This window comes from Lethenteron reissneri, chromosome 55 (assembly GCF_015708825.2).
Source record: "Lethenteron reissneri isolate LAM-NWPU_2019-01 chromosome 55, ASM1570882v1, whole genome shotgun sequence".
Taxonomy (NCBI): Eukaryota; Metazoa; Chordata; class Hyperoartia; order Petromyzontiformes; family Petromyzontidae; genus Lethenteron; species Lethenteron reissneri.
The window spans coordinates 11473178-11545266 of record NC_083833.1 but is presented as its reverse complement, the minus strand read 5'-3'; the positions used below and the strand labels follow the sequence as shown (position 1 = coordinate 11545266).

General features: G+C 51.3%; 1 protein-coding gene and 1 long non-coding RNA gene across 4 annotated transcripts; both read right to left on the bottom strand.

The window, feature by feature from the left end:
* Window positions 1-31853: 31853 nt before the first annotated feature.
* On the bottom strand, window positions 31854-49695 carry LOC133356696 (dual specificity tyrosine-phosphorylation-regulated kinase 2-like). Its single transcript, XM_061574338.1, has 10 exons — window positions 49616-49695; window positions 48932-48998; window positions 48317-48416; window positions 46707-46864; window positions 44473-44609; window positions 43344-43490; window positions 41246-41384; window positions 39959-40034; window positions 39404-39576; window positions 31854-31994 (listed from the first exon to the last, which is right to left on the bottom strand). The coding sequence occupies exons 2-10, from the start codon at window positions 48935-48937 to the stop codon at window positions 31854-31856; spliced, it is 1077 nt and encodes a 358-aa protein (XP_061430322.1). The 5' UTR covers window positions 48938-48998; window positions 49616-49695.
* A 2765-nt stretch (window positions 49696-52460) lies between these two features.
* Window positions 52461-63816, bottom strand: LOC133356738 (uncharacterized). 3 transcript variants are annotated; one of them, XR_009756887.1, is made up of 6 exons: window positions 63589-63816; window positions 61474-61576; window positions 57282-57498; window positions 56730-56866; window positions 55228-55363; window positions 52461-52798 (listed from the first exon to the last, which is right to left on the bottom strand). It is a non-coding gene; the product is annotated as an uncharacterized LOC133356738 (long non-coding RNA). The 3 variants fall into 3 exon arrangements; XR_009756886.1 differs by having other exon boundaries at window positions 57282-57493; XR_009756888.1 differs by lacking the exon at window positions 57282-57498.
* Window positions 63817-72089: the final 8273 nt, after the last annotated feature.

The following is a 72089-nucleotide window of genomic DNA, read 5'->3' as shown; positions in this document are numbered from 1 at the left end:
ACACTCACCACCACACTCACCACCACACTCACCATGATACCACCACACTCACCACCACACTCACCATCACTCTCACCACAACACTCACCTTGACACTCACCATGACACTCACCATCTCACTCACCACCACACTCACCACCACTCTCACCACCACACTCACCATGACACCATGACACTCACCACCACACTCACCACCACACTCACCATGATACTCACCACCACACTCACCACCACACTCACCACCACACTCACTATCTCACTCACCATCACACTCACCACCACACTCACCACCACACTCACCACCACTCTCACCACCACACTCACCTTGACATTCACCATGACACTCACCATCTCACTCACCACCACACTCACCACCACTCTCACCACCACACTCACCATGACACCATGACACTCACCACCACACTCACCATGATACTCACCACCACACTCACCACCACACTCACCACCACACTCACCATCTCACTCACCATCACACTCACCACCACACTCACCACCACACCACCACACTCACCATGACACCACCACACTCACCATCTCACTCACCACCACACTCACCATCACACTCACCACCACACTCACCACCACACTCACCATGATACACTCACCACCACACTCACCACCACATTCACCATGATACTCACCACCACACTCACCACCACACTCACCATCTCACTCACCACCACACTCACCATCACACTCACCACCACACTCACCATGATACTCACCACCACACTCACCACCACACTCACCACCACACTCACCATCTCACTCACCATCACACTCACCACCACACTCACCACCACACCACCACACTCACCATGACACTCACCATGACACCACTACACTCACCATCTCACTCACCACCACACTCACCATCACACTCACCACCACACTCACCACCACACTCACCACTGCACTCACCACCGCACTCACCACCATACTCACCACCACACTCACCATCACCCTCACCACCACACTCACCAACACACCCACAACCACACTCACCACCACACTCACCATCTCACTCACCATCACACTCACCACCACACTCACCATGATACTCACCACCACACTCACCACCACACTCACCACCACACTCACCATGATACCACCACACTCACCACCACACTCACCATCACTCTCACCACAACACTCACCTTGACACTCACCATGACACTCACCATCTCACTCACCACCACACTCACCACCACTCTCACCACCACACTCACCATGACACCATGACACTCACCACCACACTCACCACCACACTCACCATGATACTCACCACCACACTCACCACCACACTCACCACCACACTCACTATCTCACTCACCATCACACTCACCACCACACTCACCACCACACTCACCACCACTCTCACCACCACACTCACCTTGACATTCACCATGACACTCACCATCTCACTCACCACCACACTCACCACCACTCTCACCACCACACTCACCATGACACCATGACACTCACCACCACACTCACCATGATACTCACCACCACACTCACCACCACACTCACCACCACACTCACCATCTCACTCACCATCACACTCACCACCACACTCACCACCACACCACCACACTCACCATGACACCACCACACTCACCATCTCACTCACCACCACACTCACCATCACACTCACCACCACACTCACCACCACACTCACCACTGCACTCACCACCGCACTCACCACCATACTCACCACCACACTCACCATCACCCTCACCACCACACTCACCAACACACCCACAACCACACTCACCACCACACTCACCATCTCACTCACCATCACACTCACCACCACACTCACCATGATACTCACCACCACACTCACCACCACACTCACCACCACACTCACCATGATACCACCACACTCACCACCACACTCACCATCACTCTCACCACAACACTCACCTTGACACTCACCATGACACTCACCATCTCACTCACCACCACACTCACCACCACTCTCACCACCACACTCACCATGACACCATGACACTCACCACCACACTCACCACCACACTCACCATGATACTCACCACCACACTCACCACCACACTCACCACCACACTCACTATCTCACTCACCATCACACTCACCACCACACTCACCACCACACTCACCACCACTCTCACCACCACACTCACCTTGACATTCACCATGACACTCACCATCTCACTCACCACCACACTCACCACCACTCTCACCACCACACTCACCATGACACCATGACACTCACCACCACACTCACCATGATACTCACCACCACACTCACCACCACACTCACCACCACACTCACCATCTCACTCACCATCACACTCACCACCACACTCACCACCACACCACCACACTCACCATGACACCACCACACTCACCATCTCACTCACCACCACACTCACCATCACACTCACCACCACACTCACCACCACACTCACCATGATACACTCACCACCACACTCACCACCACATTCACCATGATACTCACCACCACACTCACCACCACACTCACCATCTCACTCACCACCACACTCACCATCACACTCACCACCACACTCACCATGATACTCACCACCACACTCACCACCACACTCACCACCACACTCACCATCTCACTCACCATCACACTCACCACCACACTCACCACCACACCACCACACTCACCATGACACTCACCATGACACCACCACACTCACCATCTCACTCACCACCACACTCACCATCACACTCACCACCACACTCACCACCACACTCACCACTGCACTCACCACCGCACTCACCACCATACTCACCACCACACTCACCATCACCCTCACCACCACACTCACCAACACACCCACAACCACACTCACCACCACACTCACCATCTCACTCACCATCACACTCACCACCACACTCACCATGATACTCACCACCACACTCACCACCACACTCACCAGCACACTCACCATGATACCACCACACTCACCACCACACTCACCATCACTCTCACCACAACACTCACCTTGACACTCACCATGACACTCACCATCTCACTCACCACCACACTCACCACCACTCTCACCACCACACTCACCATGACACCATGACACTCACCACCACACTCACCACCACACTCACCATGATACTCACCACCACACTCACCACCACACTCACCACCACACTCACTATCTCACTCACCATCACACTCACCACCACACTCACCACCACACTCACCACCACTCTCACCACCACACTCACCTTGACATTCACCATGACACTCACCATCTCACTCACCACCACACTCACCACCACTCTCACCACCACACTCACCATGACACCATGACACTCACCACCACACTCACCATGATACTCACCACCACACTCACCACCACACTCACCACCACACTCACCATCTCACTCACCATCACACTCACCACCACACTCACCACCACACCACCACACTCACCATGACACCACCACACTCACCATCTCACTCACCACCACACTCACCATCACACTCACCACCACACTCACCACCACACTCACCATGATACACTCACCACCACACTCACCACCACATTCACCATGATACTCACCACCACACTCACCACCACACTCACCATCTCACTCACCACCACACTCACCATCACACTCACCACCACACTCACCATGATACTCACCACCACACTCACCACCACACTCACCACCACACTCACCATCTCACTCACCATCACACTCACCACCACACTCACCACCACACCACCACACTCACCATGACACTCACCATGACACCACCACACTCACCATCTCACTCACCACCACACTCACCATCACACTCACCACCACACTCACCACCACACTCACCACTGCACTCACCACCGCACTCACCACCATACTCACCACCACACTCACCATCACCCTCACCACCACACTCACCAACACACCCACAACCACACTCACCACCACACTCACCATCTCACTCACCATCACACTCACCACCACACTCACCATGATACTCACCACCACACTCACCACCACACTCACCACCACACTCACCATGATACCACCACACTCACCACCACACTCACCATCACTCTCACCACAACACTCACCTTGACACTCACCATGACACTCACCATCTCACTCACCACCACACTCACCACCACTCTCACCACCACACTCACCATGACACCATGACACTCACCACCACACTCACCACCACACTCACCATGATACTCACCACCACACTCACCACCACACTCACCACCACACTCACTATCTCACTCACCATCACACTCACCACCACACTCACCACCACACTCACCACCACTCTCACCACCACACTCACCTTGACATTCACCATGACACTCACCATCTCACTCACCACCACACTCACCACCACTCTCACCACCACACTCACCATGACACCATGACACTCACCACCACACTCACCATGATACTCACCACCACACTCACCACCACACTCACCACCACACTCACCATCTCACTCACCATCACACTCACCACCACACTCACCACCACACCACCACACTCACCATGACACCACCACACTCACCATCTCACTCACCACCACACTCACCATCACACTCACCACCACACTCACCACCACACTCACCATGATACACTCACCACCACACTCACCACCACATTCACCATGATACTCACCACCACACTCACCACCACACTCACCATCTCACTCACCACCACACTCACCATCACACTCACCACCACACTCACCATGATACTCACCACCACACTCACCACCACACTCACCACCACACTCACCATCTCACTCACCATCACACTCACCACCACACTCACCACCACACCACCACACTCACCATGACACTCACCATGACACCACCACACTCACCATCTCACTCACCACCACACTCACCATCACACTCACCACCACACTCACCACCACACTCACCACTGCACTCACCACCGCACTCACCACCATACTCACCACCACACTCACCATCACCCTCACCACCACACTCACCAACACACCCACAACCACACTCACCACCACACTCACCATCTCACTCACCATCACACTCACCACCACACTCACCATGATACTCACCACCACACTCACCACCACACTCACCACCACACTCACCATGATACCACCACACTCACCACCACACTCACCATCACTCTCACCACAACACTCACCTTGACACTCACCATGACACTCACCATCTCACTCACCACCACACTCACCACCACTCTCACCACCACACTCACCATGACACCATGACACTCACCACCACACTCACCACCACACTCACCATGATACTCACCACCACACTCACCACCACACTCACCACCACACTCACTATCTCACTCACCATCACACTCACCACCACACTCACCACCACACTCACCACCACTCTCACCACCACACTCACCTTGACATTCACCATGACACTCACCATCTCACTCACCACCACACTCACCACCACTCTCACCACCACACTCACCATGACACCATGACACTCACCACCACACTCACCATGATACTCACCACCACACTCACCACCACACTCACCACCACACTCACCATCTCACTCACCATCACACTCACCACCACACTCACCACCACACCACCACACTCACCATGACACCACCACACTCACCATCTCACTCACCACCACACTCACCATCACACTCACCACCACACTCACCACCACACTCACCACTGCACTCACCACCGCACTCACCACCATACTCACCACCACACTCACCATCACCCTCACCACCACACTCACCAACACACCCACAACCACACTCACCACCACACTCACCATCTCACTCACCATCACACTCACCACCACACTCACCATGATACTCACCACCACACTCACCACCACACTCACCACCACACTCACCATGATACCACCACACTCACCACCACACTCACCATCACTCTCACCACAACACTCACCTTGACACTCACCATGACACTCACCATCTCACTCACCACCACACTCACCACCACTCTCACCACCACACTCACCATGACACCATGACACTCACCACCACACTTACCACCACACTCACCATGATACTCACCACCACACTCACCACCACACTCACCACCACACTCACCACCACACTCACTATCTCACTCACCATCACACTCACCACCACACTCACCACCACACTCACCACCACTCTCACCACCACACTCACCTTGACATTCACCATGACACTCACCATCTCACTCACCACCACACTCACCACCACTCTCACCACCACACTCACCATGACACCATGACACTCACCACCACACTCACCACCACACTCACCATGATACACTCACCACCACACTCACCACCACACTCACCATGATACTCACCACCACACTCACCATCACACTCACCACCACACTCACCATGATACTCACCACCACACTCACTACCACACTCACCACCACACTCACCACCACACTCACTATCTCACTCACCATCACACTCACCACCACACTCACCACCACACTCACCACCACTCTCACCACCACACTCACCACTGCACTCACCACCGCACTCACCACCAAACTCACCACCACACTCACCATCACCCTCACCACCACACTCACCATCACACTCACCACACTCACCACCACACTCACCATGATACTCACCACCACACTCACCACCACACTCACCATGATACTCACCACCACACTCACTACCACACTCACCATCACCCTCACCACCACACTCACCATCACACCCACAACCACACTCACCACCACACTCACCATCTCACTCACCATCACACTCACCACCACACTCACCACCACACTCACCACCACACTCACCACCACACTCACCATGATACCACCACACTCACCACCACACTCACCATCACTCTCACCACCACACTCACCTTGACACTCACCATGACACTCACCATCTCACTCACCACCACACTCACCACCACTCTCACCACCACACTCACCATGACACCATGACACTCACCACCATACTCACCACCACACTCACCATGATACACTCACCACCACACTCACCACCACACTCACCATGATACTCACCACCACACTCACCATCACACTCACTACCACACTCACCATGATACTCACCACCACACTCACCACCACACTCACCACCACACTCACTATCTCACTCACCATCACACTCACCACCACACTCACCACCACACTCACCACCACTCTCACCACCACACTCACCATGACACCATGACACTCAGCATCACACTCACCATGACACTCACCATCACACTCACCACCACACTCCCCACCACACTCACCATCATACTCACACACAAGCCCACACACATCAACAGTCGCCATTCACAACTTCGTGGCGGTGACGTCACCACAATAACTCAGTTGCCATGGTTTGACGGCTGTCTGTGGATCTCTGGGTGGTGGTGAGTCTGTGGGTCTCTGTGTGGTGGTGAGTCTGTGGGTCTCTGTGTGTTGAGTCTGTGGGTCTCTGTGTGGTGAGTCTGTCGGTCTCTGTGTGGTGAGTCTGTGGGTCTCTCTGTGTGGTGAGTCTGTGGGTCTCTGTGTGGTGAGTCTGTGGGTCTGTGTGGTGAGTCTGTGGGTCTGTGTGGTGAGTCTGTGGGTCTCTCTGTGTGGTGAGTCTGTGGGTCTCTGTGTGGTGAGTCTGTGGGTCTGTGTGGTGAGTCTGTGGGTCTCTCTGTGTGGTGAGTCTGTGGGTCTCTTTGTGTAGTGAGTCTGTGGGTCTCTGTGTGGTGAGTTTTTGGGTCTCTGCGTGATGAGTCTGTGGGTCTCTGTGTGAGGTGAGTCTGTGGGTCTCTGTGTGAGGTGAGTCTGTGGGTCTCTGTGTGAGCTGAATCTGTGGATCTCTGTGTGGTGAGTCTGTGGGTCTCTGTGTGATGAGTCTGTGGGTCTCTGTGTGGTGAGTCTGTAGGTTTCTGCGTGGTGGTGAGTTTGTGGGTCTCTGTGTGGTGAGTCTGCGGGTTTCTGTGTGGTGAATGTGAGTCTCTGTGGGTGTCTAGACATTCCCACACGATGATGATGATGTTATCAGCTACTTCGTTGAGCTTCTATGTGTCCCTGTCGGTCTCTATGTTTTTCTATGGTTCTCTATGTATCATTCTGGGTCTCTATGTATCTCTATCGGTCTCTATGAATCTATATCGGTCTCTTTGTATCTCTATGGGTCTCTATGTATCACTATGGGTCTCTATGGGTCACTATGTATCTCTGTGTATCTCTGGATCTCTGTGTGTCTCTATGTATCTCTTTGGATTTCTATGTATGACTATGGGTTTCTGTGTGTCTCTATGGGTCTCTGTGTGTCTCTTAGGGCATCTATGTGTTATGATTGTGGTATCATTACTGTGTACATATGCACACGTATGACGTCACTGTGCCGGGAGCGTTACTACCACGTGGGTCGACACGCACACATGACGTCATCCCGGCAGGAGGCGGGAATGACGTCAGGGCCGGTGCTGGACACGTGACCGGATCCCAGTGGGGGCCGGGGGTCCAGGGGGCCCTCAGGGGGGCCCTCAGGGGGGCACGTGGACAGCAGGGGTGCTTCGAGAGGGTGCTCGAAGGGAGGCATGGCCGGGGTGGGGCCCGAGCATGCCGAGCCCCATATAAGCGGCCTCCTCAGGAGGTTCGGGGCTGTTCCTGCGAAGAATGAAGACGCCTCGTGAAGATGCCAAGAAGAGAAGGCCTACAGTGAGCGGACTGCCAGCAGCCACCTGGCTGGGTCACGCTGGAGTAGCTAAGAGACAATTGTGTGTTAGCTAGGGTAGGTCGGTGGTCACCACCCTATGTGTAGAGTAAGAGTAACTGTTGAGTAACCGTTGTGTTCATTAATAAATGAGTGTTGCATCCCAAGAAGTGTGTGCGCCTAAATTGAACCCACTACAATTGGTGTCAGAAGTGGCTAGCGTTAGGTGTTATCCTAGCCAGTATAGAATGCGCACGATTACTATAACTTACCTCGATGCTTTCACACGACGGAGACGGCGGGAAAATCGTCTTCAGGGCAGCCCTGGGGTCTGCAGCCCCGGTGAAGGAGGGAGATGGAGCTGCAGGCGGGGCAGCAGGATGCACATCACGTCGCTGCTTCGCTGCCATCAAGAGAGAGAGAGAGAGCGCCGGAGCTGGAAGAGAGAGGACGCCGCCGCTGCTGCGGGTGCCTCGGCACACTTTGCGCGTGTGGCCACCTAAACATCCATATGTGCCGCCGATACAGTCTATTCAGGTGTCTCGAGTTAATGAATTGGTGGCGCTAGACATTCTGGGACCCTTCCCGCCATCCGCGAAGGGTAATAAATACTTGTTGGTTGGGGTGGAATACCTCTCCCCTTGGCCGATGGCCTGGCCGTTGCCCGACCAGTCGGCGGCGTCTATTGTGATGCCGCCGCCACGAAGCCGTTCGGCAGGCACCAAATCCCCGACCTCGCCACCACCAAGCAACGGAGCCGACCCCGCGTCCCCCTCACCTCACCTCACATGAACACACCCGCACTCATTTCCCCCCCCCCATAGAGCTCCGAGGGGAGGTCGCCTGGCCGACCGGTTTTTATCCGAGAGACCCTTATCGGGATTAATTCTCACGGTTTCCGGCGATCAGGGAATTGGATGACCTCCCCCGTGCTACGTGGCACCGCGGCGCTGCGGCCGGCCTTAATATTGTGTGGTCGCGGCGTGGGGCATTCGGCCACCGCGGTTGAGGCGCATTTCCCCCCACACACACTCCCACGGGTCGACGGGGCAAGCAGGGGAGGAACGGGACAGCATGAATAGCGGGGTCACAGGGGCTGTTGCGCATAGTCATGGAGGGTTGGGATAATTGCGCTTGAGCGCGCAGGCCCCATTGTTAGGAAGGGTAAGGGAGTAATTAGGATGTACGCCGCCAACGTCGCTCACTGATTAGCATATCAACAGCGCCCGGGAACCGCCGTGCGCGGGCTTGGGGTGCACGAGCCCATTGTTCAGCGCAGCATCCCCTTTGAGGTAGGGAGGATAAATAGAGGAGCGCAGAGGGGAAATCGCTCTCTTCTCTCCAGCGCCAGGCGACAGGACGCTCTCCAGTCCAGCGACCCGATTGTCCGTGAGACGCATCGAGGTACGCTGCGAGCACGGGATCAACGAACCGCCGTGGGCATCCAGCAGGAAGTAAGTAGGTGAATTAGAATCATAGCAGATAAATCGGGAATAGGTATAAAGGTATCAGCTTAGGCCAGCCTCGTCGACTCACTGATTTAACATTAAATTACCAGGTATCAGATAATAAATCATTAATAGCGAAGTGTGGTCTCGCGTGATATTGCCGTGCAGTGTGAGCGTGTGGGTGCGCGTGTGTACACTGTGGTTCACCACGTGAGTGAGCGCTGCGTAGAGCGGCGCACGAGTGGGTGTCGCGTGTGTGCAGGTGTGTGCGCTCGTAGTGTGGGTGAAGGGGTCGGTGCGTCCGCAGGTCCCCGATCCGTCTGTCGCCGCCGGGACTCGCGCAGTGTGAGGGCAGCGTCGTTCGCCCCTGACCCCCGTTTAATAGCGCGTGATCCGTGGAGAGACAACGCAGCGTCTGCAGGTGAACGAGGGCGTGCGGCGAGCTATGCCTCTCACACAAGCTCGCGGAGGGACGGACCAGGGAGGGGAGCCGTCGGGCGATGAGCCCAGCGACGGCAGCAGCTGCTCGCAGAGCAGCGAGGGGTCGGCGCACGGCGGAGCCCCTGCCATAGGCACGGAGCAGGGAGGGACTCCGGGGACCAGCGGCCCCAACAACTTGGTGCCAGAAGTGGGACGAACCCTCACATCTTCACGGGAAGGTGGCGCGCTACTCCACGCAAAGGTAAGGCATGTGTTCACCGGCCAGGGGACCCCTACATGGAAAGCGTTTTCCCGTAATATCATAGGGGCTAAAGAGCTTAATGGCTGGTCGGACGCGCAGGCGTTGCGACATCTTACGTTAAACTTAGACGGGCGGGCAGCCGACTTTGTAGAGGCACTACCCGAAAGCGCGCAAACCCAACTAGAAGAACTAATGCGTAGATTAGACCTGCGTTTCGGCACGCGCAACGCGATACGGGCGAAGACCGCCTTAGAGGCGCGCCGACGCCAAACTGGCGAGGACTTCCGAGACTACGCTGAGGACGTGCGATCACTAACCCGGATCGCCCGTCCAGAGTTCTCGAAGGAGGTCATTGACGCGCTAGCTGCAGACAAGCTACTCAGGTACCTAGCTCGCACCGCGTGGTGGCAGCCCAAAAAGAGTAGCGCAGGCCTCCCTTTCGATACCCTAGTCGAGCAAGCGCTGGAGTGTGAGGAGCTCTCCAGCGAACGCGCGCAGCTCCGAGGGTCGGGACAGGAGTACACCGTGGCGAGCCTGATCCCTGACGAGGAGGAGGATGAGGATGAGCCCGCCAGCCCCATGGGGAGACGGGCAAGAGAGGCCCAGAAACCCCGCGAGACAACCCCGGGTTGGGTAGCTGGGTTACAGACCGGCATGGGAGATATTGCTGGCCGAGTAGACCGAATGGACGGTAAGGTAACCCAAGTAGGGGAGAGGGTAACCCACGTAGGTGAGAGGGTAACCCAGGTACGTGAGGAAGCGAATAAAAATATGAAGACCCTCCAGTCTGAGATGGGGGAACTACGCTCGACCGTAGGGGGGCTGGCCGGGAGAGTAGCCCAATTAGAGTCCGATGTGGGACAACTGTGTACTGGGGGAAGGAGAGGGAGCGGACAGGGGACCCGCTACGGAGCCGCCCCCCCTCCCCGGGCATGTTATATGTGCGACCGCCGAGGGCATCTAGTGAGAGACTGTCCTGAAATCACCCGAGCTAGGCAGACGCGGGGGTTAAACTCCAACGCCCCCTAGAAAGCGGACCAACTAGGGGTGCAATCGACGCGGTCCCGATACAAATAGACGATAATGAGAATAATGGCGAGCGAGTGATCTCCACACAGGTTCCAGCAACAACGCCCACAGAAACGGTGACTCCTGGCGACTGGCTACGGGAGCTGGTGGCGGGGATCACGGGGGCCACGTCGCTGGTGGAAGGGGAGGTAAACGGAGTGCGTACCCGAATCCTGCTGGACACGGGGGCGGTGGCCTCGCTCGTGAGCGCAGCGCACTGCAGCACGATCGGGGTCGACGTGCGTCACCTGCAGGCACCGGACCGCGCGCTGCACACGGCGAGCGGAGCCGGAATGGGGCTGCTGGGGAGAGCCACCTTAGAGGTCCGCATAGGCAGCCAGGGGTGCACCCAGGAGTTCTACGTGTCGAGTGCGTTGTGTCACGAGTGTATCGCAGGTACCGACCTCTTAGAACGGCTGGGACTCAACGTGCAACCCCGCCAGCGATGCGCCACCGTGGAGAGCAACGGCGAGCGGATACCGTTCCTGGGACGAGAACCGACGCGCCCCCGCTTCACACCTGTGGCCGCTATCCTGGCGACGGCAGTCACCATCGGGCCGCTCACCGAGATGCTGGTGCCGGTGGCAACATCCCCCACCGACCCCGCGCTCCGACCATCAGGGGAGGTAATGCTAACTCCTCACCCGGAGTTGGCAAAACGGTATGGGATAGTGGGATCCGCCACGTTGGTAAACGCAGATGGGGACCGATTGTTTATGCGGATGTTTAACCCCCACAGTTCCCCAGCGATACTGCGACGGCGCACCCCGATAGCCACCGTACACCCCCTGCACGCACGCCACTCTAACGACTCGGTGTTCGCACTCTGGGCTGAGGACACCGGTCGTCCTGAGGGTGACCAGGACCTGGCCTGGCGAGTCGGCCTGACTCCCCGAGCCGAAGTCGTTCCCCTGCTCGACGCGTTACATGTACCATGGGCGGATTTACCTAAGGGAGAGGCCAATCGGCTGCGCGAGTTACTGCGGGAGTATGCCGACGTGTTCAGCGAACACGACTCGGACGTGGGTCGGACCGACCTTGTTAAGCACCAAATTGACACGGGTGCAGCCCGACCCATCAAACTCCCTGCATACCGAGTGGGCGCACCCGAACGCACCCAGATCAAAGAGGCGGTTGGGGACATGCTTCGCGATAACATAATTCAGCCCTCGGCGAGCCCCTGGTCAGCCCCGGTGGTACTAGTAACGAAAAAGGATGGGTCAACCCGGTTCTGCGTCGATTATCGTAAACTGAACGCAGTCACGCTCGGCGACGCCTTCCCCATACCCCGCATCGACGACACTTTTGACAGCCTCGCCGGAGCGCGATATTTTTCCACCCTCGATCTCGCGTCCGGGTACTGGCAGGTGGAGATGGCGGAGGAGGATCGGCCGAAAACCGCATTCACCACCCTGATGGGACTATTCGAGTTTCGAGTACTCCCGTTCGGACTCACCAATGCACCCGCGACGTTCCAGCGGCTGATGGAGTTGGTGATGCGGGGTTTGCAATGGGAACAGTGCCTGATTTACGTGGACGATGTGATCGTGTTCAGTAGATTTTTGTCTGAGCATTGGTCCAGGCTACGAGAGGTGTTCCAGCGACTGCGAGCGGCTCATCTCAAGCTCAAGCCACGTAAGTGTTACATCGCACAATGCGAGGTGGGGTACCTCGGGCATCGCGTCAGCGAGGCAGGCGTGCGTACCGATCCGGAGAAGGTACGCGCCGTAGTGGAGTGGCCACGGCCAAGGAATCTGACGGAGATCAGATCATTTTTGGGGCTCGCCACCTATTATCGTCGATTTGTAAAGGGATTCAGCGAGATTGCACGCCCCCTCACCCAACTCACTTCCCCTAAGCACCCCTATCAGTGGACGGGGGCCTGCCAGACGGCCTTCACCACTCTCAAAGACCACCTCACCCACGCCCCCACCCTCGCTTTCCCCGATTTTACCACCGATTTTATTTTGGACACCGACGCCTGCAGCAGCGGGCTGGGCGCGGTGTTGTCACAGGTACAGGATGGGACGGAACGAGTCATTGCGTACGCCAGCCGGACCTTGAGTGGGGCCGAGCTGAACTATTGCGTGACCAGCCAAGAGTTGTACGCCGTGATTTTCGCATGTAAGCAGTTCCGGCCGTATTTGTACGGCAGGAGATGTCGCGTACGCACTGACCATTATGCTCTTCAGTTCCTTCTTACATTCAAGGATCCGCGGGGGCAGATGGCCCGTTGGTTGGCGCAGTTGCAGGAGTACAACCTGCAAATCGAGTATCGGGCTGGCCGGATGCATGCAAACGCGGACGCCTTGTCGAGGCGGCCCACGGTGTACGCCGAGACAAGGGCGGAGGAGGCCTGACCCTGTTTCACGGGGGGACGCTGCCGGCAGGCAACGGACCCCCGAGAGGCCGCGGCCACTGACCCCCCCCCAGCGAGAGAGAGTGCAGTGTGCGCCACAGAGACCCTCACAGGTGGCACCGAGGATCCCGTCGACCGCCCGGCAAGCGCGGGACCCGCGGCTCGGGACCCGATCGGACGGATCCAGGAGGACGTCGGCTGCGCCTTCCCGGGCCTGAACGACGAGCAGCTGAGACAGACCCAGCAGCGAGATCCGGATCTGGCGGCCGTGGAGGCGGCACTGCGGGAGGAAAAGAGCGCCCTACCAGGACCCTGGAGCGGTTTGTATGCCCGGTTGTGTGTGCAGAACGGAGTGGTACGGGAGTTAACCGAGGCCGGCCAGCCGGGGTGCATCTGTGTTCCTGCCCAGGTGCGACCCCAGCTGCTACGGCTGGTGCATGACCACCCACTCGGGGGCCACGATGGGGAACGACGCACTCGAGAGACCCTGCGTCGCCAGTATCTCTGGCCCAAATTGGCACAAGACGTGGCGGCCTGGGTACAGGGCTGCCGCGCCTGTCAGCAGTGCGGGCCGAAACCGGCACGATACCAGGTACCCCTAAGGCCGTTCCGCGTCAGCCGCACGAATCAGCTGGTCGGGATCGATCTACAGGGGCCATTCCCACGATCCCATCGAGGCAACCGGTATATTCTAGTCGCAGTAGAGTATTTCACCCGCTACCCCGTGGCAGTGGCCATCCCTGATAAAACGGCCTTGGTGGTGGCCCGGGCATTCGTAGAACATTACGTACTCAAGCACGGGATCCCGGAACGAGTCCTCACCGACCAGGGTAGCGAGTTCGAGGCCGAGCTGTTCCAGGCACTGTGCCGAGAATTCGGAATCCAGAAGGACCGAACCACAGCGTATCACCCCCAAGCGAACGGTATGGTAGAGCGCATGAATCAGACCCTAGCGGGGAAACTCAAACGTATGGCGGCCGCAAATCAACGGGATTGGGACGAACACCTCCCCTACGCCCTTTTCGCCTACGCCACCACCGTACACACGTCGACGGGACAAACCTCGTTTTTAATGATGTTCGGCCGTGAGTCTCGTTTACCCGCAGATCTGCTATTCGGCGTCCCTTCCCCCCAGCCGGAGGAGGGAAGCCGCCCCGTGGAACACCTGTTGGAGACCCTGCGAGAAGCCCGAGGCCGAGCATACCCGCAAGGGGAAGCCGCGCATCGGCGGCAGGAACAGGGCACCCGACCCCGCATGGAACCCCCCTTATTCCTGACAGGCGCTAAGGTGTGGCTACACACCCCTCGCGTCGGGGCCGGGCAGGTGGGGAAACTGACGACCTACTGGCGGGGACCCTGGACCGTGGTGCGGCAGATATCCCCCTGGACGGTACTAATTTACGGCGGGGAGAGGGGTCGAGAGACGGTGGTCAATGTCCACCGCTTAAAACCATGGAAAGCGGCCCCGGCAAGAGAGGACTCCGTCACCCGAAAGCCCCGAAATCCCGGAGTACCCGCACCCCTCGTGTTGGGGGGCCTCGCACACTACATGGGCCCCGCCTGGTCCCCGAGATGCCCCGATCCAGTCCGGAGACGGCGCGGACGACGGCCACTAAACCCTTCCGCTGCTGAGTTTGTGCCCCAGCCCACAGGTGCCGGGGGACGGGGAGAGCCGCTGGAGTGGAGGAGGAGACCGCCGCAGGAGCTACAGAGGACGGAACCACCCGCCCCGAGGCCAGCCACCAGGTCCGGACGGATCCCCCGGACCCCGCAACGTTTCCTCGTGGGCGCGGCCCAAGCGAGGTGCTCCAGTCAACCCGGGACGGGGACTGGCACCTTGGGGGGCTATGTGATGCCGCCGCCACGAAGCCGTTCGGCAGGCACCAAATCCCTGACCTCGCCACCACCAAGCAACGGAGCCGACCCCGCGTCCCCCTCACCTCACCTCACATGAACACACCCGCACTCATTTCCCCCCTTCCATAGAGCTCCGAGGGGAGGTCGCCTGGCCGACCGGTTTTTATCCGAGAGACCCTTATCGGGATTAATTCTCACGGTTTCCGGCGATCAGGGAATTGGATGACCTCCCCCGTGCTACGTGGCACCGCGGCGCTGCGGCCGGCCTTAATATGGTGTGGTCGCGGCGTGGGGCATTCGGCCACCGCGGTTGAGGCGCATTTCCCCCCACACACACTCCCACGGGTCGACGGGGCAAGCAGGGGAGGCACGGGACAGCATGAATAGCGGGGTCACAGGGGCTGTTGCGCATAGTCATGGAGGGTTGGGATAATTGCGCTTGAGCGCGCAGGCTCCATTGTTAGTGTTGTATATGTTGGGTTAAGAAAATTTGTTATGTTGTATGCGTGCGTGGGTGAAATTATTATGTTGTACCTGTGTGTTATGAATATTCAGTGAAAATAATAATTATTAAATGAAATCTGGCCAAATGTGTAATTATCCGGAAATATGTTAATTTATGTAATTACGCACATTTTAATTATGCCAATTCGAGAGGTAATCGGATTAATTATGCGAGTGGGTGTAATTATGATAATACAAGTCGTTATGATAACCGGACCCCGCCTCGGTGACGAGGGTGGGTTATCGATCGGAAGAAGGCAATTAATCGTATGCAGTTATGCAGGTGTGGTGTAAGTATGCAAGATTAACTTAGATTAACTCGGCATCGTTGTCTAGGTTCGTCTCATTCTCGCTTTAACATTCCCAGAGTTTTATTCGTGGTTATATTTTTAGGTCCCCGGTTCACCCCGTTATCGCTTTAACATTTACTGAGTATGTATTAGTGTGTTTATTAAGGTCACCAAGTTCAAATCTCAACGCAGAAGCAGATCTTATGCATAGATTTCAGGAAAGAATCACACAACCACTTCTGTATTGATCAATTTATTACTAATTCAACCTTAACTATGATATAATATGCGAACTCTCAATCCCGGAACGTCAACACGGCATCAATACAGTATCATCAACGATTGTCTGATTTCACTTTGACAACTGCACATGGATCCCGCATAACGCGATGGTTGTTAGTGAGAGAGAGAGTCGTTAAAACACGCAAATACTATGCTAAGAAAACCTTAATGTTAATGAATGATTATACTCAATATTGTTCATAACGCGATGGTTGTTAGTGAGGGAGAGAGTCGTTGAAATATGCAAATACTATGCTAAGAAAACCTTAACGCTAATGAATGATTATACTCAATATTGTTCATGCAGTACCACACTCCTTATTGACCATACGCAACCCTTATCACGTTGTTAACACCTTGGGTCACGGGACAGTTGAATATTCTGTAGAGGATGCGAGTACGTGCGGCGATTATGACTGAAAGATACTTGAAAGATTATACGGCGATAAAACACAATCAAAAACAGTTATTATTCTTAAAGGCACCAATCTCAACAGATACATCGGCAGGTTATCTGACAACAGAACGGCCCGGAGTAAGGGCCTGCGACGGTGCTCCTTTTCCGAAGCTCGTTATCTTATACCAAGTTTACTAATTGGGGACCAGATCACCTGATAAGGATCCGGTGGGCCACCACTCCCCACGTGAGCGTGGCTCGGCGGAAGGAGGTGCCAAGAATCAGTTCGTATTGATGGATCTGTTGGGAATTTATGCGATTAAGAGTACAGCCCACTAAATATTAAAGATAAAAATTAAGAATACTCTTATAAACGACGGAGGGCCATCACTCGGTCTCGTTGCGATGCTTTCCAGCCACGGATGGCTTATGGGTTCGAGTGTTTTTGAGTGGTAAGAGTTGTCTTGAATAGTCAGTGTTCGGAGTCGATTCTTTAGGTCAAACAGACGCCTGGTGGTCGTGTGGTGAGGGGGCGGTGCGCGTCATACGTATCAGTTGATCCCCTGTCACCGTGGCGAACTGGTTCGGATGCCCGTTGATACGCTGTCGCAGTTCGGAACCCGGTCGGTAGGTGGCGCCCACAACTCGCTCGTAGCGTGCAGCTCTGGGTTGTCGCCGATCCGCGATGCTCACCACTCCGGTGGCAGCAGAGACCCCCGATTCGGCAGAGGTTGACGAGCTGAAGATGAGTCGAGCCGACCCGCTGGTCGCAGCTCGCTCCTGAGTCGACCCTCCCGGTCGAGCTCGCTCCTGGGTCGACCCGCTGGTCGCCCTCGCTCCTGAGTCGACCCTCTGGTCGCACTCCTGAGTGGACCCGCTGGTCGCACTCCTGAGTGGACCCACTCTGGTCGCACTCGTTCCTGAGTCGACCCTCCCGTCGCACTGATTTCCAATGCTCAGGATCCTTTACTTTATGCCGAAAATTCCCCCTGGATCCCGCCCACAAGGCGGGACTTCTTTCGATTTTTGCTGTGTCAGGATCTGTCCGTAGGCAGGTGTGTCCACGTGTGTGTCCGTACGTCCGTATGTCCTTGTGTGCATCACTCACGGTATTCTGTTGTCCCACTCCCTCCATAAAACCCACGAGCAAACAATCAGATGTTACAAATTGCCTCGAGGTCGTCTCTCTGTCTGGGCGCAACATTATCTCCTGTCTGGCCTTCCCCATGAACCCAAAACACAGACGTCACAAATGTCTCATAGGCGTCTTTGTTCGCACCACCTGGAGGGAGGGGCAACGCTCTCTCCGACCCGGCGCACAAAGAAATGGCCAAAAGTTTTAAGTTAACATTTGTCCCTTACTATTTCACAGCCATGATTCCGCATGTAACCCAAGGTCTGTCGTTTCCCATCGTGGTGCCCGACCCAAGTGGAGGCGTCTCCCCGAGCGTACACACACTCCCATCCCGCGCTGCGGGGATACAAAGACGGCCGGGATCTCCCTTTATCTCCGACCCTGGGTTTAACATCGTTTTTTATTATGTATTTATATTCGACCTGGTGGTGATTCATCCCGTTATCCTGGCTTTTCATAAGTTTTACTTTTGTCTTTTCATGCATATGCTTCGGGTCGAGTTGTATAGAAAGCATTAAAGTATGGAAATAACATTTCATATTGACTTAATGATGGTGATGGTTCAGTAGGCGTACTTGTGACCTGGTTTAATTGGAGTGGGTGTGAATATCAAACTTTAGCCTACCCTGTTGTTAAATTCCGACTTTAACGTTACTTTAATAGCAATACAGAATAATTGAGCTTTTTGTCTTAACTAGGCGAACGCGAACTTCTGGTGACCCCCGCACTGTCTCTGCCTCCCCCCCTGTGCACACAGCCTTGAGCTGACCCACTTAATTTAATTCTTGGCCTTCTTGGGTTTATCTATGTTTCCTCAGCTGCAGGAGAACAAGGCGTGCTTCTACCTCCCTTTCTGTGTGCACGTGTTCTAATTAGCTCGGAATCCCTAACACACAATCAGTGATGATTCCTGGCTTTCTGTGGTTATGACTTAGACAAAGGCGCCTCTGCTTCCTTTCACTGCCTTTGCCTTGAAGCAAGGTTGCAATTCTGTCATCCTAGCCCTCCTCTCGTTCATTACTTAACAACACCTGGTGTTTTGCAGTTTGGTGCGCTTTGGTGTGTTTCACTCATTAAAAAAAACAAGTAAAAAGATAATATATAAAAATCATCAAATATTATTAATCTCAATTATGGAAGAAGGGTTAGGATACAACATTCCGCCCTTTTAAAAATGACCAGTGGTCAAATGGCCACGGGTTATTTTTAAAAAAAATGTATACCCTTCTTCCATCATGAACCATCGATTGTCCTCAAGTTTTGCTGCTATTCCTTACAACGCGCGCGTACGTGTCACAACTTAACAGGTTATATGTGACAAGAGAGAGAAAAAAAAATTCTAAAGGAAGGTAAGACGATAAGGGAGGGAAAAATTATTCTATTGACTACGTGTTATAGGAGATATCGTTAAAAGATAGTTTCTACGGTTACTCTTGGGTGGCATCATCAGGCCTTGGCTCTATCCCTGTTCCTGGGCTCGAATGGTAGGTGGCTTGTGCCTGCGATTAGTCTTTTAAGTTCGGCATTCATTTTGGCCACACGGTATGTTAAGGTTAGAATAGCCAGGACTAGTATGATCATCCCTGTTGCCCCGGTGATTCCCATCCCCATCTGTTGATTTCGCTGATATCCAGCCTCTTCGGTCGCCCAAGTAAGATCTGTTATGTTAATCTCTGATTCGCTGAGGGATAATTTCACCATATGGAACTCTTTACTGTTCGACAAGTTGGACAGAGTGCTGCTTATCTCAAACTTGTGGCCTCGGAATGTGTCTACTATTTCTACCTCCGCTTGGTGTAGGCTTTTGTCTAGGTTATATAATACCTTGTCCCCTATGCGTACGAATGTTCCTCTTGGTATTGTGACCAGTGCGGCGTGGCTTGGAATCGGAACTTCCATGGTTATGGAGTGTTGATCGGTGGAAACAATTGCCGTGTCTAGAGGGGTGCTAATCAACCACTGGGCATTAGCTATCATGGCCACTGTTCCGGTTCTTTCTTTGGGTTTACTTAGCTTAAACTTGCAAGTTTCCTTGGAGCTTAGGTTTGACGGACCACACATTATTTCTGCTGGATCTTGGATATGATCGGCGAGTGTCTTTAGTGTTTCGTCCTCTTGTTGCATTCTGATCAGGTCTTCGGATGGCTGGGCACTGTTCAATTGGGCTCTGGTTCCAGCTTCTGCCGGGTTCTTCCCACTTCTTGTGACCAGTCTTATCACGGCGATGTCTTGGTTCGTCGACTCTTGTTGTCCGTCTCTGTCGGTTTGGTCTTCTAGCTTCCACGGGGTGCCTTCCAGGCTTCCCACTTTTGCTATGGCATCTGCTTGGTCGTTCCCAGTTTTCTCTTGACCAGGTATCTTGGAGTGCCCTTTGACTTTCTTCCAAAATATCTTCATATCCTTGTTCTGAACCATCTTATCTATGGCCTCGAATAGTTCTCGATGGCGAATTGGTTTATTCCCATGGTTCTTCATCTCGTTTTTTTCCATATGGGTAGGTGGTGCAGGAAGCTGTGCTGTACGTAGTTGGAATCAGTGCACACCACCATGGTCCGTATTTGGTTATCGGATGCCATCTGGACAGCGATGTGTACCCCGACCAACTCTGCATACTGGTTTGACTTTGGTCCCAGCTGAAATCCCTCTTGAATCCCTGTGAGTGGGCCAGTTTCCCAAATGACTCCTGACCCAGCGTGAAGCTTGTTCTCCTTCATCTTGGAGCATCCATCGATGTATACCACTGGTAGGTCGGCGCATGTCTCCTTCCTGAAGGGCAGGTACCTGTTGTCCTCCGGAGGTATCTTTTCGTCCTCTGCTTCTATGCTGTCAAAGGTACAATCATGTAAATCGGCAAGACCTTGGGCCATTGGACTTTTCTTGTTTTTTGCGTATTTCACTGTGATTGGTAGGCCTTGGAGTGTCAGTGCCCAGCTGGCTATTCGGCTGCTGGTTACGCGGCCCTCTCGAATCTTCTTACTGTTGAGGTATGCCAAGGATTCATGATTCGTTTCCAGGATGATCCTCTCTCCGTTCAACAAGTTCCAAAAATGTTGTATGGCCCAGATGTTTCCAAATATCGCCTTCTCACACTCGGAGAACTTCATCTCCACTCCCCGGAGGGCTTTGCTGGCATAGGCAATAACTCGTTTCTCTGCTTCCTGTCTCTGGTACAGTACCGAGCTGATACTATAATCTGAGTATGCGGTCTCCAGGTAGTATTCTTTCCCTTTCTCTGGGTATGCTAGGCAGGATGCCTCTGTGATCTGTCGTTTTAATTCTTTTTCTGCGGCTTCCTGTTCCTGTCCCCACTCCCATGGTTCGTCTTTTTGCAGTAGTTTAACTAAGGGTCGAACGATTCCTGCGTAGTCGTCCACGAACTGTCGAAGGTAGTTGCAAATCCCTAAGAAGCTCCGAAGGGTCGTGACTGTGGTGGGCGATTTGAGTGCGAGGAGGGCTTCAAGTCTTTTGGTCTGGGGTAACATTCCCTCAGTGCCGACCTGGAGCCCGAGGTAGTCCACCCTTTTGCGTGCCCACTGTCCTTTTTGTATTGAAATCTTTGCGCCTGCTTCCTTTAACTGCTCGAGGGTATGCTGGAGGCTCTCGAGGTGTTCTTCCCATGAGGAGTCCTTGACTAGTATGTCGTCGACGTAGACGATGGTGCCTCGCTCTTTTGCGTCGCCCATCGCCTTGTGGAGGAATATGTTGAAGTCTGCGGGTGAGTTCGAGTATCCGAACGGGCAGCGATTCCAAGTATACTGTATTCCGTCGAAGGTGAAGGCCAACTTGTATTGATCGGTTTCTTTTACTGGCATGGTCCAGAAGCCATTTGCTAGGTCCATTGTGGTGAGTACCTTTGCGCCTTTTATTTGGTTGAGACCGTGGTCGATTTCTGCCATTGGCCATCGAGATAGGGGAACTGTTTTATTGAGTTGTCGGTAGTCAATCGTGAGTCTCCATTTTCCCGTGGGTTTTAGTACTGGCCAAATGGGTGAGTTGTAGGTCGAGTTGCATTCCCGGATTATGTTCTTCTTGAGTAGGTTCTCTAGGGTTTCTTGGATCGATTCATAGGCGGCCAGTGGAATCTTGTATTGTTTCACGTATACCGCTGGTGCTCCCTCCAGTGTGGGAATGGATACCACATGTAGGTCGGTTTTGCCACAATCATAGGAGTCTTTGGAGAACAGGGAGTTGTATTTTTGGAGCAGTTGTTGTAGCTCGTCTCGTTGAGTGTCGCTCTCTAGGGCGTCTGCTGCTTCAATTTGTTGTTCTATTTGTTCTTCTATTGTAAGGACTCTTTTCTCTTGGTTTGGATCTAGGGCCTTCGTGGTTTCGGGCGGCTCAATTGAAAGTTCCTTTTGCGTTACTATCGGTTGAGTTGCCTTGGCTTCATCCGAGGGTAATACACTCTTGCCCTTGTGTTCTCCTTCATCAGTTTGCAGTTCGTCGGTTTGGCCTCCAGGGGGCAGTATATACTCCATGAGGGGACGGTCATTTGGTGATACTGACTCTAAGTCGGCTTCCTTTCGGTCTTCTCTCAGTCTGTTAGTCATTAGCTGAGTGATTCGAATTCCTGCTGGGAGCTCGTCTTCGTTCCTGATTGTCGTTGATGGGTCGTCGAGCTCTTGTGTTATCACTTGGATTCCCGTGGAGTCTCTCATAACGTCTTCATCTTCTGAGTCCCTTTGTTGCTCCGGCATTGACTGTGCCCAAATTTGTCGGGATTCAAGGTTCATAATGGGTTTCAGGCGATTCAGTAGTTCGATCCCAATAATCAGTTCTTTTCCTGGGTATTGTACGACATATAGGGGATGGTTCATGTTGATTTTGTTGAACGTCAACTTCGTCATAACTTTGCCCAATGGTCGCATGTGGGTCCCTTCACATCCTGAGTAGGTAAGTTTACTTGGCATCATTTGTAGTGTTTCATTCTTCCTCTGGAGGGCAGTCTGGAGTTTGTCAAATAATTCTCTGGATATCATGGATATTTCTGCTCCAGTATCACAAAGGCCCTGGCTGGTCAGGGTGTCTTGCAGTATTACTTCCACGTGGACTCGTCCGACTGGTCCTACGGGAATCAATTCCCCCAGATGGTACCCTTTTCCCTCTGGTACCACTTCGGTGATTGCTTCGAGGCTTCTTGTCTTCCCTACGTTCACTTGGGCTACCTTTGCGCTGGGTGTGTCCTCCTCCTGTGTGGGTATAGTTGGTATTCTTCCCTTCGCTACTTGCATGGGAGTCTTCATACTCCCTAGGAGCTCTTTTTCCATCCTAATGTGGTGAGCATATCGATTCCTGTTAGCTAACGGTGGTCTATGCTCTATTGTTAGTGGAGGCGGCAGTGGGGGACGATATGGTAACTGGTTTGGTGGGCGTCGGCCTCCGCGGGGTAGGTATGGCCCGTCACTCGCTCTTCCTCCTCCATAATTCCAGCCTCCGCCCTCTTCTGCATTCCATGGTGGTGGCGGTTGTGGGTGCCAGGTTCCTCTGGCCTCGTTCCTCCCCCCACGTGGAACGTTATTCAGCGTGTGGTGGACGGGTGTTGATTCTATTGGGTTAGGCGCCCTCTCCTGGGGGAATTCATGTCCACCCCGTGTGGCGCTAATATTATTCCTTGGAGATTCGCTTCCCTCCAGATCGAGGCATTCTTTATCTCTGGTGACGATGTGGGTTTTGGCTATGCCAGTGGTTTTCCGTCCGTTCACCCAGGCCGTGTGGGCCTTGCTTTCCATCTGGCGTAGGGAGGCAGTCTCGGGGTCCAACATCATTCCTACTATTCTCACTATTTCAGGTCTCAATGATTGGAAGAACATCACTTTTAAGACTGTCTTATCTCCCTGGGCATTGTCCACGTCCCCTGCGTAATATGCTTTCTTAAGGCGTAGGAGATAATCTCGTGGGTCTTCGTCTACACACTGGGTCATCAACTTTGCCGCGTTCAATCCTTCGGATAGTGTGGAGTATTCCCCAAATCTCTTAACTACTGCTCGGCTCAATTGTTTAAAATCATTTCTAACCTTGTGTGGTAGTGACTTTACCCATGGAATAGATTCTTTATGTAAGGTCCGTTTCAACAAACTCGCTTTTTCATCCCGTCTCCTCAGCCCTCTAATCATTGCCTCCTCTTCCACTGTCGCGATATGTGTGTGGATATCCATAGTCTTATTGTGGGGGTCAAAATCGGGAATTCTGACTAGAGCCTTGTCCATTAGTTTTAGTGTCTTACTGTTAAAAGTGTGTTGTTCGTCATCAGTGGTGTCGGTTCCTGAAGAGTGCTCCCTTGAGCTACCCTTGTCTCCACTATCACTGTTGTCATGTGTCCCGTGTCGGTGTCGTGATCTCCCTCTGTCCGAGGATTCGTATCTGTACCGTTGCTTGTGTCTCTTGTTTTCTTTATGTGGGTCTTGTGATTCGTGCTTGTGGGTTGGTGTGCGTGATCTCCTTGAGCAGTGTCTATGTGGTGAGTGTTTTTGTCCTTGACCTTCATGCTGCCTACTACGTGTGTGGTGCCTGCTAGGTGAGGTGTTGAATTTATGTTTGTCTCGTGCTTCATGGTTATCGGGATTCCTGTCTCTGTGATTTTTGGTGCGGGTGGTTTTGCGTGGGTGATTTTTACATGTCATGCGTCCCTCTGGTGAGCTCTCTCTGGTACCCATGTCGTGTTGGTCATTGTCAGAGGAGTCAGTGTCAGATGAGCCGTCACCATCACGGTGGCTCTGCTTAACATAACTTTTGTAGTGCCTTTTGCACCTGTTACGTGGGTCAACTTGGCTCGGTGATTTCTGCTTATCCCATGGCTCATGCTTGTGTGATGTGCGTCTCTCTGGTGAGCTCCTGTTACCCGTGTCGTGTTGGTCATTGTCAGAGGAGTCAGTGTCAGATGAGCCGTCACCATCACGGTGGCTCTGCTTAACATAACTTTTGTAGTGCCTTTTGCACCTGTTACGTGGGTCAACTTGGCTCGGTGATTTCTGCTTATCCCATGGCTCATGCTTGTGTGATGTGCGTCTCTCTGGTGAGCTCCTGTTACCCGTGTCGTGTTGGTCGTGTTTGTGCGAGGTGCGTTTCTCTGGTGAGCTGTCTCTGTCATCTGCATCATGTCGGTCATACTTGCGTAGCGTGCGTCTGCCTGGTGTGCTGTTTATGTCATGTTTCCCGTCTTGCACCAGCTCCGCCCTTTTCCGCTCTATCATTACAGTGTATCCTGATGACTTAGGGTTAATTATTTGTCTCTCTCTAACGTTGGGGTGGTCGGCCTCATGTTTTCCCGTTTGTATTATTATTTCCTCTTCTCTCTCCTCGATTTGCGAGGGTGTTACTTTATCAAAATTGCTTTGCATAGTAGCCATACTCATTGTGGGATCTGGCCCTGGGCTACGTCCACGTGGCTCGGAGTGTGGTAAATTGTTACTCCCGTATGTGTTCTGTGTATCAACGTCTGGGTGTTTCACTGGTGCATTTAGTGCGGATTCTTTCTCTCTCACGAGGGCGTGCAGACGCTCTACCTGCACCATTAAGGACAGTTTCTCTTGTCTCTCCCTTTCAAATTTTTCCTCATTCCATAATCTTTCTCTGTCTGTCTGTGCGAGGAGATACGAGTCTACCCTCGCTATTTCTGCAATTTTTACGTCACGTTTGGCTTTGCCACATTTCATCACGTCCTTAAGTAGTTTCCTTCTATGGGCCTTACCATCTTCTGTATGGCTCCCCTCCCATATATCTCTCTGCTCCGTCTGCTGGCTAGCAGTCCGTCCAGTACGTTTTAACACAAATTCCCGATATTGTTTTTCCATAGATTCCATCTCCTCCTCAGAGGTCCACTCTGTATCAGTGTTATGCGTTGGCGTGTCAAACTCAGAATGTTGTGGATCCTGTGCCATCTCTATTATGTAGTGTGGTTAATAGACTTAAGAGTGTATCTTAATTCTAACATCTCATGTGCGTCGTGAGTTACTCTAGAATTCCCCTTCAGAGCACATATAAACAATTGTATCACAGGATGCGTCAGTTCAACTCGAGCAAATAATCTCAGCCCAGCTGTCTTTGTTATACTCTGCTACTCTGGTATTTCCCTTCAGAGCGCGTTTTGTTTGTATACCCCCGTTTACAATCACAAGGCAGCGTTAGTTCACAACACTTTGATTAACACATCAGTGATTCGTTCCTGAATTCATGCATAAACTGTCTGCGAGAGATCCCGGAAGACGAGCCCCCATTATGTTGTATATGTTGGGTTAAGAAAATTTGTTATGTTGTATGCGTGCGTGGGTGAAATTATTATGTTGTACCTGTGTGTTATGAATATTCAGTGAAAATAATAATTATTAAATGAAATCTGGCCAAATGTGTAATTATCCGGAAATATGTTAATTTATGTAATTACGCACATTTTAATTATGCCAATTCGAGAGGTAATCGGATTAATTATGCGAGTGGGTGTAATTATGATAATACAAGTCGTTATGATAACCGGACCCCGCCTCGGTGACGAGGGTGGGTTATCGATCGGAAGAAGGCAATTAATCGTATGCAGTTATGCAGGTGTGGTGTAAGTATGCAAGATTAACTTAGATTAACTCGGCATCGTTGTCTAGGTTCGTCTCATTCTCGCTTTAACATTCCCAGAGTTTTATTCGTGGTTATATTTTTAGGTCCCCGGTTCACCCCGTTATCGCTTTAACATTTACTGAGTATGTATTAGTGTGTTTATTAAGGTCACCAAGTTCAAATCTCAACGCAGAAGCAGATCTTATGCATAGATTTCAGGAAAGAATCACACAACCACTTCTGTATTGATCAATTTATTACTAATTCAACCTTAACTATGATATAATATGCGAACTCTCAATCCCGGAACGTCAACACGGCATCAATACAGTATCATCAACGATTGTCTGATTTCACTTTGACAACTGCACATGGATCCCGCATAACGCGATGGTTGTTAGTGAGAGAGAGAGTCGTTAAAACACGCAAATACTATGCTAAGAAAACCTTAATGTTAATGAATGATTATACTCAATATTGTTCATAACGCGATGGTTGTTAGTGAGGGAGAGAGTCGTTGAAATATGCAAATACTATGCTAAGAAAACCTTAACGCTAATGAATGATTATACTCAATATTGTTCATACAGTACCACACTCCTTATTGACCATACGCAACCCTTATCACGTTGTTAACACCTTGGGTCACGGGACAGTTGAATATTCTGTAGAGGATGCGAGTACGTGCGGCGATTATGACTGAAAGATACTTGAAAGATTATACGGCGATAAAACACAATCAAAAACAGTTATTATTCTTAAAGGCACCAATCTCAACAGATACATCGGCAAGTTATCTGACAACAGAACGGCCCGGAGTAAGGGCCTGCGACGGTGCTCCTTTTCCGAAGCTCGTTATCTTATACCAAGTTTACTAATTGGGGACCAGATCACCTGATAAGGATCCGGTGGGCCACCACTCCCCACGTGAGCGTGGCTCGGCGGAAGGAGGTGCCAAGAATCAGTTCGTATTGATGGATCTGTTGGGAATTTATGCGATTAAGAGTACAGCCCACTAAATATTAAAGATAAAAATTAAGAATACTCTTATAAACGACGGAGGGCCATCACTCGGTCTCGTTGCGATGCTTTCCAGCCACGGATGGCTTATGGGTTCGAGTGTTTTTGAGTGGTAAGAGTTGTCTTGAATAGTCAGTGTTCGGAGTCGATTCTTTAGGTCAAACAGACGCCTGGTGGTCGTGTGGTGAGGGGGCGGTGCGCGTCATACGTATCAGTTGATCCCCTGTCACCGTGGCGAACTGGTTCGGATGCCCGTTGATACGCTGTCGCAGTTCGGAACCCGGTCGGTAGGTGGCGCCCACAACTCGCTCGTAGCGTGCAGCTCTGGGTTGTCGCCGATCCGCGATGCTCACCACTCCGGTGGCAGCAGAGACCCCCGATTCGGCAGAGGTTGACGAGCTGAAGATGAGTCGAGCCGACCCGCTGGTCGCAGCTCGCTCCTGAGTCGACCCTCCCGGTCGAGCTCGCTCCTGGGTCGACCCGCTGGTCGCCCTCGCTCCTGAGTCGACCCTCTGGTCGCACTCCTGAGTGGACCCGCTGGTCGCACTCCTGAGTGGACCCACTCTGGTCGCACTCGTTCCTGAGTCGACCCTCCCGTCGCACTGATTTCCAATGCTCAGGATCCTTTACTTTATGCCGAAAATTCCCCCTGGATCCCGCCCACAAGGCGGGACTTCTTTCGATTTTTGCTGTGTCAGGATCTGTCCGTAGGCAGGTGTGTCCACATGTGTGTCCGTACGTCCGTATGTCCTTGTGTGCATCACTCACGGTATTCCGTTGTCCCACTCCCTCCATAAAACCCACGAGCAAACAATCAGATGTTACAAATTGCCTCGAGGTCGTCTCTCTGTCTGGGCGCAACATTATCTCCTGTCTGGCCTTCCCCATGAACCCAAAACACAGACGTCACAAATGTCTCATAGGCGTCTTTGTTCGCACCACCTGGAGGGAGGGGCAACGCTCTCTCCGACCCGGCGCACAAAGAAATGGCCAAAAGTTTTAAGTTAACATTTGTCCCTTACTATTTCACAGCCATGATTCCGCATGTAACCCAAGGTCTGTCGTTTCCCATCGTGGTGCCCGACCCAAGTGGAGGCGTCTCCCCGAGCGTACACACACTCCCATCCCGCGCTGCGGGGATACAAAGACGGCCGGGATCTCCCTTTCTCTCCGACCCTGGGTTTAACATCGTTTTTTATTATGTATTTATATTCGACCTGGTGGTGATTCATCCCGTTATCCTGGCTTTTCATAAGTTTTACTTTTGTCTTTTCATGCATATGCTTCGGGTCGAGTTGTATAGAAAGCATTAAAGTATGGAAATAACATTTCATATTGACTTAATGATGGTGATGGTTCAGTAGGCGTACTTGTGACCTGGTTTAATTGGAGTGGGTGTGAATATCAAACTTTAGCCTACCCTGTTGTTAAATTCCGACTTTAACGTTACTTTAATAGCAATACAGAATAATTGAGCTTTTTGTCTTAACTAGGCGAACGCGAACTTCTGGTGACCCCCGCACTGTCTCTGCCTCCCCCCCTGTGCACACAGCCTTGAGCTGACCCACTTAATTTAATTCTTGGCCTTCTTGGGTTTATCTATGTTTCCTCAGCTGCAGGAGAACAAGGCGTGCTTCTACCTCCCTTTCTGTGTGCACGTGTTCTAATTAGCTCGGAATCCCTAACACACAATCAGTGATGATTCCTGGCTTTCTGTGGTTATGACTTAGACAAAGGCGCCTCTGCTTCCTTTCACTGCCTTTGCCTTGAAGCAAGGTTGCAATTCTGTCATCCTAGCCCTCCTCTCGTTCATTACTTAACAACACCTGGTGTTTTGCAGTTTGGTGCGCTTTGGTGTGTTTCACTCATTAAAAAAAACAAGTAAAAAGATAATATATAAAAATCATCAAATATTATTAATCTCAATTATGGAAGAAGGGTTAGGATACAACATTAGGAAGGGTAAGGGAGTAATTAGGATGTACGCCGCCAACGTCGCTCACTGATTAGCATATCAACAGCGCCCGGGAACCGCCGTGCGCGGGCTTGGGGTGCACGAGCCCATTGTTCAGCGCAGCATCCCCTTTGAGGTAGGGAGGATAAATAGAGGAGCGCAGAGGGGAAATCGCTCTCTTCTCTCTAGCGCCAGGCGACAGGACGCTCTCCAGTCCAGCGACCCGATCGTCCGTGAGACGCATCGAGGTACGCTGCGAGCACGGGATCAACGAACCGCCGTGGGCATCCAGCAGGAAGTAAGTAGGTGAATTAGAATCATAGCAGATAAATCGGGAATAGGTATAAAGGTATCAGCGTAGGCCAGCCTCGTCGACTCACTGATTTAACATTAAATTACCAGGTATCAGATAATAAATCATTAATAGCGAAGCGTGGTCTCGCGTGATATTGTCGTGCAGTGTGAGCGTGTGGGTGCGCGTGTGTACACTGTGGTTCACCACGTGAGTGAGCGCTGCGTAGAGCGGCGCACGAGTGGGTGTCGCGTGTGTGCAGGTGTGTGCGCTCGTAGTGTGGGTGAAGGGGTCGGTGCGTCCGCAGGTCCCCGATCCGTCTGTCGCCGCCGGGACTCGCGCAGTGTGAGGGCAGCGTCGTTCGCCCCCGACCCCCGTTTAATAGCGCGTGATCCGTGGAGAGACAATGCAGCGTCTGCAGGTGAACGAGGGCGTGCGGCGAGCTATGCCTCTCACACGAGCTCGCGGAGGGACGGACCAGGGAGGGGAGCCGTCGGGCGATGAGCCCAGCGACGGCAGCAGCTGCTCGCAGAGCAGCGAGGGGTCGGCGCACGGCGGAGCCCCTGCCATAGGCACGGAGCAGGGAGGGACTCCGGGGACCAGCGGCCCCAACACTATTACAGACGCCTTTCTATTTGGGTACGTTATGGACAAGGGTGCGCCGGAGAGGTTGTGCCACACGGTGAGTGAACAACAATCTGATTGGGATTTGCATATCCCTGGGGTACTTTCGGCGTACCGGATGATGCCGCATGCGGCTACAGGATATTCGCCGTTTTTCCTTATGTACGGTCGTGAAAACGTGCCGCCGATGGATGTACAGTTGGGAACTGGAGTGAGGAGACCTGCTAAGCCTCTTCCTGATTATATTCAGGACACCGTTCACCGTGTTACTGAGGCGCGGGAGGGGGCCCGCATGGCTACGGCCAAAGCCCAGGCCCGGAACGAGCGGTGTGCTCGACGCTCTAAGGGGGAGTGCCCCTGGAAGGTTGGGGACCTGGCCTGGCTCCATTGCCCACAGGTGCGGCCAGGTACCTCTCCTAAATTACATAAACCATGGCAAGGGCCGGTTCGCCTCATCGAGGTTCCCAACCCACAGTCGGCGCGTGTTCGGGTTGGATCTCGGCGTTGGTTCGTTCACACGTCGCGCTTGAAGCCATATGTGGCCCCTCTACCTGATGCGTCATCTCCTGATGTTGCCTTGCCGGGGTCTGTTGCTGCCAACTCACCCTTGCCTGTGCCTGTTGATCTTGCAAGAACGCCTGTCGTGCCTGTTACAGACAAGCTGGCCGTGACACCGCAGGGGATGAGGGGCTGTGCTCGGGGGGTGCCTGCCACGGCTGCGGGAACTCCGAGCCCCGCGGCCCTTCCGACCCCGCTGCGGACACGAGTGCGGGACACCTCCGACGCTGAGCCTTCGGGGATACGGGACCGGGACGTTGGCGGGCCTCCAATAGTGACAGGAGGACTTCATCCTGTCGCTCCTAAAACCCCGTCACGTTCCCGGTCTGCGGGGGGGCTGCCGACCGTCCGGGACGGGCCGGCGACCCACACACCCTTGAAATCCCTTACATTTCGTTGAATTTTATTGTTGTGTTCTTGTTCTTACTGTTATATTTATTGTATGCTTCGTTGTCCTTCGATGTGTCTTGGCCGTGTTTGCTCACATTACTTGTTGTCGTTATTGTTCAGCTGAGGTTGGCTGGATTTCTCTACGGGGGAGGGTGGTGTAATGCGGGCGTAAACGGCCTCGCGGATGTGACGTCACGGGCGGAGGAGTTAGGTCACGTGGGGGAGAGGGATCAAGTCTTAAGGGGGAGAAACCGGAAGACAAGGGAGAGAGTTGTTGAGAGATATAGAGTGAGGCCACGCAGGGCGGAGGTTGGAGGGTGGCGAGATCGCCACACACCCAGGATAAGACTCGGCACCGTCGGCCAGCGGTGACCGAGCACGGAGGAACGGGGAGCCGGCTGAGGCTGCAGTGACTGCAGCCAGAGGCCTGCACGAGGAGATCAGCAGCGGAGCTGCATCAGAGTGGAGTGAGAGGCTACGGGAGCGACGGCAGCATCGGGCTGCCAAGCAGGGGAGTCTCTAAGAGAGAGCCGTGTGGGACAAGTGTAAAGAACCCGAATAAAGGACAACGAAGACAGACACAGTGATCGAGTCCTTTATTACACATGTGTTGTTGTTGGTTCGCCTCGCCCCCCTCTCTCGGTGTGTGTACATATGTTCTCGCAGTAATTATTATCGTTGCCGGTTTATTGTTGATGTTGTTGTTGGAGGCACACTGGTTTTCTGTATTGTCACAGCCGGGACGGCTGTTTTTTTGCATGGGGGAGGGTGAGATAATGATTGTGGTATCATTACTGTGTACACACGCACACGTATGACGTCACTGTGCCGGGAGCGTTACTACCACGTGGGTCGACACACACATGACGTCAAGGCCGGTGCTGGACACGTGACCGGATCCCAGTGGGGGCCGGGGGTCCAGGGGGCCCTCGGGTGGGCATGGGTTGACTGTTGTGCCAGGCTGGGTACAGGAGGAGATCAGGGGACAGACCCAGCTGGTGCCATGGGTTGACTGCTGTGCCAGGCTAGGTACAGGAGGCGGTCAATGGACAGACCCAGCAAGTGCCATGGGTTGACTGCTGTGCCAGGCTAGGTGCATCTGACGACAAACATCTGGGCAGTTCACCATCATTGGTTCAAGCAGAGCTTGTCTCTTGCTTCTGCTGATGAGACACGGAGCTGGGCAGACTCCAAATACATAGCAGCAGCAGGCATCGTCAGGGTTGGAATTGAACCCACGACCTCCTGTGTACCAGGCGAGGTAGTTAACATCACATCAGGGTCGGAATTGAACCCACGACCACCTGCGTACCAGGCGAGGTAGTTAACATCTCATCAGGGTCGGAATTGAACCCACGACCTCCTGTGTACCAGGCAAGGTAGTCAACATCTGGACCCAAGTCACCTCAGACCCCAGGCCGCAGCAACTCGCCACAACAAACACAATTGCAACGTTCTGTTAAATCCGCTTATTTATTAACAACAACAATCGATAAACAAACAATGGTCTAGATATATATGTACACATTACATTATAACTTTTTCTTATCTCTATCCTAACTCTTCACACGTGCACGTGGCTAGGCAGGCTCTAGTCCATTGTGTGGTGAGTGTGGCTGGTGAGTGTGGGTGGTGAGTGTGGTGAGTGTGGGTGGTGAGTGTGGGTGGTGTGTGTGGGTGGTGAGTGTGGCTGGTGAGTGTGGCTGGTGGGTGTGGGTGGTGAATGTGGGTGGTGAGTGTGGGTGGAGAGTGTGGGTGGTGAGTGTGAGTGTGTGGTGAGTGTGGCTGGTGAGTGGCTGGTGAGTGTGGCTGGTGAGTGTGGCTGGTGAGTGTGGGTGGAGAGTGTGGCTGGTGAGTGTGGGTGGTGAGTGTGGGTGGTGAGTGTGGTGAGTGTCGGTGGTGAGTGTGGGTGGTGAGTGTGAGTGGTCAGTGTGGGTGGTGAGTGTAGGTGGTGTATGTGGTGAGTGTGGTGTGGTGAGTGAGTGTGGTGAGTGTGGGTGGGGAGTGTGGGTGGTGAGTGAGTGTGGTGAGTGTGGATGGTGAGTGTGGGTGGTGAGTTTGGGTGGTGAGTGAGTGTGGGTGGTGAGTGTGGGTGGTGAGGATGGGTGGTGAGTGTGGTGAGTGTGGTGAGTGTGGGTGGTGAGTGAGGTGTGGTGAGTGTGGATGGTGAGTGTGGGTGGTAGTGTGGTGTGGTGAGTGTGGGTGGTGAGTGTGGTGTGGTGAGTGTGGGTGGTGAGTGTGGTGAGTGTGGGTAGTGAGTGTGTTGAGGGTGGGTGGTGAGTGTGGTGAGTGTGGTGAGTGTGGGTGGTGAGTGTGGGTGGTGAGTGTGGGTGGAGAGTGTGGGTGGTCAGTGTGGTCAATGTGGGTGGTGAGTGTGGGTGGTGAATGTGGGTGGTAAGTGTGGTGAGTGTGGGTGGTGAGTGTGGTGTGGTGAGTGTGGTGTGGTGAGTGTGGTGAGTGTGGCTGGTGAGTGTGGGTGGTGAGTGTGGGTGGGTCGGGAGTGTGGTGAGTGTGGGTGGTGAGTGTGGGTGGTGAGTGTGCGTGGTGAGTGTGGTGAGTGTGGGTGGTGAGTGTGGGTGGTGAGTGTGGGTGGTGAGTGTGGTGAGTGTGGGTGGGTGAGTGTGGGTGGTGAGTGAGTGTGGTGAGTGTTGGTGGTGAGTGTGGGTGGTGAGTGTGGGTGGGGAGTGTGGTGAGTGTGGATGTGAGTGTGGGTGGTGAGTGTGGGTGGGGAGTGTGGTGAGTTTGGGTGGTGAGTGTGGGTGGTGAGTGTGGTGAGTGTGGGTGGATGAGTGTGGGTGGTGAGTGTGGGTGGTGAGTGTGGGTAGTGAGTGTGACAGGTGAGTGTGGGTGGGGAGTGTGGTGAGTGTGGGTGGTGTGTGTGGGTGGGGAGTGTGGGTGGGGAGTGTGGTGAGTGTGGGTGGTGAGTGTGGGTGGTGAGTGTGGGTCCACTCCGCTACTCTGCCGTGGGCCGCCCACCACAGAGCAGCAGGCGGCTGAGCAGCGAGCGGAGTGAGCGGAGCGCCCTGCCCACACGCGCCAGGACCCCTCGCTCCCTCTCCCCCTCCTCCTCCTCTTCCTCCTTCTCCTCTTTATCCTCCTCCTCGTTGTCGTCATCCTCCTCCTGCGTCTCCACCACCTCCACCACCTCCGTCCTCTCTCCAAAGGTCTGGGTGAGCGACGATGATGACGATGGCGATAGGAGCTTCTCCTCCGGCTCCGCTCTGTGGAGAGAGAGGCAGCAGCACCACAGCAGCGCATCATCGTCATCATCATCATCGTTATCATCATCAACATCGTCATCAACATCGTCATCATCATCGTCGTCATCATCATCAACATCGTCATCATCGTCGTCGTCATCACCATCGTCGTCGTCATCGTCGTCGTCATCGTCGTCGTCATCATCGTCATCATCATCGTCGTCATGATCATCGTTATCATCATCGTCATCATCAGACCCACAGAGACCCATAGACCCACAGTGACCTATAGACCCACATAGACCAGAAGCCACTTGGCCATCTCAGCTGATAGCCGAATCAAGTGGGCTGATAACATCATCACCTTCTTCATCGCGTGGACATTCATAGCGGCAGTCAATTACTCGAAGTGCGTGACGCCGATTCTAAACGTGGAGGGGAAAATCTGCAGGACCCTGAGAAGAATCCACGTGGTGACCACCACGGGGACAGAAACGCAAAATGCAAAAATACAGCAACGCAGGCATCGTCAGCATCGGGATCGAGCCCACGACCTCCTGTGTACCAGGCGAGGTAGTTAACATCTCATCAGGATCGAATCCACTACCTCCTGTGTACCAGGCGAGGTGGTTAACATCTCATCAGGATCGAACCCACAACCTCCTGTGTACCAGGCGAGGTAGTTAACATCTAATCAGGGTCGGGATCGAACCCACGACCTCCTGCGTACCAGGCGAGGTAGTTAACATCTAATCAGGGTCGGGATCGAACCCATGACCTCCTGCGTACCAGGCGAGGTACACAGAGAGAGGCTCACCGCGGCTGAGCAGCTGCAGAGCCTTGCACAGGAGTGGTGCCACCGCCGCTGCTGCTGATGGTGGTGGTGGCCCAGCGGGTGGTGTCGGCCCAGCTGGTGGTGGTGGCCCGGATGGTGGTGGTGGCCCAGTTGATGGGCCGATTGTAGATGATGGGAGTGGTGGTGGCGGTGGTGGGGGTGGCCCAGCTGGTGGTGGTGGCCCGGGTGGGGGTGGTGACCAAGATGGTGGTGGTGGCCCGGATGGTGGTGGTGGTGGGGATGGCCCGGGTGGTGATGGTGGCCCGGATGGTGGTGGTGGTGGCCCGGATGGTGGCGTTGGTGGTGATGGCCCGGATGGTGGCGGTGGTGGGGATGGCCCGGGTGGTGGTGTTGGCCCGGATGGTGGTGGTGGTGGCCCGGATGGTGGCAGTGGTGGGGATGGCCCGGGTGGTGGTGGTGGCCCGGATGGTGGCGGTGGTAGCCCGGATGGTAGTGGAGGTGGCCTCACTGGCGGTGGTGGCCCGGGTGGTGGTGGTGGCCCGGGTGGTGGTGGGGGTGGCCCTGCTGGTGGTGGCCCGGATGGTGGTGGTGGTTTGGAGCCAGCTGTGAGCCAGCGCCTGCTCAGGCGTCATCCGGAGATTCGGATCCCATCTGTTGGGAGACGCACGGGGAGGGAGGGAGGGGAGGAGTGGGGGAGAGACGCACACGTGGTGAGAGGGGTATGGTGAGATGATTTGACAGGGTGGGAGGTGGGGGAATAGTGGGGAGAGGGGGGGGATGGAGAAGGTGGGAGGGAGTGGTGGTGGGTAGTGGGTGGCAGAGCTGTCAACCCGTACGGATTATTCCATATTCTTGTACACGGAAATTGAGTTTTCAGATCCGTACGGAGTGCAGCCGTTTCAATTCTGGGTAAAAATAATAATTTGTGTCTATTTGTTTGTGTTTGTCCCTTGTGATGGGACTTTGCAGGATGAACGTTGAGATTTATAAGGGGCACGGAGTAACCGACAATGTCTGAGTTGGGTCTGTTGTAAGGTAGGGCACTGATAAGGTGTTGACAGGTATGGGGTGGTGAGTGGGGGTGAGTGAGTGGGGGTGAGTGGTGTGGGGATAAGTGGAGATAAGTGGGGGTGAGCGAGGGGTGAGTGTGGTTCGTACTGCAGGCAGCGGCTGACGAAGTCCACCAGCTGAGGGTGGTGGCCCTGCAGCGCACGGTGCAGGGGGAGGCTTCCTGGTGGCCGCTGCTTGGACATGTTTTTGGGGAGGCCCTCAGAGTCTGCAGAGAGACGCATGCAGAGTCACCAACCACCACGTCGCCCACATACCTGCTCATCCACTTACCTACCCACCTACCTATCCACCTACATACCCACTCACCGAACCACCTACATACTACCAACCAACCTACCTAACCACCCTACACACCCACCCAATCACTCACCTGCCCACTTACCCACCTACCCTCACACCGACCCACTCACCCACATACGCACTTACCCACCTACCCACTCACTCACCCACCCACCCACTCACTCACCTACCTACTCACCCACCCACTCACTCACCTACCTACTCACCTTCCCAACCACTCACTCACTCACCCACCTACTCACTCACCCACCCACTTACCCACCCACTCACCTACCCACCCACTCGCTCACTCACCCACCCACCTATGCTTCCGAACGCCTGCTACTGAGAGCCCAAAACCCCACCCCACCCACCACCCCCGAGATAATCAGAGCCCCCCCCAGCCCCCCCCCACAAAATAACCCTATAAGAGCCTCACTGCCACCCCACCTAACAAAACAGAATGGGTTACGTCGCTTGCGCCAGCCTGCTCGAGCCCCTCGACTCACCAAAGAAAAGAATCCTTTTTGGGGCGTCGTCCACCATCTTTTTCGGGGGCATGCCCAGGATCTGCGCATGGTTTCGGACGAAGACAAAAGGAGGAGGGGGGGGGGGGTTACAGCCGGTGGAGCCTCAGCGGGCCCATTGGGGCAAATACTGCATGTCAGCGGTGAGTCGTGGTGGAGGCAGCGCCTGTGGAGGCCGGCACTGTGTACAAAGACAACAATCCCCGCTTCCCCGTATTATCCTCATCTCATTGCACACGAGGGGGTGGGTGCCCAGTGCCACGCCCGGCCACCTTTGTCTCCCCCAGTGGAAATGTTTACTACACACTGCTACACCAGGTACAGTAGAACCTCTGGTCACGAACGCTTCTGATCACGACCAAATCGGGTTCCGACCAAAAAATTCACAAAAAATTTTAATCTGGTAACGAACGGGTGGCGATCAAACACGGCCGTGGCCGATTTCCCCTTCCGTGCCATTTTTTTGTTGAATTACACAACGCGTAACAGTTATCTATGTAACTTTTGTTACATAAAATTCCTAGTAAGATATTAATTTTGTGAGTGTAGTCATACCCCTCCCCCCTCATTCAAGCCATAATTTAGAGAGCGAAAGCGCTGAGTACGTAAATCGCTCACGTAATAACCCGTTAATCTCTTCTCACATCATTCATACGATGATGCGGTGAAGTAAACGTTCATACGATATTACGGTGAATGCTTCCAAAAACAATACTGTAAGCAAATATTACTGTTAACTTACTTTCAATAGAAACATGAATTTCTCGTGCGAATATTCTCTCTCTCTCTCTCAGAATCGACCGACTGATGTAGCAGACGAAACAATCATCTTGTTGAACGATTCCAAACCTTGACGCAGCAATATTAGTTTTCCCTGTTGTTCAAGGTTTTCTCAGTGTTATTCAATGTTTTTACATTTAGTTTACTATAACACTGTGAATTCTATGGCATAATTAACTATTTTTGTGCTTAAAAATTTTTAAAAAACAATATTTACGTACAGTTCGTAGGAGTCTGGAACGGATTAATCGTATTTACATACAATCCAATGGGGAAATTAGGTTCGAGTCACGACCAAATCGGGTTGCGACCAAAGTTATGGAACGAATTATGGTCGTGACCAGAGGTTCTACTGTACTCGCTTGAGGCTTAGTCGACCTATGAGAGGCCCTGGACCAGTTCAGATATTCCTCTCTGGTGTTTGGGGTCGTGAGAGGGAATCAAACTCTATGAGTATGGGTTTCTGTGGGTCTGTATGGGTCTCTATGAGTATGGGTCTCTGTGCAAACCCACAGAGACCCATACCCATAGACACCTGCCCGCCCACCCACCATACCCACCCACTATACCCACCGTACCCACCCACCCACCGCCCGTACCTCAATGCAGCAGGGCAGGTGTTCTTCGATGGCAGGTGAATCGAAGAGCACCTTGCCGGTGGCCATTTCGGCCAAGGTACAGCCCAGGCCCCACATGTCCACAGCGGAGGTGACATCGTAGCCCAGCAGCAGCTCCGGGGCCATGTAGGGCAACGTCCCACCCACGTTTTTGGCTGCACAGCAACAACAACAACGACGATGAATATGAAGTAGTCCCTCCGTCAACAGCGACGTGGGGGGAACAAGTTTCTCTTTTTGTCGGCTAAACGCGTAGTCGGCTTCTGCGACCGATATTTCATGGCGGAGGCGAGTTATTGGGTTGGACCGCGTACTCTGGCTGCCTGCCTGATGATGATGCTCAGCTGTAAATGCTCGAATTGTAAACGTCGTAGTGGGTTTACATCTCCAGCACACCGGTTAGTGCTGTGCAAGTGGCGAATTGGCGCGTCCTGTTTACGTGACGCTGAACCTCGCCGGCCGGCTGCGTTTAAATTGACGCCATCTAATCCCCCCCCCCCAAAAAAAAACTCCACGCATGCACGCAAGGCCACTCACTTTTATGCTTCAGGTAAAAGCTGCACCCGAAGTCGGTGACCCTCACTTTGCCGGTCGCGGTGAGCAGAATGTTGTCCTGGACAAAGGGGAGAGACAGAGAAGGAATTCCACGCTCTGAGGTTACGGCGAGAGTGTCCAGCCAGCAGTGGGTCGATCACGCAAAGTGACGCATTGACACCCACACGGGCAGCCCCCCCCCCCCCCGACTTGCGACACGGGCGACGTGCCTGAGACCCGTTCAAAGTTGTATTTTACTACCAGGGTGTAAGGCCCCGCTGAGCTGCTGTGTAGGTCTTTTATCGGAAACGACCCGGCCATCACGTAATGACAGCAGCTCAACCAAGGGGCTGATATCATCGTCAGCATCATCATCATCAGCATCATCATCATCAGCATCATCATCATCAGCATCATCAGCATCATCATCATAATTGCGTGGACATGTATAGCAGCAGCCAAACACTCTAGAGACGTGTTTCAACAAGCCCATAGAGACCCATACTCATAGAGACCCATACTCAGAGAGACCCACACAGACATAAAGATCCACATTCTCATAGAGACCCACATACTCATAGAGACCCACATACTCATAGAGACCCATACAGACCCACATAGACCCATACTCATAGAGACCCAAACAGACCCACAGAGACCCATACTCATAGAGACCCACAAAGACCAACAGAGATCCATACTCATAGAGACCCACACAGGCATAGAGAGACCCATACTCAGAGACCCACACAGACTTCGAGAGACACAGACTAAAACTAAGCTATGTTTTACTTTACTAGGTGTAAGGCCCCACTCTGAGCTGCTGTGCAGCTGTTTTGTCGGAAGCTCCCTGGCCATCACAAACGATAGCTCAACAACGTGGGCTGATATCAACATCATCATGCGGAAAGGTTACAGCAGCGGTCAAATACTCTAAACGCGTGGTCATGTTGATTCTGAACGTAGAGGGAAAAACTGGAGGGCTTGGAGGAAAATCCACGTGACCACCACGGGGAGCGAGAGAGATGCAAACTCCAAATATACAGCAGGAGTCAGGGTCGGGATCGAACCCACGACCCCCTGTATACCAGGCGAGGTAGTTAACATCTCCTAGCCACAGCTGCCTACCGTCAACCTGCTACCTCTATCTGGAAGGAGGAGGTGGCAGAGTCACAGTAGATTGACGAGCCAGCGCATCGACCCCGCGATCAACCGTGGCCGGCCTGCCTCCGCGCCAGCTAACCGAGCGCCCTGATGAGAGGGCGTGACCACCGCGCCCGCTCCGCTCACCGGCTTGATGTCCGCGTGGACGATGCCCCGCCCCTTGGCGTACAACAGGAAGTCGAGGATGGCCCTGGTGTGCTCCCTCAACCGCCTCACGTAGATTCGCCCGATGCTTCCTTTGCTCATGACGTCGTAGAGGCTCTTCCTGGCACGACAACGACGACGACGTTTAAACCCCTTTCCCGTTCCGATGACGTCCGCTCGGCGACCCACGACCCGGACCCCAAACCGACTTGTGCCACTTGGTTAGTTTTGGGGGGAGGGGTCATGAAACGCCTCGTCGCTCCGCGGAATTCATCCTCGTTCTCGCCGCGCCGCACTAGCGCCAAGGGAACTGAATGTTTAGTGATAATAACTTCATTATGATTTTATTATAATTTCACCATGATTATGTTATTCCCTTTTATTATTTCATTACTATCATTTTATTACTATCATATCACAATTTAACAATAAATGTATTCTATTTATTATTTTTTATTATCAATATTTCTTAATATAAATTTGTATTATAATTTTAATTAGCAATATATTCGTATTATTTCATTATAATTTCCTTATCTTATAATTTTTTCCGTTATTTAATTGCCATATTATTGTTAATTAGAATTTTTTCATTATTCACCTATTAATATCGTATTATTAATATATTTTACTAGCAGGTGTACCCGTTCTTCGCACGGAAATTAATAGTTTAGTCCACAGATGTGACGTCACCGCTCACTGCCGTGCAATAGATTATATCCATTATTCCCCCCCCCCAAAATACAAAAGTCTATTTTTATACTTTTTACATTGTGTACAGTACGGAAGCTACCCACGTGCCAAATTTAAAGTTGTTTGCATGTTGGGAAGTATGCAAAACATTTCGAACAGACACACATATCCACACATTTCCCTTTTATTTCTATGTAGATTCTCATGAAAAAAATAAATGTGTGATTCATGGGGAGCATTTCCGTGAGTCGCGTCTTCCGCAACCCGGGGGACTTCCTGCGTCTGATTTGTCGCCACGGTGTTCTGCGATTGTCGATAACGCAGCGGTTCGCTGTGCTGAGCTGCTTGACCCACGCGGGCCATGTGGACGCGTGCTGCTCGACTTCCCAGAGCTTTGGAAACTCGATTGCCAAACAAATTGTGCTTGTAAAATTGTCAGATTAATTATTGCATAAATTAATTATCAAAATAGTAATTAAATAAGTTACGTATTCGATTAAATTAACTGATTTAAAGAGGCGAGACATATTTTGATGAATTGTTAACTATCTTTAAACTCATTAAATAAACTGCAAAAATAAGTTAATTATGAAAGGTATGAAAAAAAAAGCAATTTGGGAACAAATTAGAAAATTAATCCCCCCCCCCCCCACTTTGCACAAGAGCACAGAAGCCTGATCACCACATCTGTGCCTCTATATAAGGAACGAAACAGGTGGAATTCTCCACAAAATGTGGCTGTCGCCTGATGAAGCCAGTTGTAATTACTGGCGAAACATCATACTCAGAGATTGGAAATGTTGTGGCTTGGCTCTCCAACACACTGTTGTGCTGTACCATTATACTCCACTATACACTACTATACACTACTATACACTACACTTTCCATTACACTGTACACTACACAATACACTACTATACACTACTATACACTACACTACTATACACTACACTTTCTACTACACTATACACTACACTATACACTACTATACACTACACTTTCTACTACACTATACACTACTATACACTACACTATACACTACTACACTTTACACGACACTACACAATAGTACTGTACTAGTAACGAATTGGCACGTTCTGTTTGCATGACAACCCTTACTAGTTGGCTATGTTGGGTGGTGGCGGGTTTAACGACACAACATTTATATATTTACTTAATCTAACCAAAAATACCTCTATTATGGATGATATTGGTCGCGAAAGCCCTGCGTGTGAAACTCAATCAATAAATGTGATAAATCGATAAATCTAGTTGCTTGATCATATGTTAAATAAATATTTATTCCGAAATAAATCAACTATCGAGCGGAGCAATGGACACGCACACGCACGTGGGTGGGTGGGTGGGAAGGGGAGGTTCGCGTACTTCAAGAGCTCGACGACGAGGCAATTGTGTCCGCGGAATTGGAACGTGTCCAAGACCCGGATGACTCCGTAGCGCTCATCGCTGGCCTTGCCCTGCAGCTCATTGGCCACCTCCAGCTCCGTCCTCTGACGGGCCGCTGTCGAGGAGCTGTGCAGCGGGAGGGGGAAGGCCACGAAATCAACGGTGACTCTGTGGGTGACTCGATGGGTGTCTCTGTGGGTGTCTCTGTGGGGGTCTCTATGGGTGTCTCTGTGGGTGTCTCTGTGGGGGTCTCTGTGGGTGACTCTGTGGGTGTCTCTGTGGGTGACTCTGTGGGGGTCTCTGTGGGTGACTGTAGATATCTGTGGGTCGGGGTGTTTCTGTGGGCCTCTGTGGGTCTCTAAGGGTATGGGTGTCTCTGTGGGTCTCTCAGGGTCTCTATTAGTCTGGGTGTCTCTGTGGGTCTCTAAGGGTCTGGGTGTCTCTGTGGGTGTCTCTGTGGGTCTCTCAGGGTCTGGGTGTCTCTGTGGGTGACTCTGTGGGTTACTCTGCGGGTTTCTGTTGGGTCTCTATGGGTATTCATTCAGACTCTGTCGCCTCGACAGACCTGGTTTTCACCTGAGGACGGCTGCTTGCGTTGTGGCCGAAACGTCGTGAGAATTATTTTATTGTGTTTTATTTTTATTATTTTATTACTTCCCTTCTACGTGACTTTACCGAAAGAACCAAGAAGATGAATCCCTGCAGTCACGAAAGCTTTAAATAGAAATTCTCTATGGGTATTTTAGTTCATAGTTAGCAATAGTTGTACAGCAGTTAATATTTTGTTAGTTAACTTTAGTTCATAGCAGTAGTCTTACGGCACGTTATTATTTTGTGAGTTCATAGCAGCAGTTTTACGGCAGTTAGTGCTTCTTTTTAGTTAGTTCATAGCAGTAAGTTTTCATAGCAGTTAGTATTCTGTTACTTTATAGTTAGCAGCAGTTTTATGGCAGTAAGATCTTGTTAGTTTATAGTTAGCAGCAGTTTTAGGGCAGTTAGTATTTTGTCAGCGAGTCCATAGTTATTGGCAGTTTCACGGCGGTGCCTCCAATCATTTGATGATTATTTTTCGAGAGCGCGGGCCACCGCGGAAGGCCCTCCGACTCACCTCCAGGGCAGCGACAGCATCTTGACGGCCACGAGTGTTTTGGTTTTGTGGTCGAGGCACTGCAGCACCAGGCCCTGGCCTCCCTCGCCAATCATCTTCTGCACCTCATAGCGGTAGTGGAGCTGTTCCTTGCGGACCTAGGAGGCGAAGGCCAGTTGTCAAGAGTCGTCGCCATCAGAGCGTCAAATGTTAGGTGGTTGCAGCAGCAGTCCGGGCTTCCACGACCGCCATTATCAGCTATAGAGGTTTCTTTTTGCTTGGGTGTTAGATCGCGGAAATGTATAAATGTTTAGTTAAACTGCCGAATGCTTGACTTAAAGCTTTCGTGACTGCAGGAATTCGTATTCTTGGATCTTTCGGTAAAGTCGCATAGGTTCAAAGAAAAAAATATAAATAACAGACAACTGGGACGTTTCGATCGCAACGCAAGCGGTCATCTTCCTGTTATTTTTTTATTATTTTCTTTGAACCTATCTACGTGACTTTACCGAAAGACCCAAGAATACCGAATGGCGTTAAAACTTGGAGGGATTTAACTACACATATTTGGACCATCTTATTTGACGGGCACTATTCTTTAGTTACCGTACAGTTTTCTGATAGACAGCCAGTTTTGTTTTATCATGTTTAGCTTCTTTTTTCACACACTGGTTTCCTGCTTTAAGTTTTACCCACCCAGCAACATAGCGAGGGGCTGTTTCTTCCTGACCTGCTTTTCTGCTTCTACCATCTACGTAACAAAGGCTCAGTCCCATTAGAAGCAGTCGCACCTTAACAACTCTGGCACCTCCCAGCTCAACCAGTCTACATAACAAAGGCTCAGTCCTAGCAGCAGCCTCAGCCGCAGCAGCCTCAGCCGCACCAACCTTACCATAATAAAAAACTCCTCCCCCCCCTCAACCAGTATATATACAAGGTCGGGTCTCTTGGAATTTCTCTTTACTTGATACAGCAATCGTGCTGTGACAGTTCCACCTGAAGACGGAAGCTTGTGTTGCCTCCGAAACGTCGTGATTTTTTATTTTACTTTTATTAATTTTAATTTTATTTTTTACCTACGTGACTTCACCGAAAAAACCCTAGAGTACTTGGGGGGGGGGGTTGTTCGCCTTTTTGCGTTTATCCATCTAACACTGGGTAGTGAGACACTGGTGGCGAGACACTGGTGGCGAGACACTGGGTAGTGAGACACTGGTAGTGAGACACTGGTAGTAAGACACTGGGTAGTGAGACACTGGTGGTGAGACACTGGGTAGTGAGACACTGGTGGTGAGACATTGGGTAGTGAGACACAGGTTGTGAGAAACTGGTAGTGACACACTGGGTGGTGAGACACTGGTAGTGAGACACTGGTAGTGAGACACTGGGTAGTGAGACACTGGGTAGTGAGACACTGGTAGTGAGACTAGGTCCTAAAGAAGGATGCTCTCTCCGGTGTAGACCAATCAGTTTCAAAGGCAATGCCATACATTATCAGAGCATGTTTTTGTCTGCATGTTCACCACAAGTATGTATTTTATGTCCAGAAAGGCTACAGCCTATTGCTACGCTGTTAAATGCCCCACCACTGAGCTGCTATGTAGCCCTTGTTTCTCAAGAGCGACCTGGCCATCACAAATCATTGCTCAACGAAGTGGGGCCTCATCTTTATCACCATGTGGAAATGTACAGCAGAAGCAGCCAATTACTCTAAATGTGTGTTGACGTTGTTTCTAAATGTGGAAGGAGAAAAATCCACGCAACCACGGGGAGAAAGATAGAGACGCAAACTCCAAATATACAGCAGGCGTCAGGGTCGGTATCGAACCCACGACCTCCTGTATACCAGGGGAGGGAGTTAACATCTCCTGGCCACCACGGCTGACGCCGTGAGTGGATTAGCCAAAGTTTACTACATATGGTGCGTAATAACTTTAACACTTTCACAGAGACCCACAGACACCCAGACCAATAAAGACCCAAACAGATCCTTAGACACCCACAGAGACCCCCAGAAACCCGTAACACAAAACCTTAACTGACTGTCCGTGTCTGGTGGTGGTGGCAGGTTGAACGATTACACATTTATACTCATGCCTTCTAACCCAACAAAAACCTCTGTGGGTGTCTAATGGTGTCTCTTTGGGTGCCTTTGTGGGTCTCAATGGGAGTGGGTCTCTATGGGTGTCTCTATGGGTCTCTGTGGGTGTCTCCTTGGGTCTCCATGGGTGTCTCTGTGTCTCTGTGAGCCTCACAGGGATGTAGTTGTTGTTATCGTCGTCGGAGCTGTCGGTGTTGTTGCCACCCCGGGGTTTGTCGACCTTGTCCAAAGTGAAGAACCATACTTGTTTCATGGCCTCCAGCTCCAGCTTTTGGCGATGACTTAGCTGAGGCCCAAAGAGATTCAGGATCGCTGCACACGTGACAACAATAACAACATCTTAGATTTTTAACTATTTCTGTTTTGTTTACATGCCAGGTAAGGCCCCCGCTAGAGCTACATCGTCATCGTCGTCATTATCATAACATGGAGACTCATCACTCCACTCAGACCCACAGAGACCCACAGAAACCCATACTTGTGTAGGACTTGAAATGTCACGCGCCCCGCGTTATGTTGCTATGCGAGCGAGCAGCGTACAGTGGGGGCAACTGAGGATACAGTTGTTGTTGTGTGCCATTGAGAGGGAGGTCATTAAGAGACACCACAGGTGTTAAGGGTAACGGAGGACGCAGGCCGGTGATTGGTCAGGAGGGTGAGTGGCTGATGACTGGCGGCCGGGCTGATGGCGATAACATGGTCACGTGAGGCTGGGGGCCTGGGGGCGAGTAGCAAAGCGGGGGATGAGATAATTAATTGGGGCTGATTGGTTCGGGTATAAAGGCACAGCGTAACGGAGAGACGGGGGTCTTGGGGGAGTGTTGGAGTCGGAGATGGAGACGGTGCCTGGGACAGAGACGGAGCAGCAGGGAGCAGGAATAGATACAGATAGGGTAGCAGTGGATAGAGAGAATACAGCGTACAGTAGCAGTGGATAGAGAGAATACAGATAGGGTAGCAGTGGACGGAGCGAGTACTGAGTAGGGTAGCAGCGGAGTAACGGACCTAGGGGGAGAGAGAGAGAGAGCGAGCGAAGTCGCGGAGCGAGCGAACGGAGAGACATGGAGTGATGACGAGGAGGTGTGAACTATATGTGTGAATAAAAGAGACGAGAAAGACAAGAAGCTGTCGCATCAGTAAGAGTCCTACACTTGTATCGAACCATAGAGACCCACAGAGACCCATACTCATATAGATCCATAGATCCACAGATATCCATGCTCATATCGAACCATAACGACCATAGAGACCCATACTAAAACTAAACTATTTATTTTTATTTTGGCAGGTAAGGCCCCACAGAAGTGGCTGTGATCTTCATCACGTGGAAATATATAGTGGCCGCCAAATACTGTATACCCACGTAACATGGCTGCCATGACATCCCTCGTGCAACATGGACAAAATGACAACCCCCATGCAATATGGCTGCCATGACATCCCCCATGCAACATGGCCATCATGACATCCCTCATGAAACATGGCCGCCCTAAAGACCCCCATGTATAATGGCCATCGTGAAATCCTGCACGTAACATGGCCATAGTGACGTCCCCTATGCAGCATGGCTGTAGTGATGTACCCCATGCAACATTGCTGCCGTGACATCCCTCATGCAAAATGGCCACAATGAAGTCCCCCATGCAACATGGCTGCCATAAAGTCTCATAAACAACATGGCCACCGTGAAGTCCCTAATGAAAAATGGCGGTAGTGACTTCCCCCCATTCAACGTGGCCATTTTTGCTGACTGCTGTTCCTCACCTCGAGGCGATTTACTGAGGATAGGGCCGGTGCCGGCTGCGGACAACGCGCTCCACGTGTTGCCAGAGACTCCCTCCCTCCTTGCTCCAGCTTGGCTCGTCTACATGCACATACACACATAATAAACAATATTGGAGTACGCTCCTCTACACACAGACTTCAAATAAACAGTAGACATCAGGTCGACCTCCTGGAAACCAAGTGAGGTTGTTAATATCTCGCCATTGTGGTGCCACAGAGTAGTGTACAGGCATCACAAACACTCACTACATCTCCCGGAGGATTGTTCCGCTGTTCGGTTCGCAAGTGCGAGTTGTAAGTCGATGTTAAACAAATATATATTTCATGGAAGCTTGTTTGTAGTGTGGGTGGTGTTTGTAAGTGTGGGTGGTGTTCGTAAGTGAGGGTGTTGTTCGTAAGTGAAGGTGGTGTTCGAAAGTATGGGTGGTGTTTATAAGTGCTATTGGTGTTCGTTAGTGCTGGTAGTGTTAGTAAGTGCTGGTGGTGTTCGTAAGTGAGGGTGGTGTTCGTAAGTGTGGGTGGTGTTCATAAGTGTGGGTGGTGTTGGTGAGTGCTGGTGGTGTTCGTAAGTCGAGCGTAGGGGCCCATGCGTACCTCCATGGTGTTGATACTCAGAGTGGCTTCTCTCACGCAGCAGTCCCCAAGGTCTCTGTGTGGAAAGCTGTGGGTGGGTGGGGGGGTGGAGATGGTGTAGAGAGTCACAACACGAACTCACATCCTCACCACTTTCTCTCATCCCCCAACCAGTAACCCACCATTCTAACCACGAACCCCATCCTCACCACAAACTCACAACACGGACTCACATCCTCACCACAAACTCACAACACGGACTCATATCCTCACCATGAACTCACAACATGGACTCACATCCTCACCACAAACTCATATGAACTCACATGCGCACCACGGACCCACATCCACACCACGGACCCACACACTCACCACGAACCCACAACATGGACCCACACACTCACCACCAACCCACATCCTCACCACTGACCCACACACTCACCACGAACCAACAACACGTAACCACACACTCACCACGCACCACATCCACACCACGAATCCACACACTCACCACGAACCCACAACACGGACCCACACACTCTCCAAGCACCCACATCCTCACCACGGACCCACACACTCACCACGAACCCACAACATGGACCCACACACTCACCACGCACCCACGAACCCACAACACGGACCCACACACTCACCACGAACCCACAACACGGACCCACACACTCACCATGAACCCACAAAACTCACCTCGTCAAAAGTTTCGCTCGGATGGCTTCAGCAGAAGTTGTTCGAAAGGCGACGATGATGAAGCTGAAGCAGCTGAAGTTTAAGAAGCTGCCGTCTCCTTCACGCCCGTCTCGAACTCTGAGGAAGCACGTGGTGATTGCGACGTCACCGGTGATGTCACAGCTCGAGGGACTTGACCACGCCCCCTTTAGCCACGCCCTCCGAGTGACGTGCCAGTGCGCGACCACGCCCCCGGAAGCCGCCCCCCGCCCCTCCTCTTGGGGCGATCTCCACCCCCAGCTTCTACTTCCGCTTCCGGTCAGGGCGAATGGCGGCGATGGCGGGAAAAATCTGAACCCTGTCTGGGCCTCCTCGTGGTCGACTCAGCCTGAAGATGCCGACACGGGGCTCTGTGTGAGGTGAGTCTGTGAGTCTCCGTGTGTGTCTGTGTGAGGTGAGTCTGTGGGTCTCTGTGTGTGTCTGTGTGAGGTGAGTCTGTGGGTCTCTGTGTGATGAGTCTGTGGGTCTCTGTGTGATGAGTCTGTGGGTCTCTGTGTGATGAGTCTGTGGGTCTCTGTGTGATGAGTCTGTGTGTCTCTGTGTGGTGAGTCTGTGGGTCTCTGTGTGGTGAGTCTGTGGGTCTCTGTGTGGTGAGTCTGTGGGTCTCTGTGTGGTGAGTCTGTGGGTCTCTGTGTGGTGAGTCTGTGGGTCTCTGTGTGATGAGTCTGTGGGTCTCTGTGTGGTGAGTCTGTGGGTCTCTGTGTGGTGAGTCTGTGGGTCTCTGTGTGGTGAGTCTGTGGGTCTCTGTGTGATGAGTCTGTGGGTCTCTGTGTGATGAGTCTGTGGGTCTCTGTGTGGTGAGTCTGTGGGTCTCTGTGTGGTGAGTCTGTGGGTCTCTGTGTGGTGAGTCTGTGGGTCTCTGTGTGATGAGTCTGTGGGTCTCTGTGTGGTGAGTCTGTGGGTCTCTGTGTGGTGAGTCTGTGGGTCTCTGTGTGGTGAGTCTGTGGGTCTCTGTGTGGTGAATCTGAGTCTCTGTGGGTGTCTTTACATTTCCACACGATGATAATGTTATCAGCCACTTGGTTGAGCTATCATTTGTAATAGCCAGCGCTACATAGCTCCTTACCTGGTAACATTTAAAATCTTTAGTATTTGGGTCTCTATGTATCTCTGTGGGTCTCTGTGTGTGTCTCTGCTTGTCTGTGGATCTCTATGTATATCTATGGATCTGTGTGTCTCTATGGGTCTTTGTGTTTTTCTATGGGTCTTTGTCTTTACGATTCTCTGTGTATTTATATGGTTTTCTATGTATCTCTATGAGTCTGTATGTATAACTATAGGTCTCTGTCTCTATGGGTCCTTATGTATCTCTGTGGGTCTCTCCGTATCTGTATGGGTCTCTATGTATCACTATTGGTCTCTGTGTGTCTCTATGGGTCACTTTGTATTTCTATGTATCTCTATGGGTTTTTATATATCTCTATGGGTCTCTGTGTGTCTCTGGATCTTTGTGTGTCTTTATGGGTCTCTATGTATCTTTATGGGTCTCTGTGTGTCTCTATGGGTTTCTGGGTGTCTCTGTGTTATCCTTGATCTGTGTGTCTCTATCGGTATCTATGTATATCTATGGGTCTCTATGTATCACTATGTATCTATATGTATCTCTATGGGTTTCTATATATCTCTATCGATCTCTATGTATATCTATGGGTCTCTACGTATCACTTTGGGTCTCTGTGTGTCCCTATGGGTCTCTATGTATCACTATGGGTCTCTGTTTATCTCTATGGGTCTCTGTGTATCTCTGGATCTGTGTGTTTCTATCGGTCTCTATGTATCTCTTTCGGTTTCTATGTGTGACTATTGGTTTTTATGTGTCTCTATGGGTCTCTGTGTGTCTTTATGGGTCTCTATGTATCACAATGGGTCTCTGTGTGTCTCTATGGATTAGCGTGGTTTCTTAAGCGAACTGGGGAATGTGGTGGGCGCGTAAAATGGGAGATGGTGGGAGCTCTATGGGATTGTCCGGCGAGTGCGATTGTAATGCGTAGTGCGGATCGGTAGGGAGGCTTATGTCATGTAGGGAATGTGGAGGGTGGGTAAAGTGTGAGCCTATGGGAGTGGCCGGCAAGTGCGATTGTAATGCGTAGTGCGGATAAGCGTTGTTTCTTAAGCGACCTGGGGAATGTGGGGACGGGTAACGTCGGAGACTATGGGACTAGCCGGTGAAGGTGATTGCAATTTGTAGTGCGGATAGGTTAGGTAAGCTCTGTCCATGACGGCCCGTGCAGAACTCATTAATTGTAACTCAGACACGTGCCCCACCCCACTTGTGACGTCACCACGGCACTTATGCCAGGCTAGGTGCATGCACTCTGAGGCCACGTGAAGTGTCGATGGGTCGCTGCTGGCAGGAGGTCACGGGACAGACCCAGCAGGTGCCATGGGTTGACTGCTGTGCCAGGCTAGGTGCAGGAGGAGGCCACGGGACAGACCCAGCAGGTGCCATGGGTTGACTGCTGTGCCAGGCTAGGTGCATCTGACGACAAACATCTGGGCAGTTCACCATCATTGGTTCAAGCAGAGCTTGTCTCTTGCTTCTGCTGATGAGACACGGAGTTGGGCAGACTCCAAATATACAGCAGCAGCAGGCATCGACAGGGTTGGGATCGAACCCACGACCTCCTATGTACCAGGCGAGGTAGTTAATATCTCATCAGGGTCAGGATCGAATCCACAACCTCTTGTGTACCAGGCGAGGTAGTCAACATCTGGACCAAAGTCACCTGAGACCCAGGCAGCAGCAACTCGCCACAACAAACACAATTGCAAAGTTCTGTTGAGTCAGCTTATTTATTAACAACAACAATCGATAAACAAACAATGGTCTAGATATATATTATTACATTATAATATTTTTTTATCTCTATCCTAACTCTTCACACATGCACGTGGCTAAGCAGGCTCTAGTCCATTGGGTGGTGAGTGTGGGTGGTGTGGGTGGTGTGGTGATTGTGGGTGGTGAGTGTGGGTGGTGAGTGTGGTGTGTGTGGTGAGTGAGTGGTGTATGTGGGTGGTGAGTGTGGGTGGTGTGGTGAGTGTGGGTGGTGTGGGTGGTATGGGTGGTGTCGGTTGTGTAGGTGGGGAGTGTAGGTGAGCGACGATGACGACGATGGCGATGGGAGCTTCCCCTCTGGCTCCGCTCTGTGGAGAGAGAAGCACCAGCACCACAGCAGCGCGTCGTCGTCGTCGGGCAGGGCAGGGCAGGGCAGGGCAGGGCAGGGCAGGGCAGGGCAGGGCAGGGCAGGGCAGGGCAGGGCAGGGCAGGGCAGGGCAGGGCAGGCAGGGCAGGGCAGGGCAGGGCAGGGACCCGTCTCTCCACATCGCAACCACTGACAACATCATACACGGCAGTGCTCATTTTATGGACCACACAGGGATGGTCGGCCGAGTCAAACCCTGGCTAGAATTGAACTTGCAACTTTCCAACGGTGCAGCAACGGCCGTGATCACGATACTACCCAGGCAAATATTTGACGAGATTTGATGAATGTAACTTCTCATGTTTTGACACTCTTTTGTTGCATTGATGCCCATCGACTACCTCTCGTCTGAAGCTGCGAGAAGCCTTTGTCGGTCTGAGAATATTTCAGATTAGCGGTCGCCCATTAGGAACCAGTGAATTGACTGTAATTTGAATTTAATTGCGAGCGATTAGCACGCGCCACCAATAGTGAAAAGGCAGTGCCTTGCACCACGCTCAGCCATGCGGAATTTATATAGAATTTTAATGATGAGCGATGGCACATTCAGCTGGTCAGCGACCATCTTAAGCTTCTATAATGAAAAATAATAATATAGTTAGAAAAGTTATAGTGCTCCGCAATTAAGCAGAGTAAGGATTGCAGGGGAGGAGTGGCGGTGCATCGGTTGCGCTACTGATCTCTGCATCGGCCACAGGAGATCGCATCCCTGCCTCGGCTAACATCAGTGGCTGGGTGTGCGTCGAACCGGTCCTGGGTCTCCTCCTTTACAAACACGTACTGGCGGGCATGGTGAAGTACGGTTACACAGCCTCCATGACCAACACCGTATGAGGAGGTCTTCATTCAGTTTTAGATCGATGAAGGGTTGTAATTTTTTTTGATGATTAAGTATGAAAAATGTTTTAAATCGAAAAAGACGATGTACTTTGAACTTCTTTCGCACGGTACGTAGCCAACCATGCTAAATTGAACTATACTCAAACATGCGTAGATAGACTAACCACAATTTACCACCGAGCGTTGCATGCTTGGTGCGCCTGGAGACAGTTTAATGAGACGACTAAAACTGGTAACAGGACAGAAGACAAGGTGCTGTGGGTGTTGCAGTCCAGAGTCACATACACGCGAGTCAACTCAAGGTCTGCTCTCGTGTGCCAGAGCCTCAGTCGTTGCTGTCAGTTGTATGCCACGAGAGGATTTGTGTTGAAACAATGACGTTTACATATTGGCAGTACATATCAAGTGCTCTCAAACTGGAAGAATCAGCACATCGAAAGTAAGGAAAACGGGTGCAATGTATTTGTAACGGTCAGCATGAAACACGTGTCGTGTAACATGGCCAGATACGTCCGAGCTAAACGCAAAGCATTGGATCATGCTCATCTATAGCAACACTCCTGGGCATTTAGGAGAATATTCCACATTTCTATAATAGAGACGAGCCCATCAAATTTGACAATTTGTGTTAAGCACATGGAAGTTTGCTGTGTTCCTGCTACAAGTTGTCCCTGCAGTGTGTAACTTTACAGGTGACCTGCAGTGTGTAACTTTACAGGGTGACCTGCAGTGTGTAACTTTACAGGTGACCTGCAGTGAGTAACTTTACAGGGTGACCTGCAGTGTGTAACTTTACAGGTGACCTGCAGTGTGTAACTTTACAGGTGACCTGCAGTGTGTAACTTTACAGGGTGACCTGCAGTGTGTAACTTTACAGGTGACCTGCAGTGTGTAACTTTACAGGTGACCTGCAGTGAGTAACTTTACAGGGTGACTTGCAGTGTGTAACTTTACAGGTGACCTGCAGTGTGTAACTTTACAGGTGACCTGCAGTGAGTAACTTTACAGGTGACCTGCAGTGTGTAACTTTACAGGTGATCTGCAGTGTGTAACTTTACAGGTGACCTGCAGTGTGTAACTTTACAGGTGATCTGCAGTGAGTAACTTCACAGGTGACCTGCAGTGTGTAACTTTACAGGTGATCTGCAGTGAGTAACTTTACAGGTGACCTGCAGTGAGTAACTTTACAGGTGACCTGCAGTGTGTAACTTTACAGGTGACCTGCAGTGTGTAACTTTACAGGTGACCTGCAGTGTGTAACTTTACAGGTGACCTGCAGTGTGTAACTTTACAGGTGACCTGCAGTGAGTAACTTTACAGGTGACCTGCAGTGTGTAACTTTACAGGTGACCTGCAGTGAGTAACTTTACAGGTGACCTGCAGTGTGTAACTTTACAGGTGACCTGCAGTGTGTAACTTTACAGGTGACCTGCAGTGAGTAACTTCACAGGGTGACCTGCAGTGTGTAACTTGTAGCAGGGACAGTGCAAGGCTCCAGAGGGCTCGTCGTCCCCGGGAGCTGGGTCTCACCGAGCACGCGCAGCTGGGCGCTGGAGTAGATCTCGCCATGCTCGTTGCTGGCCACGCACTGGTACATGCCCTCGTCGCTCATGTTGACGCTGGTGATCTTCAGGCGGCCATCATCACGGCTCACCAATATCCTGCCCTGCAAGAGACACCGGATGCACGCAGACGCTCCGCACCCGAGCTCAGCAGCGTGCGAACACGTGTCGACTCGTTGATCGTCAAGCCTCACGATGTAGGCCTGGGCCTGCTTAGCTTCGCAGAGCCGATGAGGTCGGACGTATTCCAGGTCATTTGGTCACAGGCGATCCGTCGCGTTACTCACATTGTACTGTGAACATGCTGTCAGGCTTGCTCACAAAAAATTCCCAGAATAATTATTTTCATCATCTTTTCCTGACTTCGAGGAGAAATAAGCCGAACAAACCCTCGGTTCCAATTAACACGGCTCGAGCCCTGATGGGGGGAGATTGTTCCCGTGTAATCCCGGGAAGGCTTCGCACAGACGTGGCACGAGCGTGACCGGGTGTGTCGGGACCGCTGGTGTCGAGCAACACGTCAGGAATCGTGGGGCAGCTCCCACATCTTCCTGAAGCCAGTGGTCAAAACTCTGTATTGTGATGGTGTGAATACCCCTGTCCCCAGAGGGACAGTACTGTTGACTATTAAGAGAGTCACACAGCGCTCACTGAATCAACTTTGGAGGGAGGATTGGACAAATTATACTTCACTAAAACTGAACGAGTCATGCACTTAAATGATTATAATCATGCTTTTTTTAATGCTAACAATAAAACAAATCTCTTCTGTGTGAGTGATGAGAATTGCGATAAAACCATGCACAGCAGCAGCAGCAGCATGACTGGGTCATGACAACCGTAGTTTGTCCACCCGGTGCACTGCTCTTTGTGAGAAGGTGCTCCCGAAATCATTGCCATGGACACAGAGTTGAATATACAGCCTAAATAGACATACTTCATTGGAATTAGCTCTACCTTAAAGTGGTTGTACAAAAGCAAAAACCACCGAGAAAATATTTCACGTTAACGTAAGCAACTGCACGTTTCACGTTTCCAAGGAGGAAAAATGTTTTCATGTTGTAAAATCCATTATTACATTTGTTTTCAGTGGGGATTAGTTATTTAAGCATTTAACATTTTGCCCAACAGGCATGGGGGGGGGGGGGGGGTCAGTCTCTGTTACTGCCAACCACGCAGCACAATACAAAAATAAACCACCGACAGCCACTTCACACTGCTGGCATTCACTGGGAAGCCCTAAGTGATGACACGTTAACCTGGGTGTTACTGTAAACATACTGTCGGGTCCAACTTGAATAAATGTGGAGGAATCAATTTAATGAGCTGGGCTGCATTAGAGGCCGAGACAGAGCTGAGCCGTGACTAGGAACACGGCCTCAAACGAAGCCCAAAGGAGCTCCGGGGTGTGGTGTTGAGGCTCCAAAGAGAGTTCCGGTCACCTCTCCAGCGCAAGCTGCCCAGGCCTACCTTTAACTCCAGGAGGATTCCGTTCCGCAGCCACTGGTACAAGGGCGTGGGTGTCCCTGTGGCGTTGCAGCTCCAGTACAAGTCATTGCCAATGTGAATGTTTGCGTTCACGATTCCTAGAGTCCACTGCGGGCGAGCTGCAAGGAGGCAATCGAATGAAAGAAGAACGAAGGAAGGAATTAAACAAACACAGCAACTACGGATACTTTCTATCAAAATATTTGGGAAACCGACTTTCATGAAAAGGTAAAGGTGCAGCCCGGAAATTGCTTGCTCACGCTATTGCTGGGAGAAGGGCCTCTACTTCAGGGAGTTCTAGAGCCCCTACCACAACAACAGCTGCCGTTCACCGCTAAGTGGCGGTGACGTCTTCACGGCGCCTATGCTAGGTTAGGTGCATTTCAAGGTGACGTCAAGTGCTAAAGACTTGCTGCTGGCAGGCGATGGGATCGGAAGTCTGATTCCGCCGGCAAGACCAACAAAGTGGAAACCGGTCACAAAGCGTGCATTCCATTCATCGGCAAAAGCTCCGTAGTGAAACTGCAGCCTCACCGTGTACAAGGACCTCGGTCGAGGCGCTCGTGTTCCCCAGCTTGTTGTTGGCGTTGCACCGGTACGTGCCGTTATCGGAGGTCTGCACCTCCTCGATCTCCAGCACCGGCCCGGCCTTCAGCAGCAAGGCCCCCGGGCGGTGCCACAGCGCGGATAACGCCGTTTGTACGTACGCTTACATGTTGAACTTCTTTCGCGCCGTACATAGCCAACTGTGCTAATCGGAGGTGCGGGAGAAGGACGACACAGGAGGGCAGATAGAGGAGGAGATCAAAGGGTGAACGAGGGGGAGATCGAGGGGGAGATTGTGGAGGAAGTCGAGGGGGAGTTCACTAGTTTACTGAGGATGATGCTGCCAAGTAGATGTTTTGTAATGAGGTGGATGAAGCTGCTGCTGTGCAATTCCAATCGAGTAATTTGAGGGTATTTTTTAGCATTTGGATGTCTGATCAATACCAGTGACATTGAATGTATTTCTTCCGATAGAAGAAAACCAGGGAACCCAGAGGATACCCATGCAGGACAGGGGGGAAACCACATAGCAGGGTGCCCAAACCGGGCTTCAAACCCAGGCACTTCTTGCTGCGAGGCACAAGTGCTAACACTGCGCCACTCTGCTGTTCGAAGGTTGTGGAGATCACAGGATGTGGTGGAATAAGAAATGAGAACGGTGGATGCAACCAGAGGAGAATGGGCAGAGAAAAGAGGCACGTGGAGAGAGGATCAAAGGAGTGGACTCCATTCAAGAATGGGACCTCTAGCTTAGAGAGAACATGGAGTGTTCTTGCCAACAACATCTATACACCTTGTAGCAATTGTTTAACAAGCCTGACAAGGCCGATGAGACCCTGAAGGTCAAAACAAATACAGTTTTCTTGTTTCAACCAATGCTGTGGGATAATATTTGTCTCGAAGACTTCCTTTAAGCTGTATACACACAAACCAACCTTTAAATAATAATGGTTAGGTAGCATCGTCAATAATTCGCTGCAGGTCTTACAACAATGCATTGTCAGTACTTTTAAAACGCGTAAACACCGCAAGCCTGAGGCACGAAACTTAACACAGTGATTGATGGCATGCCAAGTAATTTACATAAAATCTATTGAGCAAGCCTGACTTAAGCACTCTAGTTGAAACGGAGCTTTTCATGAGACTTCTCCTACCATAGTGTGCATATATATAACTTCACGCAATTATTATATTTACACTGTGTACAATGCATCAAAGCAAAAAGTTAATATTTTATTTCATCCCGGGTCCCCATAGGTGCGCAGCAGCAGACACGCTCTTGAAGAGACAACTTGGGAGGTAACATCACGTGCCTCTGCCCGACACGCAACGGGGACCGGGATAATTTCCGCCACCGCCACACCGTGCAGACGCGTGGCCGCCTGCTCGTGGCGTGGCCAGCGGAACGTTGCCGGCTCGTTGTCGCTGTTGCTTAGACCACGGTTCATCGCCTCCAGCCTCGGGCATGGTGACCAATAAATGTGGTTCTTATTTTTATTATTGTTGTTATGGTCACAGAGCACAGGCCCCAAGGCTCAAAATTCCAAGCGACCAGCAACAAACAGCACTCATAACATTCCGGTTCTGAGTCCACTCGGCCTCTCATCCCGTCTCGGGGTTCGAGTGCGGCTCCCCCGAGTTGCGTTCACTGTCGTGCCGCACTTTGCTGGGCACGATGTTCGACGGTCCGCCAACAACCGCGTGTCATCGTCGAGAAAGACAGAGAAGGGCGGTGGGGTGGACGTCGGGCCCCACAAAAGCGAGCAGCTCAGCTCGGTTCAACAAAGAAGCTCACAGCAAGTGGAGCGAAGCGTCGGACATCGCGCAACACGTGGCACGACCCCAACGCACGTTGCCAGGGAGCTGCATGGCGGTGCAACGGCGATCGAGAGACGGTCTGTCCACCACCGCCTTAGAAAGGTGGAACTTCCATCACAGGCTCAGAGCTGTCATTGGGGATGAGCAGTGCGCAACGCTCGTTTGGCACCCTTGACAAATGATGCAGGTGAGGCTGCCATGAACACTCGTCCAAATTGATCGTTTCCATGGTGGGTGTCAGGTTTTCTTTCGGCCGAAACCTTGGTGTTTACTCTGCATCATATTGTGCAATTTGTTCACTTCCTCTACTGGCCTAATGTAGTTAGCCTCTTCTAAAGTTACATTTATCTAAATATATTTATTATTCAGGTGCAATGCATACTTTTTACTAAACCATTTTCACATTTTACTGTATTAATTTATTGTAATTTTTTTTTCAAGATTTATTAAACTTTCATGTTCAAAAAATATTGCTTTTTATTTCTCTTGATGTAATCTAGGGCACCGTTGAAAAAGAGGCCATGATGTGGCGTGCGCGTCAATGGGTGTCGGTTACATAGAGGAAGCGAGAATGCACAGGGTGACCATTTTTGAGCTCATCATCGAGAGACGCTGGAGCGAAGATGTGCTGAGCCAACCCCGACTGAATTCAACTTTCAACCTTCCGAACGCGAGCCAAGCAACATGATCACAGCATCGCCCTGCCAGATTAAAGATTCAAGAATCCATGGACTTCAAAAGTAAAAACATAAACTATTAAAAATCATAATCTATGCCAAGGAAAAGTATAAATAATTAATCATTATACTTTCAAATATTTATTAAACACTATGCTCAGTGAATGCAACATCTTTAAAGCAGTTGAGTTGTTGGGCGGCTTGGTGAAGGAGACATTCATTCATTAGCGAGGAAGTCACGCAACTTCCCTGGCGCAGTTCAAAGTGCCATTGACTTGGCAATGCCAGCAACTGGCGCGTCGCTAGCGCTGTGGTGACGCGCCTGCGTATGTCGCACGAGGATGCACACGAGCGGCTCATCATCACAACCCCACAAAAGGCTCTTCAGAATTCTCTCTGATGCTGTTAGCGGGGTCTTTTGCTCGCTCGCTGACACAGCACCTCTCCCTGGGTGTCTGTACTGCTGATTCCCCCCCCCCCCAACTCCGAGTCCAGGCTCAAGTCCTCCTTCCCTGCTGTTGGTTTGTTACATTCTTTGCACTTCCAAATCCACCCAAGCCATCGTTCACTCTGTTCTCCCCCACGGGTATGTTGACTGTGGACGTTATTGCAGCACGGTTCAGCATCTGCGAGGGGACACAGTAGTTCAGATGGCTGTGCACGGTGCCTTTGTGTGCACTTGGGTTCGCTTTCTAGCCACGGCTAACATGTAATCGTTTGCTGTTGTTTTAGCCAAAAAACGCGACCCTGAAGTTGACCACGCGAGAGACACGCACAAATCCCTCCTCCACGCTGATCGTGTGACATCACAACGGGCTCTGAGGGTAACCCGGCCCAAAGCGGGAACCCTTTCGGGAAAACGAGCCCCACGGCCCAAGCTAGGGTGAGCCACCCGGTCCAGTTACGGCTCACCAGGCCAGGCTGCCATGGGAATATCTGCTGAGTCCATTTGCCGAGTTTGTGAAGCGGGCAGCTCTGGTTTCAACTGTTCATGTAAATGCGGCCCAAGAATCTATTCTACAACTGAGACCGTCAGATCTTCACAGCACCCATCCTGTGATTGTCTATCTGAAGACACCTCGCTTTATTTGTATGTATGCCACCATGACTACAAGTGCAATTAAGTGTAATTCAGTGTAGAATAAATGGACTTCTCTTCCCACACCAATATAATCCAGCAGCACATTGACCTGTTTTGACCTTGGGGTCTCATTAACCAAACATTTTTACAGGCGAGGGTACTAGAGCAGGGGTGGGGAACCTTTTTTCTGCCAAGGGCCATTTGGATATTTATAACATCATTCGCGGGCCATACAAAGTTATCAACTTAAAAATTAGCCCGTTATATTTGGTCAAACATTTAATTAACTCACCCCTGTGATGGCTGGAACTGCTGCTCTTTGGCGAGGCGTGTATGTTAGCTGCTGTTGACGATGTTGCTACTCGCAACTGCTTTTCCAGGTTTGCTCCGAGATTTAATGAATTTCGAGTCCTGCCTGCGGTTGCCTTGGCAGGGCCAGACGAAATGATTATGCGGGCCTTATACGGCCCGCAGGCCGGACGTTCCCCACCCCTGGCCTAGAGCATGGGGCATAGTCATTTCAAAGAGCAATGAGGGATAATGCAGCAGTAAATGCTACTGGTGGAGAGCTCTTTTGGTGAGACGTGGAGATCGTGGTACTCACTTGCCCATCCCAAAGCACTCTAAGCGCAGCTTCTGTCCCACCAAGACGTCCATTGTAGGCGGTGGCCGCACCTCGAGACGCACGGCCAGTCTGCTCCCCACCGCTGTACGACAATCGCATCGACAAAGCAGTCCGACATTAGCAGCGCACGCAGTAGCAACGGCACACACACAGCAGCACAAGCAGCAGCACATGCAGCACATGCAGCGCCCGCAGCAGCTCCCGCAGCAACAGCAGCAGCACAAGCAGCAGCACATGCAGCGCACGCAGCACATGCAGCACACGCAGCAGCACAAGCAGCAGTACATGCAGCAGCAGCACATGCAGCAGCAGCACACACACAGCAGCACAAGCAGCAGCACACACACAGCAGCACAAGCAGCAGCACACACAAAGCAGCACAAGCAGCAGCAGCACACACACAGCAGCACAAGCAGCAGCACACACAAAGCAGCACAAGCAGCAGCACACACAGCAGCACAAGCAGCAGCACATGCAGCACACGCAGCAGTGCATGCAGCAGCAGCACACACACAGCAGCACAAGCAGCAGCACATGCAGCACAAGCAGCAGTACATGCAGCAGCAGCACACACACAGCAGCACAAGCAGCAGCACATGCAGCACAAGCAGCAGCACATGCAGCACAAGCAGCAGTACATGCAGCAGCAGCACACACACAGCAGCACAAGCAGCAGCACACACAAAGCAGCACAAGCAGCAGCACACACAAAGCAGCACAAGCAGCAGCACACACAGCAGCACAAGCAGCAGCACATGCAGCACACACATAGCAGCACATGCAGCACACGCAGCAGCAGCACAAGCAGCAGCACAAGCAGCAGCACACACACAGCAGCACAAGCAGCAGCACATGCAGCAGCAGCACACACGCAGCAGCACCCGCAGCAACAGCAGCACACACACAGCAGCACAAGCAGCAGCAGCACACACACAGCAGCACCCGCAGCAACAGCAGCAGCACAAGCAGCACAAGCAGCAGCAGCAGCGCCACTGCTATTTGCCGCGTGAGGTGGCGCTGCAAACATCAAACGTGAAGAGCGGTCAAAATGAGAAAAGTCCCCAGGTGCAGAAAGAGCACAGAAGCCAACCAATCAGCACCTCCGACTAGCACGGTTGGCCACGTACGGTGCAAAAGAAGTTCAACATACATACTTACACAAACCTCAAGTTCAAGCTGCAACCAAATTAGCCAACTAGATATGGACCCGACCCATAGCCACACCCATGTTGACTATTGTATTATAATTGGTTCTTTACCCTTCTATCTGGCAACAAAACTGACACCTTTTTGCAAGGAGTCATGTTTGCATAGACCGCAATACCTGCAGTCATATTACAAACAAAAGAACATAACTCTGATAATGTGCACTGTCCTCAGAGTTATGTTCTTTTGTTTGTATTATGACTGCAGGTATTGCGGTCTATGCAAACATGACTCCTTGCAAAAAGGTGTCAGTTTTGTTGCCAGATAGAAGGGTAAAGAACCAATTATCATATTTTTACTGGCAAATGAGGTCCCCATAGTGTAGACTATTGTATTGTTTGTTGTGCTACTATGGTGCTCAAAGCGGAACCCTGTATCGTGGGATTGGTGGAGATCGTAATGCGACTCACAAAGTGCATCATGTGACACTTCCACACTGCCGGTCTGCGAGAAGGCCAGGAGATGGCAGTACAAGTTGGTTTCTGATCTCTTTGTGCAGCACGTGTTTTCGTACTATCCCCCTGCACGCGTGGGTTTTCTCCAGGTACCGCTGTGGTTGCTTTTCAGACGCAAGGCACTTGTTTAAAAAGGAAATAACCACGTGGCCTGACCCAAACACAAATATGGATCACTGTATTGGCTAGGAAACCCCATTTTTATGGTGCATATCTTATCCACTCCTTTTCAATGTATTTATACTCCTTAGAGCAGATTTTGTACTTACTGGTTGTTATTATTCTTTCCGATGCAACTATATACTATATTTGATTATTTTAATAATTTAGGTATTGACACATAGCGCTTTAAGGCGATCCTTTTCATCAGAGGCGCTAAACAAAATGAAAGGTTTATTGATGGAGCCGCGAGTAAATAGTAACCAGGCCTCACAGTCCTTCTTGAGCTGCAAGCTGATGAAGGAGCTGTTGACCGTCTTGTTGAGCACGGGGCCCATCTGGCGGTGCAGGAGGCAGCTGTAGCGCCCCACGTCGTGCTGCTTCACTTGCGAGAAGTACAGGTTCCCCGTCGTCTGGGACACGAAGCGTCGCGAGTCCAGGCGGACGGGCGCTGGCGCCGCAGAGCCGTTGGTGTCCTCCTCAAAGAGCCACTGGAACTTGACCCCTGCGCGAGGCAAACGGTTACAATCGTCAGCGAGCGTTCGGTTTCCGCGTCACGCTTACAACGCAACCGCGAGGCGCTATGCTTCCCAGACGGCACAGTCTGCAGTAGTTCTGCGGTAGAGGGCAATGGTGCGGTGTGGTTTTTACCCAATCGAGTAATTTGTGAGTACTTTTCAAACTTGGACCGTGACGCTGGCGCACATTTGCCTCCTCTGTTTTGAGTAACATGGCAAGGTTTATAACGTCCACAGTGAAGCAGGCTGGTGCAGTGGTAATGCTCGTGCCTCATAGCAAGAAGGGCTTGTGTTAAAATCCCGACTCGGGTGTGACTCTACGGAGGGTTCGTAAGTTCCCCCACTGTCCTGCGTGGGTTCTCCAGTTTCCTCGCAGATAAATAAAATGGTACCTGGTATTGGCCAAACAGCCCAATGCTGAAAAGGTACTTGTAAATTACTCATTTGGGATCACACAGCAGCAACAGAGATACAACAAAATACTATAAACTAAACGAATGTTTTTATTTTACCATGTAAGGCCCATCGAGTCCTTTTTCAAAAGCAACCTGGCCACGAATGACAGCCCAATGAAGTGGATAATCATCACGTGGAAATATATAGCAGCCAAATACTCTAAATGTGGAACGAAAAAACGGAGAGAACACGCAAACTACAAATATACAGGTGTCAGGGTTTGGATCGAACCCACGACCTCCTGTATACCAGGTGAGGTAGCTAACATCTCACCACAGCATCACCCCGACTGATAAAACTTGGAAGGACCCAACTGAAAAAGTCTTGAGACTTAGTGAGGCCTTCCTGGCTAAATAGACATAATAATAATAATAAATACAACAGCAGTATTAACCAGGGTGGCTACGGGGCTCGGACTACTACTTGGCCGTGTCACCGCCCACAGAGTTCCACTCCCCATTATGACTGCTGTATCGGTGTCGATGAGCAATAGTAGCGTTCAAAGGCAAATGTCTCTGAGCTCATGAGAGCAATTGGAATGCAATCATCTCCGCTGGTGGTCCTGAAACGGTGGCATAAAATTCACACTCCCATGGCAGAGTTTTTTTAATAGAAATCTAAAATGCTTTCTGGAACACATTACCTTCAAAGCTGTTTTTTTTTACTCTGCAGGAAAATCCGCGAAACCTAATATGTGCCTCCACATGTTCTGCCATGTTCCATAATTCAATGTAAATTCGGCTGAATTCTCTTTTGCATGAATTTACATGAACTGACTTGGCGTCTGCATTACGCTGAGAAACTAAGCCGACCAAATCAGATTTCAAAAAGCCCTTTTCATTCCGAACCATCTAATATTTGCCGATAACAGTCATTATAACATCCAATGGATATTAACTCTGCAGGATATGTTAAAATAACTAAATAAAGAGGCTGGAAAGTTGGAGACAGGATAAATATGAGCAAAACAAAAGTTACTTTAAAACATATTGCTAAACAATGGGAGATGTCTAGAAATATACACATAGCCACCAGGCAGCGGTGACTGTGCCTGTGGCCGCCTGTCATCCAGCGCTCTGGCGATGGCAGCGAGGGTTGGTAGACCACCACACAAATGTTAGGAAACTCCCTTCCCCTGTGCGTTAAGGTGGCACACCATATTCTGGCTTGTCAGCAGGTGGTACAGCAAAAATGTGGTCTCTACCTGTTCCGTCTGTATGTTTCAGTTTTCAGTTTCATTTATTTGGTATAGCCCTGTGAGCCATTCGGCTCTTGAATCGGGTGCAACCGCAACAAACAAAAACATGGACAAGAAACATCTTAAAGTGACTACGTGCAAACATGTGATAGCGCGTTGCCCCCTCGCACACAGCGGTTTTCTCCAGATGCTCCGGTTTCCTCCCACGTGCATGAACGCTCATGAAATGGAAGAAAACATCTTTCTATATAGAGGACCGCAGAGCTTGAGCTCTTGTTGGCACCGGCTCACCGCCTGGCTGCTTCACCGCTCGCCTGTGGTTCCTCCTCGAGTCTCCGAGTTGTTCTCTCTCTGTGAGTGCGAGCGATTGCTGTGTGGCGGTATGTTGCAAGTTGACATTACTACGATGAGTTTGTCTACCAGGACAGCTATTGCAGGTGGACCAGAATTAAAATGATGAAAATAGGCAGACAAGAGGAGGTTAGATTTCTTTGAATATCTGGATCTTGATAATAAACAAGCAGAATACCAACGTATATGGCTCAGAAACAGCGTGGGCAATAATAACACAAGAAAACTAAAACTTCAAAGTGCAAAACGCAGCATAGAGAGATGCACGCTTGGAATTACCCCGAGGCACCGAAAGAGGCACACGTGGAGAGAGAGAGAGAGAACACACGCAGTGTGAAAGACACAATTCTAACCGTCAAAAAAGCAAGCGGACTTGGGCAGCACGTGTCGCTGTACAGCACGAGTAGAGGCAAAGTGGCAGCCACGGGTGCTAGCGCGTCGGGGAGGACATCCGCTGGGAAGCGATGAAATCAGCTCTCATGTCACTGCTGGAGGGATGGTTGCATCGCAGCACCACGAGGCGTGGTGACGGCTTGGGGAGGCAGTGGAATTATAATCACTAAAGATAATTATGATTGCTACCGAACTTTGCGTTCGCCTCAGGCTTGTTATATCAAGCACAAGAAAATGCATAAATTTGTCGGTAATTCTCCACATCATGCACTTCAGTGGGAAACATGGAATGAAATGTGGTCTCATTTAACATTTAAGAAAAGCATTTACTAAACTTTTCTAAATTACCGTAATCTTCCTGCCTCCTTATAGTATGGTCTATTATACTCACAAACCTGAGCAATGGATCCAATGCACCAATGCGTAATCTGCATGCGAAGGGAGAAGAAGGGTAACTTGGAAAGGAAGGATGGGCAATGGAGCGTTGTTAAACGAGAGGGAACGCTGATTTCTTCAATAAGAATTTGATATAAGTGCATAAAACCTGAACAGAGAATAAAATTAAGTTACATGAAAATGGAACTCGATGTATAAAAACTGAGTACCATATTTTCAATGTACCTAGTCAGCACTCAAATCCCATTAAAATCCTATTTGAATAAAAAGTTGGCAAATTTAATTTACTTCATCGAGGTCAACGTGCTATGCGTGACTAGTAGGTGGCAGGATAGTGGGCGGTAAGCGTCGTGCAGCACCGTAACAAGCACCTGGGTTTGATTCCCGATTTGTGTGCCTTTCTGTGTGGCGTTAGCATGTTCTCCCTGCGTTCTGCAGTGTGAGTGAGTGTGGAGTTTCTACACAGGTGATCACTAACAGCACTTGCCCCAACAATCCGTTAAGGCTTCACGAGGGATCTTTAAATTTCGATTTAAAGCTTTCGTGACTGCAGGGATTCATCTTCTTGGTTCTTTCGGTAAAGTCACGTAGAAGGGAAGTAATAAAATAATAAAAATAAAACATAATAAAATAATTATGTTTTATTTTTATTCTACGTGACTTTACCGAAAGAAACAAGAAGAGGGATCTTTATCTTTGGGATTTGTATATTTTCTTCATGTTCTGCATGGTTTTCCTCCGGGTTGTCCAGTTTCCCGCCACAGCTAAAATAAAACCCCACACACAATGTCACCGATGTGGGCCAAGCCACATGCCAATGGTGAAACATTGTCAACGTCGCAGCCTTCTGCAAAAGGTGGCAAGACCCTTGTGAAATAGTCTTGAGGCTGACCCTAGGTAAACGAACGTCATAGAATTAATAATATAGTCCTAATAGTAATTGTAAAACACGGAATGTATTGAATTGTAATTGCATTGCCAATAGTGAAACATGTGAACTAAACATCTATTTTTTCAAACCATATTTGTTTTTTTATTGTGAAATGTTGATTAAATCTTGATTTGAAGCTTTTGTGACTGCAGGAATCCATACTCTTGGGTTCTTTTGGTAAAGTCACGTAGGTAGAAAAAATAATAGATCACGACGTTTCGATCGCAACGCAAGCAATCATCATCAGGCGGAAGATGACGATTGCTTGCGTTGCGATCGAAACGTCATGGATCTATTACATTTTCCACCTACGTGACTTTACCGAAAGAACCAAAGAGTATAAATGTAGATTTATGGATTAAAATAAAGAAGACCGCTGCAATTTATAGTTCAGTGCCTGCACATGCTGTCAATCATAGTAGGTTCCATCAAAAACACATGATTTGACTTTCTTTCACTTCCCATTAAACAATAACAACCTGAATAATGTATACACGGTGAATATGTTCTTATTAAATTAATACCATGACATTTAATGTACTGTTCGCCGTCGTGAAAAGGTCACGGCATGAGATTTACTCCAGCCGACACACGCGGTCTCCAACACTCGAGGCGCGGATGCTGTCTTCGAGCACCTATTAAGGCGGGCATCGACTGGAACAGGCGCAGGGAGCTAATGTGTGACCAGTGGGACGGAACTCCAGACGACATGGGCAGCAGAGGAGAAGCGGCCAACTCCCACCCAGCGGAACTGAACTCGATGCTGGAGAGGGGAGCACGTGAAGAGGGGGAGAGTGAGACGACAGTGAGGAGCTAAGGCTTATCTATGGTAGAGAATGTAACGCACGTACGCAAGTCCTCTTCAAGGCTTTTGGTTGAACATCAAGGTAGGGCCATCAAAGCAGAATTGCATTTTATGACATTAATAAGTAAAACAAAAATAATCCCAGGCTTCCCATCCGAAGGATTGTCCAAGGGTGCTCATCTCATGTTTATAATGCCGAGCGCAGAGGTGGAAAGTCTTTGGGTAGGATTAGTATATCCAAAGCAAAACCATCACTGACTTTCCGCAAATTGACGCATATTTTATCGACTCCAGAGGGATGAAGGGATGTTTGTATGTATGTTGAACGTTCGCACCGTCCGTAGCCCACCGTGCTAATCGGATGTGCGGGATGAATCAATCCCCAACCGGGGATTGAGCGTACAGTAGCCACTGTGCCACCTTTAAGGTAGGACACCCAGACTATGAATACCCTTGCATGGAGTGTGTGGTGGAGTGTAGCGTGGAGTGCAGTGCGGAGTGTGGTGTGGAGTGCAGTGTATAGTGCTGAAAAGGTTTGAGATGTGGGTTGTGGTGTCGAACAGAGGAAATCAGTTGGATGGAGAAAAATTTACCCGTAAAAACAAAGTTTTTCACTATAAATCCTTTATATGCGTGGCATCGGTTTTATTTTATTATTCATTTCTGTTTTTCTTGAGTAAGAGTTTCATTTTTATCACATTGGTATTTTAAATTAAATATAAGGAAAGGTTTTCAGTTTTTGTATGATTGTTTATATTGTACATTTTTGTTGTTTTCTCGAATAATTTTCTGTGTTTAGGAAAAATATATGATTGTGTTAGTGAAAACATTTTTTTTCCCTAAAAAGTGGAAAATTATGGAATTTTTTTTTCACGATAATAAATTGTCACGCACAACGAGTCTGTGTGCAAAATGTCAGCTCGATTGGATCACGGGAAGTGGGTTAAAAAACGATCGAAAGATTTGCACGGTCGTAAGCGCGCAAGCAAGCAAGCAAGTGAACTTAATATAAAGGATTTAAAAAGAGAAATGAGGATGTCAAAGAGCAGGTGCAGGAGGAAAGACGTCCAGCAGAGGCAATGACGTGGATTGGGCACGTGGATTGGGAACGTGGTGAGAGTGCGAGCTTGATGAAGGAAGTTCTGGGTGGGAGAATGTTGGGAAACAGGACAAGAGACAGAGAACGGAGGGAGCTTGAGCCGAAGAGCTATTTACAAAATGAGAATTAAGCACCACATTCTCACACACTAAACTTTATTGTCAAGTTATTTTGAATGAACGTTCTCAGTCTGATTCCTAATAAGTCAATCATAACTAGATGACACACTCGGATGAAAAAAAAGGTCTTCATAACTTGTGAAAAGTTAATTACAATGCAGTACCTACGTGGAGAGCTTGTAAAGTGTCAGTGTTTTAATAGCGAATCGGGAACGCATTTCTCATCCCGCCGTGGATTGACTGGCGGGCTAGGAAAATACATCAAAAAGTTTACGACCACAGTGTCTCGCAGGGGCTCATGCTCCCTGTAAGGGCAGCAAGCCAGCACCCCAGAGGAGGCTGGGTTCAAGCCCTGAGGCCAATGTGAGAATAATAAAATCTGTTTCCCTGCTCCAGAAGGATTGTTATTGCTGAGAGTCTGATGGGCTCAGCCCAATCATAAACGACTGCTGGAAGTAATGCGTTCCAAAATAAATTTTCAGTCGCACCTGATTTCATCACACTCACCTTTCACAATGCACATTGCGTAAGAGTTGAGAAATGGGTCGTAGAACATTTGAGGGATGGAAATTCGTTTTTCAGTTGTTCGGGTGGCACGATGCCACCGTGTGGAACGTACAGCACTGATGCAAGGCCGCTTGTCACACAACTGGGAGCGATATGCAGAGCAGGACGTCACAGACAATGTGACGGGAACGGACCGGCCAACTCGTAAAAAAAAAGAAGAATATTTACACAGGCAAGAGTCGCAATTTATTTGTTATTTCCTAGAGATCTGAGATGTCCACGTGGATAGCATGGTTGGCTACGTATGGTGCGAAAGAAGTGCAACGCACATACCTACATAGTGCTGAACGCATGATTGAAGATGAACGCTTGATTAGCACAGAGCCATCCAGTCTGCTCTGTGTCTTCAGCAGTTTTCGTACAGGTAACACAGTTTTGTCACGAGGTACATGAGAGTCAGACAATGGTCATCTCTTATTATTGGTTTGCTTTTAGTCTTGTAAATGGATCACTGTTATCTCGTACCGGTTGATCACTGGTTATAAAAAAAAACAAATATATCCCAAAACATCTGAAAAGTGGCAGCAGCAGCAGCCAACTCATATCGATCAACACACAACGTCTATTCATCTCTATGTCATCTCTATAGAAGTGCACTGGCCTGGCTACAGCTCAGCAGTCCCAGCTAAAGAGCGATGTAGCGGCGTGCGTCCGGTGACATGGGCAGCGTGCGGTGGGGGCCAACAGCTCCAGCCTCACCAGCCTCACCAGTTCCAACCTCACCAGCCTCACCAGCTCCACCCTCACCAGCCCCAGCCTCACCAGCTCCACCCTCACTAGCTCCAGCCTCACCAGCTCCACCCTCACCAGCTCCACCCTCACCAGCTCCAACCTCACCAGCTCCAACCTCACCAGCTCCACCTTCACCAGCTCCACCTTCACCAGCTCCACCCTCACCAGCTCCAGCCTCACCAGCTCCACCTTCACCAGCTCCACCCTCACCAGCTCCACCCTCACCAGCTCCACCCTCACCAGCTCCAACCTCACCAGCTCCACCCTCACCAGCTCCACCCTCACCAGCTCCACCTTCACCAGCTCCACCCTCACCAGCTCCACCCTCACCAGCTCCACCCTCACCAGCTCCACCTTCACCAGCTCCACCCTCACCACCCTCACCAGCTCCAACCTCACCAGCTCCACCTTCACCAGCTCCACCTTCACCAGCTCCACCCTCACCAGCTCCAGCCTCACCAGCTCCACCTTCACCAGCTCCACCCTCACCAGCTCCACCCTCACCAGCTCCAACCTCACCAGCTCCACCTTCACCAGCTCCACCCTCACCACCCTCACCAGCTCCACCCTCACCAGCTCCACCCTCACCAGCTCCAACCTCACCAGCTCCACCTTCACCAGCTCCACCCTCACCACCCTCACCAGCTCCACCCTCACCAGCTCCACCCTCACCAGCTCCACCCTCACCAGCTCCACCCTCACCACCCTCACCAGCTCCACCCTCACCAGCTCCACCTTCACCAGCTCCAACCTCACCAGCTCCACCCTCACCAGCTCCACCCTCACCAGCTCCACCCTCACCAGCTCCAACCTCACCAGCTCCACCTTCACCAGCTCCACCCTCACCAGCTCCAGCCTCACCAGCTCCACCTTCACCAGCTCCACCCTCACCACCCTCACCAGCTCCACCCTCACCAGCTCCAACCTCACCAGCTCCACCTTCACCAGCTCCACCCTCACCAGCTCCAGCCTCACCAGCTCCACCTTCACCAGCTCCACCCTCACCAACCTCACCAGCTCCAGCCTCACCAGCTCCAGCCTCACCAGCTCCAGCCTCACCAGCTCCACCCTCACCAGCTCCACCCTCACCAGCTCCACCCTCACCAGCTCCACCCTCACCAGCTCCACCTTCACCAGCTCCACCCTCACCAGCTCCAACCTCACCACCCTCACCAGCTCCAACCTCACCAGCTCCACCTTCACCAGCTCC

Coding starts and splice junctions, on each gene's coding strand:
- LOC133356696 (XM_061574338.1), bottom strand. Junction 44,610..46,706: donor ATAACAACAACTACATCCCT/GTGAGGCTCACA, acceptor TTCGCCTCCTAG/GTCCGCAAGGAACAGCTCCA. Junction 39,577..39,958: donor CTTTTACCTGAAGCATAAAA/GTGAGTGGCCTT, acceptor GTTGCTGTGCAG/CCAAAAACGTGGGTGGGACG.